This window comes from Tamandua tetradactyla, chromosome 19 (assembly GCF_023851605.1).
Source record: "Tamandua tetradactyla isolate mTamTet1 chromosome 19, mTamTet1.pri, whole genome shotgun sequence".
Lineage (NCBI taxonomy): Eukaryota > Metazoa > Chordata > Mammalia > Pilosa > Myrmecophagidae > Tamandua > Tamandua tetradactyla.
In genome coordinates this window covers 17784483-17856571 of record NC_135345.1, presented here as the reverse complement: position 1 = coordinate 17856571, position 72089 = coordinate 17784483, and positions in this window count along the sequence as shown.

Here is a 72089-nt window from a genome sequence, read left to right as displayed (position 1 = left end):
TCCGGAAGGGTATGGAAAAGATTTATGTGGCATAAAGAATTGCGTGAATTGTATTACTTGAAAAATGTAAATGTCTTCCTGATATAATTACTATAGTTGCTTAGCTAGCCGCTTTTCTCAGTCATTAACGCTCCAAAATGAATGTAAACGTTTTATCCTCCTAGTGTAATGGCCCATCTATATATAGTATAATCCCAGAAATGCAGATTCTGAGACCAGGTGGATGGTTCCTATTTTTGTAGGTCATAGATATCTAAGGGAAAAATTGCTAAAGTGATTTGGCTTAACTTCTCAGCATAAAACTAATTTCTTGAAATGTAATTCTCTTCTCTTCTTTCTACCGTTATTTTAAATATCTTTAAAAATGGATTTCTGTTTTTTTCATTTCTCTAGGAAGCATAGCTCATGTATTATGCATCTAACAGTTATACCAATCTAAATATTTACTATAATTTGTTTTTTACCTATGTTTCACCCTGTTTTGAATCATTTCTACCTCTTCCATAGTTGAGCAATATAATACAAATATCACTGCCTTAATGCTTCGTAAGTCAGTCTAAACACTTGTTAATTTAAAATATGTTTTGTTATTATTAAAATTGTTTTATTATTAGTTGCCAATAATTCTTCTGGGCTTTTCCTAATATTGATTGGCTGAGAGTTACTAGATAAGTCCTGCTATGACAATGTCACATTTCTCAAAAAAAAAATCATAATTCTTTACTTATGTCAAGAAGTTAGCCCTTTGAGATTCATTATTGGAATATCTCTGAAAAGATGTAGAAACAAAGAAATCCAGGGAAACAATCAAAGTCAATAGTCCATCAGGACATGGATCAACAAAATTACTATTTTTTACCTAGCATATTAGCAAAAATTAAAAGAAAGGTATTTTTCACCAATAGTTAGAAAACCCAGATAAAAAATGAAAAATAAATGAACCTCGATCCCTACCTCACTCAAATATCAAAATTAATTTGTGATGTCTCATAGACCATATTGGAAAATAAATTGGGTAGATGAAAATACTAGTAGTCAATGAGAGGAGGGGTATGGGGTATAGGATGTGTGAGTTCTTTCTTTTTTATTTTTTTATTTCTTTTGCTGGAGTAATGCAAATGTTCAAAAAAATGATCATGGTGATGAATACACAGCTATGTGCTAATATTGTGGGCCATTGATTGTATGCCATGTATGTTGAGAATGTATATCAAGAATGTTTGTATGTTTGGTTGTTTAAGTTTAATAATAAAAATCTTTTAAAAATAAAAATAAATTTTAAAAATTTAGAACCATAAAGCTTCTAGAAGAGAAAAATAAGGGAATATCTTTATGACAAAGATTTCTTAGAAGCCACCATTGAACAATTAATTATAAAAGGAAAAAAGTGGCCTATTAGCACAACTAGATAATTATAGTCCCTCAATGCTTCAGTTGATGAACGATTTAAGGAAAGAATATGAGCCCCAATCTAGTCATTGGCTGGAAAACTTTGCTTTGCATCCTACTGAAGATCAAGAAAGTACCACAGAAACTTGCAAAATGGTCATCAGTAACTTGGATGAAAATCTGCAAGATAGTAGAGGAGCACTCGTTCTAAGAAATGCTGCATCATCAATGCCCTTGATAGCAGAGATTATGAAACTGTGAGGAAAAAACACAGAGAACGATAACCCTGAATCAAAAAGTGACACAGAAGAGTTGGACTCTGAATATAAAGAGATTTTAGAACTACTTTAATCAAATTATTTGCATATATTTTCTACTTTGTATATATACAAAAGTCATACATGATAAAAATCTATTTCTAACCATGTATAAGATAATTTTCCAATTGGTATTTTTTTTAAAAGAAAGCAGTATGTCATGTTTAATTTGCAGCAATACTTCTTTCTTAGTGGTAAATAAAATATCGGTGTAAATTATAGTCAAGAGTCTTAGAATTGATGACATACAGTGAAATGTTAGTAATTATTTAACATTGGTAGTCATTTTGTACAGCTGGGCTATATAATTGGAATTTATATCCTTGTTTACATTTCTGCCTATTTTTTTCATTTTCTGCAATAAACAAATTTGCATGAATAATATTAAATGTAAACAGTCCAATGGGGTAGCCCTATATGCTAGAAAAGGAAATCTAAATAAAATATCAAAAAAGGATGGCCTGAGTACATTAGTGCAAATATTTAAAAGCCAGGCAAGGGGTGCATGGGTGATTCAGTGGTAGAATGCTTGCCTTCCATGCAGGAGACCCAGGTTCAATTGCCGGACCATGCACTCCCCCCGCCCCCAAAAAAGCCAGGCAAAGCAAGAAAGTGGCATGACTAAGCGCTAAAGATGAGAAGGGGCAGGGGTGATCATTTGCAAGGGCTGGGCTTTTACATGCTCTTAGTTGCATGATGAATAGACTGTTTCCATTTAAGAGATGAACATAAATATGACTAAAGATTAGGTTGCCCTGATTGCTGAAGAATGAATGAATGATTAAGTGTCAAAAAAGTCAATTATTAGATCTGCTAATTTATCTGTGAAGCTTACACCTAGAGAGCTCTTTCTGAGTACCTTAATTTATTTCAAAATTAGCAATATATTATTTGAATAGATGTATCTCCATAATTAGAAGCTTTTTCTCTCTGACCTTCTTGTGCCTATTGGCTGTCTTTTTCTGGAAAATGCCTCAGCTCATTTAATGCATATTTTCAAAATGCTGAAATTTACCCAAATCTCTGATTTCATTATTTTTATTTCACTATATTATTTCCTCTCTCTATTTATTTTTATCTCAACACATTCTTATCTTACTATCTTGCTCTCCTCTCTAAGCAATTAGTGATTATCACGTTAGAACAGTTTTAATCTAAGCCAATTCCAGATCAATATATTTTTATACATCAAAGAAATTGTTTCATTCAGAAACAGACTGCTAACAACCAGATTTATTTTGAATATGAAATAGAAAAAGGTTATGGAATAATGATCATGCAACAATATTTCCTGATTCTTACTTGAAAACAAGCAGGAGACCAGATGCTATATCCGTACATGAATCAAGCAGGGAAATACAAGTGTGAGAGCAGCAAGTTTGTCCATTCCTTTAAGACCACTGACAGTGACCAGGTACAGGCATTCTCAGAATTCCATCCAATCCCCCTCCAAGACAAGAGGGAGAGAGACCAGAGAGTGAACTCAACAGAGACTAATCACAGGAGGAAAGCAGTATTTGACCAAAGGCTGTCATGCATTAAACCAAATTGCATGATCTGAGGTTTGGGGTCAGAGATGGACACTAAAAGCAATCCCTGGCAGATGGCACAACCAGAGTACCAATCCAAAGGAAAGTTAAATAGGAGAGACAGGTAAGAGGCTACACGCTGGAAATCTAGAAAGCCAGCACAGGGTGAGAGTATCCAAAAGGGAAAATGAGTAACTGATTCAGTAAGAATTTCTTGAGAAGCAGTAGCACAATTTTAGCTACATGTTCTAGAAAATGAGGAAATTTCACAGGAACAGATAAGGTGCTATTAAAATTAGAATATGGCTCTATATGCTTTAATCTGTACATCCCTTCCCTTCCTTTGCAAAACTGTCCCTTCCCTTGACTAGAATGGGGAAGGAGGGAACATTCTGGACGGGATGGAAATGTTCCTGGTTGGTGCTTGGTTACATCAAGATATGCAATTCTCAAAATTCACCAAATTATACATTTAATATATGTATATTTTCCTGTGTATGAATTTTGCCTCATTAAAATAACCTCTTATTGTAACTTCAATGAAATACAGCACGTGAATGAGTGAAATTAAATGTATATATTCATACTTTTTCTTTGCCTAGAAGTCAAAGTTCTTCCTAATTTTTGCTATTATAAGTAATCCTGCTGTGACTATCCTTATGAACAAATAATTAAATAGACCACTGATTGGTTGAATTCTCAAAAGTAGAATTCCTTTATTAAAAAAATTTATTAAGACTTTGGGGTTTTACTGTCAAACTTTCCTCCAGAAACAATGAACTAATTTATACTTTTATCTACAATGTATGAAAATACTCATTTCTTCTACCTAACCAATGCTGGGTAGTCATTGTATAAACATTCAACAATAATGTAGATACTAAACAGCAATAATAATACTGGCAATGATAATTTCTAAAACCCACCTGTAATTACTATATCCTAGCAACTATTCTAAGCAATTTACCTGTATTAACCCATTTAATCCATAAAACAATCTTATGAGATAGGTACTATTATGATTCCCATTTCACAGAAGGGATACTGAAGCAAAGAAAGATTATATACTTGTCCAAATTTACCCAGTTAGTAAGTGTTAGATCTAGGTCTTCAAACTTAGGAATTCTACCCCCATAGTCTGAGCTTTGATCCACTAGGATACTATTTCTTATTGTTATTTTGACAATTGAATGATTTGATTCTTGGTATGAAAATTCTTCATGCTACTGAAGTTTTCTATTGTATTTTCATGTTCTTTTCTTATTTTCTTAATGAGATATTTGTTAGGTTTTCTAAGAAATCGATGTTTAGGAATCCTCTATAAATTAGATATATTAACTCTATATAAATCTTACCTATTGAAATCTTTTCCAAAAATATTTTCTTTTTATCACTTTACTTTTCATATTTGTTCACTTCATTTTAAAACTTTCTAGAATTTGTTATTTTTTCTTAAGTACTGACTAGAGGTCTTAGCATGTCAAGAAAATACTAACGCATGCTATGCACGCCTTGTCTCTAACAACTATTTTTTTATTTTTATTATAAAATCAATCAAGATACAATATGAACATTCTTAACATGTGAACAGTCCGTACTTAGTGTGCAATCATTGGCTCACAATATCATCACATAATTGTATATTCATCACCATGATCATTGCTCAGAACATTTACATGGCTCCAGAAAAAGAAATAAAAAGAAAAAAACTCATACATACCATACCCCTTGCCCCTCCCTCTCATTGACCACTAGTATTTCCCTCTACCCAATTTATTTCAACATTTGTTCCCCCTATTATTCATTTATTTTTGATCCATATGTTTTACTCATCTGTCCATACCATAGATAAAAGGAGCATCAGAACAAGGTTTTCACAATCACACAGTCACTTGCGAAAGCTATATCATTATACAATCATCTGAAAGAAACATGGCTACTGGAACACAGCTCTACAGTTTCAGGCACTTCCCTCTAGCCTCTCTAATACACCTTAAACTAAAAAAGGGGTTATCTATATAATGTGTAAGAATAACTCCAGGATAACCTCTCGACTCTATTTGAAACTCTCAGCCACCAACACTTTATTTTGTCTCATTTCTCTCTTCCCCCTTTCAGTCGAGAAGATTTTCTCAATCACTTGATGCTGAGTCCCAGCTCACTCTATGATTTCTGTTCCATGCTGCCAGGAAGGTTTATACCCCAGAGGTTATGTCCCATGTAGAGAGGGGGAGGGCAGTGAGTTTGCTTGCCGTGTTGACTGAAAGACAGGCCACATCTGAGCAACAAAAGAGGTTCTCTTAGGCCTAACTTTAAGTAGGCTTAGCCTATTCTTTGTGGGGATACATTTCATATGAACAAACCCCAAGATTGAGGGTTTGGCCTATTGATTTTGTTGTTCTCACTGTTTGCAAAAGTATCAGGCCTTTTCCATATGGGGTAGTGAATTTTCCCTCTTTCTCACCATTCCTCCAGGGGAACTTTGCAAATACATTTTTATTCATTGTTCAAATCACTCTGGGATTTATAGGAGCATCATTCTGGACAAACCTACAAAATCTCATGCCCTACTCAAGGTTCCATGCAGTTATGGTGGTCAATTAAACTGTCCATAAAAGTTATATTAGGAGATGCACTATTCAAAATATAAATTTTGTACCAAATAGCCATTTTTTGCTATCTCGCACATCAAGTTTTAAAATATGAATAACCATCTATTTTCAACACCCTGCAATATTGACATTCCTTTGTTCTTCCTCATACAAAAACATTTTTTAATTTGTACATTTAGTCACTATCCTTGTATACTCTAAACATTCTTAGATTATACCATCTCAGTCTTTATCGTCTATCTTTCCTTCTGATTTCATTTGGGCCCCAACCCTCCTCCCTCTATCATTCTCACATTCAGCTTCATTCAGTGTTCTAACTTTATTGTACTACAATCAGGTAGTATTGTGCTGTCCATTTCTGAATTTTTACAATCTGTCCTGTTGCTCAATCTGTATCCCTTCAGCTCCGATTACTTAAAATCTACCCTATTTCTATCTCCTGATGGTCTCTGTTCTTAATTGAAATTCTCAAGTTCATTTATTAATGTTAGTTCATATCAGTGAGCCCATACAGTATTTGTCCTTTTATTTCTGGCTAATCTCACTGAGCATAACGTCCTCAAGGTCCATCCATGTTGTTGAATACTTTATCACTTTATTCTATCTTACAGCTATATAGTATTTCATCGTATGTATATACCACAGCTTGTTTAGCCACTCTTCTGTTGATGGACATTTGGGCTGTTTCCATCTCTTTACAATCGTATATAGTGCTGCGATAAACATTGGTGTGCAAATGTCCATTTGTGTCTTTGCCTTCGTGTCCTCTGAATAGATACCTAGCAATTGTATTGCTGGGTCATATGGCAATTCTATACTTAGCTTTGTGAGGACCCGCCAAACTGCCTTCTATAGCAGTTGTACCATTTGACATTCCCACCAACAATGGATAAGTGTACTTCTTTCTCCACATCCTCTCCAGCACTTTTCATCTAACAAATATTTTAGAATTCCAAAATGAATTTACATTTTTAGATAAATAAATTTAGTTTGATTGTATTTTGACTCTATCAAAAATAAAATAAACTCTATCATGGTAAACAGCTTCCCTTCTAATTGCCCTTCCTCTGATACATCAAATAAATTTGATAAACATATCACTTACAACATTTTAACACAGAGGAAAAATGATAATGTGTTTCTCTTCCCAGGAAGGGAAGCACCTTCCATCTGTTGAACTAGCCAAGAATCTAGGAGTTATCCTTGAGGCCTCTCTTTTCTGTCATTCAATGTCTGATCTGTGCAACCTCCAAAAGAGATCTCTGATATGTTCATTTTTCTCCCTCCCTTCACCACCATCCACGCTTCCATCATTTCCCATCAGAAATATTGCTGTAGTCCCCTGGTGTCACCTCCCTTCCACTCCTGCTTCCCTCTCCATCCAGAAACCAGAGTGATACTTTTGTAATGCACATGGTACAGCCTCATTCCCCTGGATTTCCTACACAGTTAGGGTAAAACTCAACTCCTTTTCCATCTTACAAAGCACTACATGATTTGCTCCCTGCTTTCCGCTCCATCCCTATCTCAGGCTACTCTCTTTCTCACAGGTCATCCTCCAGCCAAGAGGTCTTGTTAAAACTCTTACATACAAGGAAGCTCTAAGTTCCTTAGGTTCTCTCATCATATGCAAACCCCTTCCCCCCATCTCTGCACAATTCCCAAATTACATTCTCAGAGAAGACTTCCCTTGGCCTCCCAGTCACTCCAGACACATCACCTTACTTAGTTCTCTATTTACCACTTGTTACCCTCTGAAAATTTTGTTTGTGTTAATTTATTCAATTACTTACCTTTTGGTCAGTCCCCACTGAAAGGTAAACTCCATGTCTTTGAGAATTTCTGTTTCTAATTGACACTGTATCCCCAGTACCTATATCAGTGCCTGGCACATAGTAGATCTTCACTACATATTTGTTAAAAGTAGAATTGTGAAATATCTGGAAAATCTCTAGTACCAAAGAATAAAAATAAAATGAAGACTTGTACTCGATTTATAAAATATAACTTTTAGAAAATTAGAACTACCACAAAATAAAATGTATCAGCTCTAAGGGTGCTATTCAAAAAGAGATTAGAAAGCCATCTGGAGACCTTAGGTCCAGGGAGCATGACAAAACTCCAATCTTGCTCTTTCTTTTGTATTCCTTGTATTTGTACTTTAAACCTCAGTCCTTTCTTCAGTCCCTGTCCTTTATGCTCTTGTCTACCAACTGTCCTACATCCTTGTCTGTTCTTTGAACTTGGCCTACAGTTTTGGCATTCCTAGATCCTTGGAATAATGATTTTTGTTCTTTAGGAATTGAAGACAAGAGGCAATAGCAAAAAAAAAAGCAAACAGTATAAGCAGCAAAGTATATAGCTGCTTTATCACTTATGGACAACTTCACATGCTGCCCTAACAATGAAGCATTACCAAGTTCTATTTCCTCTCTGGAATTCCTATTATACATGGAAGTATGTTTCTAACTAATACCTTTATTCATTTGACAATCCCTTCACATCCATGAAACATTTGGGAATGTCACAACAATAAATAATTTCTTCCCGGAGAACAAAGAAAAGTTCAACTAAAAAATTTCAAATGAACCCTCCTTCCAACTTGCAAAGATTCTACAAGGACAGAAATAAAATAATTTACAAAATTTTAACATAAATTCTGTGACTAAAATGAGCTCCAGGCTGCATGCATCTTAGCAAAGAGGTAAAGGATTGTGCATCATGGACTTCCAGGGTCACTCAGAAAGAGTTAAACACAAATATTAAAGCCACAAATACTAAGATTTTCTCTGCCTAGAAACTTTTCCAGAGATTCATTTTTGTGCTTCCATGCCATTAGATTTCTTAGATTATCAAATAGTGCCATATGTAACTATAACTAGATTATAAACCATTTACTTGATGATTATTCACGCCTCCTCTTTTAAATCTAATAACTCAGCACTTCAAGAGATTTATAATGCGGCAACAATCCACTCAAATGAGGTTTGAAAGTGTGCTGTCCTCCAACAGAACGCCGACCTTCACACCTGTTGCAGGAGACAAAGACATAGATTTTTCTAGTCGTCCTCATAACAACTAAATACAAACTGTAGCAGGAAAAAAAAAAGTTCCAAGTCAATTCTGTAGAAAGGGACCTCTATGAATATTTAAACGTCCTTGGTCATATTTTTCAAATGTGAAGAATTCACATGTCCATGTAAACATTCATATTCTTTTTTGGTCCAATTCTATTTTTTTCTGAAAGCATTTATATTCATATGTCAGCAAGTGTATATGGAGTGATTTATTTGTAAAAATTTGTCATGACATTTGCACCTTTCTGCACTTATAAAGTAAAGTGTTTTTAAGAGTAGACATCTTGTCCACATTTATATGTAATTCTGTTACTTCAAAGATCCTTTATCTCAAATACACAAATAAGTGTCCAAACTCTCTTTGTGTCTATCAGGAAAATAAAGTTATAGCTAGACTCAAATTAAGAGAGATTGTCAAGTCTAGCCATTACTCCAGGGTACAGGTCATTAATCAAATTGATCCAAATCAAAGTATTTCACTAACATATTGTATTCTTGACTGGGAGTTGCAATTTTTTAAAAGGGACATGCTTGAGAGCAACACCTTGTGCATATTAACTGATTTTGCTAATGTATACTTGTTATGAATGAATCTACTGGGCCTATAATTTGGACCACCAGTTCCCCCACATACCAAGAGCTAATCCAGTCACTTCCAGCATGTGTTCCCACGTAGCACACACAGTGAGTGTCTAATGCCTTCCTCTTGACTCTTCCCATGTAAATTGCAGCACATATCCTCACTGCATTTATTACATAAGGGAAATGCCTTGACTGTATTACTTAGACTTTCTGCTCCAAATACTGGTTCTTAGAAGCTCACTTTCCCTTTGTCCTCTAATCACTGATTCTTGTACACTGGTTTTATTCTTCTACATTTGCTGAGTCTTTGCATCAGACATCACTGCCATAGATCTTTTCAGATTGAAAATACTTTGCCTTCCAATGAGCTTCCTCCAGAAAGTCACTCATCTTTTCAGCTTGAATGTCTTTATAAGACAGGCAGAGGCCACTGTGTTAGGATCTTTCACCACCAGACAGGAAATGACATTACTGCGAGGGAGACTCTTCAGAACAACATTAATGGCTACACCCCTAACACGTGGCATCACCAACAGTTGACAATATTTGCATAAAGCAAGGGCTCAATTGAAAGGGACCAGAGTTAACCACAAGAGGGAATCTTGAATGGCATAGTATTGGTGTCACATAGCTGAGGAGAATGGCTTAAGAAGAACTGTGAAACATTTCATCCACTCCTGCCATATTGGCCCACCACCATGGGCATATTCAACTGAAGTGTCCTCTGCCTTATCTCACTGCATCAGATATCATCTGTCCTTCAAGGTCCAGTTAGGGTAAACTGGTTGAGTACCCTCAAAAACTTCCCATCTAGCATACGCAGAGAAGGCCACAGGCACTTTAAGGAAAGCCTCTGAGGCTACACCCAGCATCTTACACAGGCACCTCCTGGTTTTTATTCCTGTCCCACTTACTTTGTTTTGGAGCCTCTGATTTCAACCACATAATTTTTTCTCTGTTCAGACCTATCAAATTAACACTTTGGTAGTTATCAGCCTGCTCAAATTCCAACCTCAGTCCTGGATTGCTTATATATTCTCAGGTCCTGCTTCAAGGCCAAACTATCCACTTAATTAAAAAGTTAAGGAGGAAACATGGAAAAACTAAAAGATATGCTCTGGGAGGATATGTTTGCCCTGACACTAGCCTTTTCATGTAGCCTGACCAACCCAAGTTCAGTCACTGGCCACTGCTAAAGCAATCAATACACAATCACCATCCTCCTACCTGACCACCCCACCCCCCACCCCGCTATTCAATTTCATTTCATTGAGATTTTTTTACCTGACTCCAAACTCTTCACTCTGAGTCCTTGGACTTCCATTCCTCGAGCCTTCAGGCTGGGACTCACAATACACTCCTTGGTAGAGGAGCTTCAGATTTTTTACACAGTCTGCTTTGACTCTTATCTTCAATTCTCCAAATCCAATATCACATCAGGTTGGATCTCTCTGCACTGGTCTAGGTCCCCCAGAACTCAGCATCTTCACTAACTTGCCTTTGCAAGCTGTGGTCCTATGGCAGGAGGAAGGGATTCTGTGTCATTCTTATTTCCTTTCTTAATTTCAGTTATTTTTGTAATGATAGTTTGCATACTCTATGGACTTTGAGTCATTGAACTAAGGCCAAGGTTCTTTAAAAAGAAAGATAAACCTAGGAAGTAGCAACATCCTATAGACTTAATATAACGCCATTCCAGAAGACAACTTGAAATCATAATGGCTACATAGCCCCTATCACACAGCACATGAAATTTATATCTATTTAAAATATATAAAACATGCCTCAAAGCAATAAGAATGGTTTTCAAATTATACAGTCTGAAATAAAGATATTGATTACCAAGCAAGCTTCCAACTGCAGCTGAATGTCTGCAACTTAATGATTCTTACTTTCCAACAACTGTTCATCAACTCCTTTAATTTTCTTCCACCTTTAATTTCATTTTTATACAAAAAGTAAAAAATATATTGCTCTCCAGTCAATTCAGGGGTCACCACTTGAAACTCAGCCAACAGTTCTAATAACTTTGAACTTGTATCTCATAAAAAAAAAAATTTACCAGTGCTGTGTGCTAGTTCCCTAGGTAACCAAGACTCCACTTTAAAAATGGACTAGATAGTCAAAAGAAAACATAACACACACATACACTTAACAAAACAAAAGGCAATTTTGCTTCATTAGCTAAAATAGATTTGACCAAGTGTTTCTACATGGTGGCAGATGGTAGTTGCATTAAAATTTATGTTGGACATGGCAAGAGAACTTCTCAGAGGAAGAGAACTTTAGATTGGAGATTCATTCTTGGAAGTAGGTAAAAATCAACGTGTCAATATGAAATGAGCACAAGCTCCAGAAATCTGAGTTTTAATCCATGATCTGCCACTCCACAGCTAGGAAAAATCCCTTCTCTGAGCACTTATCTTGAGCAAGTCACTCATGTTCTCTGAATCTCAGTTTCCCCACGAATTAGAACTTAAGTATAAGACTGCAATGGGGATTAAATCAGATAATGCTTTTGAACCATAATGATGACTATACCATTTCCCATGAGCCCATTGTGGAGCCAGGCATGCATAGCAATCCAGTGAGGTAAGGACTGGCACCATGATGTAATGGACATAGAAACTAAGATTCTGAGAGTTTAAATTCTTGTCCAAGGTTACACAACTAATATACAGAAGACATGGAAACCAAATTCAGGACTATTAAACTCAAAGTCCATGCTCTGGACTGCTCCATTGCCCTGCAGTAGGATAGTACCTGAATCTTGGTAGGTGCTCAATAATAGTTTTTCTTATTATTTAGTATAGTAAATTCAAGGAGCACTCTGAAGGCTGCCAGGTTGTACAACTCTAGGAGGAGTTGGTCACATCTGAGTCCATACGAAAGACACCCTTGAGAAACTGCAGCACACAGGCAGTACTTCTGAGTAAGGTATCCACTACTTTTCATGGATCTTCATAATCAAGATAGTAGGGACAGAAATAGATTCAAAGCGTTTCTGTTTGTGATGGCATATGATATTTTGGCCTTCCAGCACCTTCTGAAGAACGTTGACATGCTTGAGGAAAGTCTTATATCATGACTTCCTCTCCAAGCAGAGGAATTCAAAACTCCTTTTTCCATGTAGTTCATTTAGGGATTTTGAGTCTGAGCATCTCTGTCCTGGATTAGACCAATCTAGTCATCTCACTGCTGACTCCAACCCCAAATTTTTCTGAACTTTCACTTTCTCCATTTCCTTATAACACAACCTTCTTTCAGACCAGCTCTCCAGGCCTTGCTTTGGACCACCAAAGTAGCCTACTGAGGTTTTCTCAACAAAGACTCTTCCCTTCCTAGAAGTACTCTTGTGCCCATCGTCAAGACTAAGTGATTTCCGTTTCTACTCATGTGATGTATTTGGACAAATGTACAGGACATTGAAAGTGCTAAAGAAATGTTAGCTCCCTTGATGCCCTTCTTACTCATTGTGCTTCCTCAAGTATAACCTTTTCAAGAACAGGGACTGGCTCTATGGTTCCTCATATTTACAATGCTAATTACAGTGTCAACAAAGAGAGTCGAAGTTTGTTGGCACAGATGATGACTGCTGGTGGTGGTGATGGGACGAGTCCCTAAAACATAAAGATTAGGCATTAATATTCGATGCCTGCAACCACCTATGCCTAGCAGTTATAGTGCATTTTACAAGTTTCTTATAGGGAAGAAAAATCTAAATTAAATTAAGAACTTTTGTTTTTGTTACACTTTTTTCCTTTATTTTGATTACATTATCAATGATAAAATATATTATTAAATAATGTATTTTAATGTAATCCGTCAAAGAACAGAACATACTTTCGATCTTTAATTATTTTCCTTAGTTCATCTATCTCTTTTGTTTCATTAAAATCCTCAACTGGGCATTCCCAATGTAAATTGGGAATGTAAATTAATTCCTGTGGGTGCAAGCATAATCGTTTAGTAATAGAAGAGTGAGAGCAGTACCTGTCTTGGGTATCTGGAGTTGCCCAGGCCAACCTAGTTGCAATCATTATTTATACAGACAGGCTATTCCTCACACTTTTAACCCCTTCTACTCTGTGGGAGGCCTCAATGACTTAATGATTCTTAAAACACGTGACACCATGAACGCAAATGATCAACCTTCCTTCCCATTTCCAAGTCCTTAATTAAGCCAGGTTGGTCTTCACCACAACTATAAATACCATCTGATCACTCCTACCCCTGCTTGCTTATTTATTAGCTTTTGCAGAATCCACCCATGGATCCCATCTCTTGAGCATCACTGAACCTCTCATCCTCCCTGAATCCTTTAATCCAGCTCCAGAACTGGTTTATGAAGTGAATTTACGTAATCAATAAACGTCTCTGAACATTAATTTCCTTATCTGCAATGTGCAATATGAGAAAGAGGAAACCTAATTCAGAATTGTTTTCAGGGTTAAATGAGATAAGGCATGTAAAATACCTGGCACTGTGCCTGGTATATAACAAAGCTCAATAGAAATGTTTCCTTCCCTTCTCCTTCTACTACAACCCCTAATGTCTCTCCTTTCCCTAAACTCCTCTACTACAGTACTTTATTTCCTCTTCTACTCAGCGAGAGCCTTCTATTTAATTTATTCATTCAATTATTTAATAAATATTGAATTTGTCAAATACTGTTGTATGATGTAGGGATGCATGCAAAAAATACAGGCAGGGGCCCCCCAAATGTACAATGTAGTGGGGGCAGTCAATAATTGAAATTAAATGTAACAACATTACAATGTACTCTCTGCTATAAATAGGTAACATATAAAGTACAGCAATGAAAGCCTCAGAAAAAAAATACTAAAGCTGGATATTAAGTAATTAGTAGGACTACATCATAAGCACATGGCGAAAAAGTAACTCAGGCAGAGTGGGAAGAAAATTTGTCCTAAAGAAATAACTCAGCATAGTAAAAAATATAGTAGGAATATTTAGACTTCTTGCAGTTTTAACTATCATTATCAAGAACATCTTTTTTTTTTTTTTGGCATGGGCAGGCTCCAGGAATCAAACCCAGGTCTCCGGCATGGTAGGGGAGAATTCTGCCACTGAGCCATCATTGCACCACCCATCATGAACATATTTTTCAAGCAAAAAGCAGGAAATACAAATACAAAGATTATGGGAATGAACGAACAAAATATTCAGAAAACCTAGAATGTGTAGTTGCCATTTCTAGAATAGCAAAATAAATGAACAAAAAATAGAGAAATGCTCAAATAAGATTCACTAACCAACTCAAAGCAATAGTATATAGACTTTAATAATGGTAATAATGGAGAAAATGTGATATCTCAAATTTTTAAATAACATAAAATGGATCCTTCTGATTATAAGCATGTATAAAAACATAAATGTGTGAACAAAGACATTAGAAAAATATGTAAGATGAGGTGTTTATATTCAGGAAATGCTTTTATATTTACAAAATTCCTTTAAATTGTTTTTCAGCTGAACGTATTTTCACTTAAAAACAGCAAACCAGAAGTACCAAGCACGTAAGCAAATAGCCCCGTAATGTTAATTTACACAGTGTCTTGTAACTTCCACCCGCTCCCTCATCACCTCACAAACCCAAATTACTCCCATCTGGAAAGGTTGTGGTTGTTTACACTCAGCATATGATATATTTTATATTCCCAGCACAGAGCATTTGATTGTTTACAATATAAGGATTTGAAACTGAAATTGCTTCGATGAGAATGTATTTATTTAGAGAGAAAAGGATTTCTCCTAATTCTTGCTTTTTCAAGACAATAAGATAAACCAGAAATATCTTCAACAGACAATGATATCTATACAGAAATTAGTTACCAATCTAATGTGAAGACAAAAAGAATAAGGGAAGATCAAAGGTTAAGAAAAAGAAGAATGTTAATTTCTTGTGTTTTTCTATTTTTTTTCCTGACCTTTAAAATCATGAATGCTTTAGCATTGGATTTTAATGTGCTTAAAAGATCCATTTTTGAGTTTATTAACTAATTATTGTGTAATTTTATTTTCTCAAATTATAAGATTTACGCACATTTTTAAAGAAAATATCAAATTAATTAAGAGTTAGAGGTATGTCACACATCCAATTTTAAAGAAGCGAACTAAATTGATTTCATATTATTTGTTAACGTCATTTAAGCATTATAGACATGCACATACATTTTATTAAAGTTTTAATAAAGGTAACAAACCGTACTACAAACAGTAAAATAATTATTTCCTTCAACACTCAGGATTTTTTCAGAGACTGCGTTGAATATCACAGTTTCTCATTCACTGGAATTATTAATCTTGAAAGGTCAGCTATAAATATCTTTTCCTAATATCTTTGTGCCTGGATAAAACTGAGAGTCTGCCTAATGAGCACGGTGCTTGTCAGCCTTGATTTTCTTTCTGTGGCTATAAGTGATGAGCAATTTGAAATATATTTCCTAGAGCTACTCAATAACAGGAGCCCAAACCTTTCTGAGGTGCCTGGTAAGCTAGCAAGGGAGGCAAAAAGGAAGGGCCACGAGTTTCCTGAATCTTTAAAGATGCATGGAGGGGTGTAATACAATACAACCATTGCCACATGCATACATGAATTACATCTAAGCAGCACATTACTGTTTATTAAGCACCTTTACACACATATTCTCCTCCATACATATTGGAACAATCTCAGAATGTCCAGTAGCATGGTCATGGCCACTCAGCCACTGGAGGGCTGGAGATGGGATTTTCCCAGCCCTGATCCTCCAAGGACACCTTGGACCCCTCCAAGGACACCTATCATAGCTTATGGGGTTTAGAGTCAGACAAACCTGTGCTTGAATTCAGGTTCAAGACCTATTTTAACTTGTTAAGGTTGCCAGAATGCCATATGCCAGAAATGGGTTGGCTTTTATAAACGAAATTTAACAAGTTGCAAGTTCACAGTTCTAAGGCCATAAAAATAAGGCATCCAGAGAATGATACCTTGACTCAAGAAAAGGCTGATGACATTCAGGATTTCTCTGTCAGCTGGGAAGGCAGAGGGCCATGTCTGCTAGCTTTCTCTCCTGGCTTCTCATTTCAAAATGGTTCCCCTGGGCATTTTCCTTCTGCATCTCCAAAGCTCTCTTGTCTGTGTCAGCTCTGAAGCTTTTTCCAAAATGGTTCTCTCCCAAAGGACTTCAAAAAGCAACCCCACCTTGAATGGGTGGAGATACATCTCCATGGAAACCACCTAATCAAAAGGTTCCACCCACAATTGGGTGGGTCACAGCTCCATGGAAACAACTTAATCAAAAAGATCCCACCCAACAATATTGAATGAGGATTAAAGAACATGGCTTTTTTGGAGTACACAACAGCTTCAAACTGGTACAACCCCTTTTGAGCCTTGGGCACATCACTTAACACCTCTGTGCCCGAGCCCCCTCATCTGTAAAATAGGATCACTAGGAGCCCAGATTGTGCAGGATTTTTTTTTTTTTTTTTTTTTTTTTTTTTAAGAAAGAAAGACAGAGAAGGAAGGAAGGATGGAAGGGAGGAAGAAAGGGAAACATCTTTAAACATTTTCTTATTTTTTATTATATTTTGTTTGTTTGTTTGTTTTTTTTTTACATGGGCTGGGGCCGGGAATCGAACCGGGGTCCTCCGGCATGGCAGGCAAGCACTCTTGCCCGCTGAGCCACCGCGGCCCGCCCTTGTGCAGGATTTTTATGAGCATTACAAAACACACTTACAATAGGGTGCACAGGTGGTTCAGTGGTAGAATGCTCGCCTTCCATGAGGCAGACCCGGGTTCAATTCCTGAACCACAGACTGCTCCCCAAAAAATGCACTTACAGCCCTTCACTCTCTTGCAATGCTGGGAATCATCCTCATTCTAACTCTTGCAAATGTGCTACTACAGATTTAGCTCTCAGAGCTATTCTTGAAGGAGGCAGTGTGTTGTGGTAGTTAGAGACCATGAGAACTCAATCTAATGCTATCTAAGTTCAAACCCCAGCAATGCCAAGTAAAAGCCATGCAACTCTGGACAGCAACATTTAAATGGTTTCCATCTCAGTTTCCTCCTTGTAAAATAAAGGCAATGATAATAAAACCCACCTTAAGTGGTTTTGTCATGAGGATTAAAATGAGTCATGCATGTAGAATACTTAAAATAGTGCCTAGAGTATAGAAAGTCTTAATAAATATTAATTTTTATCTATTGTCATTGTTTTATTAATTTCCACCACCTTCCCCCAAGTTCTTGAAACAGAATCTATTTTAAAACAGCTAAGCATCTATTACATGTAAATTCTGGCAATACATGGAAAGAAAGCGAGGCTTCCTGCCTTGGGTAAGGGAGGTAATATTCTATTTCATTAGTAAGGACATAAATCTATTAATAACAATACAGGACATCAGATTCTAACTGCCGATGAAGGACTACAGATAATACTGCAGTCCAGAGAAGGAAACTAATTTGAAAACTTTACATTCCTCCTACAGGAGCAGATTTATTATCTCAGGACCAACTAAAGAACCAAGGGGAAAAAAGGGGGGGGTGTGGTTCAATGACTCCAGAATTTCAAAAACCAGTAATTAAAAATAATCAAGACAATGAGACAATGCTTTCTGGTATATTTTTATTTTGCCAGGTTGCAACAGTAAGAAAATTAACTACTCGCTACCCACACCATAATTTCTTAAAAGAAAAAATATTTTAATGCCAAAATAAGTAGATGGACAATCTCAGACTAAAATAAACAATCTTTCTCAAGAAAAGAACCAATAATGTGTGTGTGTGTGTATGTGTGTGTGTGTGCGCGTGTGCAGGCTCCTTATATTCAGCTGCACATATAACACTGGCCCTTTGTTTCTCAACTCTCTTCAGGCTGGGGAAAATCTATTCAAATATTTAAGCAAGATGAGCCCACAGGCCAGCATTTGGAAATCCTGGTGTAAACTACCTGCAGAGAATAACAGGTGTGGACCAAATCTACACTGGCAGAGAAAAGTAGAGAATTAAAATTAGTCAGATTATTTTTACCAAAATGTTTGGCTTCAATTACTGAATTAACTTCCTTCTTAACCAGCCTTTCCAGAAGTCTGCTTCCGTTTCCTGCTTCTGTTTGCTGGGAATAAAAACTTTTGTATACTGAATATGCTAACAATGAGCCCACCATGGGTTAAACTGAAAATCATAAGCAGAGCCAGTAAATGTAGATGTATTGCTGGTGTTCCTAGAAAGAATAGCTCAGTTTTCCAGATTTCCTCAGGAAGGAGCTATACAAAGTAGCTTATTTGATTTTGCAGAGGGAAGCATGTAGCATAAATCTAGCAGGAAACAGAGACCTCAAGGGAATAGTAACAGAATGCTCAAAGGGAAGCATTTTTTAATTTTGTTTAAATAATTATTTCTAGCAAAGAGCACGAGTTTTCCATCCCTGATCAATCACCTACTAGTGACATCTTGGGCAACGCTCAAAACATCTCTAAGCCTCAGTTTTCATATCTACAAAATGGGGAGGAGATAATACGTACTTTACAGGGTTAAAGGTTAAATTAGGTTAAATGGTAATGTATATAAATTGCCTGTCCATTACTATGTATTCAAAATGGGCAGCCATTATAATTATGGTTAGAAAGTTTGCTCAAATAAGGACCAGTAGGATTATTGATTCCTGCAGCAAACCTTTATCGGACACTTGCAGAGTAGAGCAAATCTCTGAACACAGGGTCCTCAAAGAACAGCAGCAGAGAGAGGTGACAGAGAAATACTGTAATATACTTTGATAGATTCTGCAGTAAAAAATACACATGGTCTGTGGTGGGACCATGGACAGAGCAATCAAATACCATAAGAAGGAGCTAAGGTAAGGAAATGCTTGAACTATGTCTGGAAAGGTAAGCAGAGCTCATTTGGTGGAGAAGGAAAGGAAAAGGAAATTTCAGGCAGGGGTAACTGCACTGGCAAAGGCATGGAAAGATGAAACACTGTGGTGCATTTAGGAGATCATGAATAATCACTTTCTAGATATCCCCAAACATTTCGTTTGTCATGCATATTTAAATAGGCTACTGGTGCTATTTTATCAAATATAGTAAAACCTCAAAGTACAATGCATATTGCTATAAGGGAATTGGCAATAAACTCCCATCCTTCACTCAGCACCTGCACCTGGCAATTTGGAAGAGTTAAAGTCTGCTTCCAAGAGGAGAGGAATGGGGTTAAGGAGTCACCCCACTCTCCATTATTCAGGCCTTTCTCAGTAAAGTATACGATACACATTTTTATTATAATAATCAGTGTATTTCCGGCGGGCCGCGGTGGCTCAGCGGGCAAGGTGCTTGCCTGCTATGCCGGAGGACCTCGGTTCGATTCCCGGCCCCAGCCCATGTAACAAAAACGGAGAAACAGAATACAATAAAACAAGAAAATGTTTAAAAATGTTTCCCTTTCTTCCTTCCTTCCTTCCTTCTATCCTTCCTTCCTTCTCTCTGTCTTTCCTTTATAAAAAAAAAAAAAAAAAAAAAAAAAAAAAAAAAAAAAAAAATAATCAGTGTATTTCCTATATATCTGATAATGAAAAGTGTGATTTTACTTCTTTCTCTGGACAGTAACTGGAAAGATAACTAAAAAGAAATACTGTTTTTGCCTAATGTTGAAACAACAAAACACCACATTTTCATGACTAAATTTTGGGGGCCCATTTATCATGCATGGAGGCAATTTATTGTATTTATATACTAAAATACAAATTATTTGGTGCCGAATAATGCATAGATTTGATGCATAGATTCTTGTCATATTGGAAGAGTTAGAGTCTACTTACTCCAATGTCTACTTTGACTGTTTTTCTTCAATGATTTTCTTTTTATTTTTAAAGAATGGCACCTTAAGTAGTTTTGAAAAAAATCTTGGGTTACGGTAGACGTGTCCTAGACTCTGTTAGCCTTGAGTATAACAGCTAATTGCTGAAGGAAAAAAAAAGAAACCACACCCAGAGTAGACTCAAATTATCAGACACAAAAGAACACTCATTGCCTCTTGATGTGATGTCGAGATGACCCTTAGAGCATCATAACTTGGAGATGAAATCATGGCCTTAGAGCTATAAAAGGCTATAAAAGCAACTTCATTTTCTAGATTGGGAAATTATGGTTCCTTGAAACCAAAACCCATGGTTCATTCACTTATGTAGTTGTATCAGTTGAGAATTAAAACCCTATCTTAACAAATTTGAAAAGAAAGTAAAAACTCCAAAGGTATGGCTAACTATGAAGTATGATTTGATGCAGGTGTTCAACCAGTGCCACCAGAACATGGCTTTTTTCTCTCTATCTCCCAGTGGCACTGCCTTCTGCTCTCTGGGCTTTCATCTATGACTCCATGTGGTGATGGGGAACTCTAGGCCCAACTCATCCCATAGGAAGAAAGGAGTTTATTCCCATCCTCTCTCCCTCCTAGTCTAGGATTCCTTCAGATTGGCTCACATTGGCCGTGTGCCTACTCTGAACTCATCATTGCACCCAGGCAAGAGAGATGTGACTGTTTTAGGTTTATGTGACAGGGCACACCCCTGACGCTGAGGGGTGTGTCCCATCCAGTCCATACAGACTGAAGAAGAAGAAGACATGGCCTCCTCAAATGAAACTTTGGGGCTATTGCTGAAAGAAAGGTGAATAAATGCTAGGGAGAAAAACACCTAAGTAGAGCAATTTCTACTACTCACTTCCTCTGCCTCAGACAAGTCAACCCTCTTCGAGTTTCAGTTTCCTAATGTGTAAATTGGGTAGTCATTTCACACACTCCACCTACATCGCTGTGCAGATTCGAAGATCAGAAGAGAATGATATCGAAGTTTCTCTTTATGAGGTGAAAATACTTACATGAAAGGAAAGCATAAAATTTAAATGTGCATACACACATACAGAGACACACAAAGACAGACCTATGATATACATGTGGGAATTTTGTCAAAATACTTGAGATGGTAAATAAACCAACCTTATTGCCCAGTTTTATAGTCATGACTCAGCCTTCACACACCAAAATGAAAGTATTACCTTTATTTAATTGTAACCCACCTGGAGAATATATGGGTCTTCAAATGCTAGAAGCCTAAGAACACTGTGCTTTTTTATAAGGAACAGCTCTTAATTCTAAATGTTACCTATTTCAGAGGGCGTTTATCTGCTTGTGAAAGACAGGAAAGAATTTCAGCATACCAGGGAGTCATCGATTAGGTAACACCCAGCCTTGACTGTATATTTTTCCTGCTTCTCACCAGAAAGGACTATAAACCTTTTGCCACCACAGCATGATTCTGGTCATCTTCTCACTTTATTTCCTACATTGCTTAGATTTGTGAGATAGCAAATAGGAATGGAAATAGTTAAAGCAATAAATAGATATGGTTGAATTCTAATTGATGGTGAAAGATTGAATTCTAACCAACAGAAGTTGCTCTGCATTGAAGAAAAACATTCTGACACCAAAAAGCAATTAATCCAGTAGAGGCTGTGAGTCAACATGGAGACAGAAGGGAAACATTAAAAAGAAAAAGAAAAAGGCTTGAAGAAATTATCTCTCTGGCTAATGTCCCAGGACTACCACCAAACCTCCTCCAAAGTAAGGTGCTTGAAGGCAAGATATCTTACATCCTTAGATATCCTTATGTTTACAATAGTGCACACAGCCCATATAGGTGTTCAATAATTTTTTTAATAAATTGGACTTGACTGAGATAATAGATACTGTGTTACCTATGCTGGCTTGAAAGGAGTATGTCCCCTAGGACAGCCATGTTTTAATCCTGATCCATCTTGTGGAGGCAGCCATTTCTTTTAATCCCTATTCAGTACTGTAGGTTGGAAACTTGATTAGATTATCTCCATGGAGATGTGACATGCCATTTTGTGGATATTAACCTTTGATTAGAGGGAAATGTGACTCCACCCATTCTGGGTGGGTCTTGATTTGTTTACTGGAATCTTTTAAAAGAGGAAACATTTTTGGAAAAGTTTCAGAGCCATAGGAACCATTGGAGCCCACATAGCCAGAGACCTTTGGAAATGAAGAAGGAAAACACCATGTTCGCCATGTGCCTTTCTAGTTACGAGAGAAACCCTAAATTTCATCGACCTTTCTTGAGTGAAGGTAACCTCATGTTGGTGCCTTAATTTGGACATTTTTATAGACTTGCCTTAATTTGGACATTTTCATGTCCTTAGAACTGTAAACTTGCAACTTAATAAATCCCCCCTCTTAAAAGCCATCGTTTCTGGCATGTCGCATTCCGGCAGCTAGCAAACTAGAATCTTACCTCTTCTGAAAAGGCATTGCCTGCTAATATACACTCTGAAGATAGGTTCAAAGCAGACCCATTCCGGTCCTAGCTAACTAGCCAGTTAGCTATCCATCGATCTGTCTGTTGTTGAACTATTTGCAGAGTTCCAGATGTATAAACATGAACTTATTAACATGAACTTAGTTAATTTCTTATTGTCCATTCTACACTTCTTGACCAGTCCTTTTGTCTTCCAAAATCATAAGTTAAAAGGAGTCCTTTACATTTTAATCAAGTGGACCAAATTGATGTTTTTAAGACCCAATTATTTAGTTTGAGCAGAAGTGGTGAGTAGTCTTCCCAACAGAATTATGTAGGAATAAAGATTCCTGCCATTTGGTGAAGCAGTATCTTACAGGATATGCGGAATAGTTACAGTGCATTAGAACAAATTTTAAAGCCAACCACCTAAGGCAAACATTCTAGAAATAATTGTTTCCCTCTAACTCTGGGTGTGGGGTTTCCCTAAGAACAGGAGCTCCAAAATCTAACTTCCTCAGTCACCCAGAATTCCATTTGTCTCTGTGCTTAATTGTACAAACTCGAAAACTTCCCCCAATGATAAAATAAGCAATGGAGGGTAACAAAATAAAATAAAATCACTGCCCAGAAAGATGGACTCCTCCTATTTAGAGGTTCTCAGCATGTAGAGGCAAATAGAGGATACACTGAAGGGGTGAACATTAATGCAGAGCCAAAGTCCAGAATCATCTTGCCATTGCATCAGCCTCTCTGACATCCAAATCAAATCAGTATGAACTGGATCACAAGTTAGAAATTTGTTGTGATCCTTCCCTTGCTCTTTGGGAGCCATGGCACCTAGGTTGGTGGAAGCAACGGGTAGCATAGAGTCACTGAGGTGGGTGGCAGCTCCTGCAGCTGCAAACTACCATCTTTAGGGGAGCAGCTCAACACCCTCCAACTGGCAGTATCTCCGACCCATGCATCACCAGGCCTCTGGATCTGATCAGCCACTGTTATCAGCTTGGTCTGTGATCAAGTCCAGACACTGCCCAGTTGGCTGAGGAATCTAAGAAAAAAACTATCTCATATTCTGTGCACTCAATTTTCTTCTCTGTGAAGTAAAGAGGTTGGATTTATGATCTCTAAGGTCTTCTAGCTCAAACCCAACTTTACACCTTATGAATATCAGGTTGATGTGAGCTCAATTTTCATTTGTTTGCATTAGTTCTATTTTAGACTGGGATTAAGTTAAGAATTTTCATAATGACAAACATTTATTGGGTGCTTGCTATGTATCAGCCACTGTTCTAGGCCTATACATGTCTGACCTCATCAATTTCAGAGTCCATATGAAGTACGTTACTATTGTTATCCTCATTTCACAGGTGAGGAAACTGAGGTACAGAAAGGTCAAGTGATTTACCACAGTCACACGTATGATGGGCCTGGGATTTACACACCAAAAATCTGGCTTCAGAGCCCATGCTCCCCAGCTACTATACTCTACTGACTTTTAAGCTTCCATTTCTGTTGATACTATGCCCTCAGCCTGGAACATTCTGCCTCCCTCAATTCAACACTCAAGAAATATTTATTGAATGTTCCAGGAACGATTATCTCTAGTCGTGGATTCAGATGAGAAAACAAGTACATGCTAATTAATTTGATATCAAGTTATTATGAAAGTACCATGATTATTATAAAACATGACAATGGTATTATTACATTGTACCATGAGATTAACGATTAAATATTGACTATAATTATTATGAATATGTTATACTTTGACAGCCAGTTTGGGGAGATGTTTATCTCAGACTTCAGTAGTCAGAGAACCCTAAATGACTTCTAAACTGACACTTGCAGAACAAATACTTGGCCAGACAGCAAATAGCACGGGTATGTGCTCCAGGGTGAGAGAGGGCATGGCGAAGTTCAAGAACAGAAAGAAACTGAGGAAGGCTGAGACAGAGAAAGCAAGAGGGGAAGCAATGAGAGATTAGGCTGGAGAAGCTAGCAGAAGGCAAGTCATAAATCGCTATATTAAGAAGTACGGACAAAGGCAGAAGCTTAAGCTTTAGGGCCTTCACTCCAGAGAACCTTTACATTGCCCTGGGAAGCGTCGTAGCAAGGTGTTCACATGGGCACATGTTTTGTGAGAATTTTGCTGCAGAAAGATTTCTTCACTGCAATTGGTTAAGACAGCTAGTGGTCTATTCCACTCTGACTTCCTCTCCATCAGATTTCCTCAGTGTCCATTGGTGTTGGGGCAGCAGGAGCATTTTGGTTGATTATACATCTAGTTTGAATTTAGTGTTCACAATCATTTCCAGTATGGTGAACTTATTGCACACTATCACAGTGTAGGGTTGCCTTTGTTTTTCCTTTTTTGTTGAGAATGTCACATTTGATAAAGTTCAAATGCACAATTTTTATTGCCATTTGGGACGACATTTTAGAATATTTACATAAAATAATGAGGATTTATGGACTCCTAATTTGGGTGCATATGAAGGGTACATTTCCTCTTTTATCACTTTTAAATTATTTTTTCAAGAACTGATGAAACTTCAGATAAAAATAATGAAATATGAAACAAATAAAATTAAGATAAGCAGAGAAATCAGTGGAAATTATCCTGACATTGAGAAGTAAATTACAACAAAAAAATGAAATGAAATGACTAATTAAGAGGAAGAAATAAATTTTGTATAGAAGCAATGAATAAGCTCAAAGATATTTTGGTAATCCAATTAACGAAGAGAAGAGAATTATATGAGCATACTGGGAAAAGATAAGTTACTGCTGATTTGACACAAAATACTTATCTCAACAAGGATGACATTTAACTCTTCATGTTCCACTGCCATGAGTACATCAGTGACAAACTGCTTAATGAGTGTGATCAACTCCACCAGTTCTGAAGATTAGTCACTTTGTAAGAAAATTTGAAGTGCCCTGATATCTTGTAACTCATATCTGAAAGAAATGTCTAGAGTATTGCCCAAATTGGACAAGTCGAATATTTACATGGCACTACAAATAATTCATTATGAAAATGAAAATATTCTTTTAAAAGGATCATACTATTTAGAAATCAAATTTCAATTATCATGCTAAAAAAATAAGTGAATTGTAATCCATATCTCTATGGAAAATATTATAAAATCATTATATCACATGTATATAAAATGTGTAATTGTCACATGATCAAAAAAATATGCAAGGGGTGCAAAGGTAGTTCAGTGTAGAATTCTTGCCTGCCAAGCAGGAAACCCAGATTCGATTCCCAGCCCATGTACTTCCTAAAAACAAAACAAACAAGCAACCAACAAAAAACAAAAATTCAACAAAAGGTGTTGCAGTAATGGGATACTCACATGGAAAAGAAATGAAATGTGTTCCCAGCCATACAGCATACAAAAATAAAAGTATGCAACTAAAAAATGAAGAAGATGCTATAGTGATGTGGCAGGTAAGTAATCAATAGCAATAAAATGTCTTCTCTAGTTTATGATATTTATCAGCTTTTAAAAATGTGTAATTTGTTGTGATTTCTTTTCTCATTCTTTAAATATTCACTTTCGTTCCTGATTTTTGCGTTGATAATTTTGTGCTCTTCTTCCTAAACAGGGCCCCACAAATTGTATAAACACTGGAATACCCCTTGGATTTGACACGATTTTATGACACTATCTTCCTCTTCTATCCAGTCTACTAATCCTTTAGTGTTCAACTCAAATGCTACCTCTTATATCACAGCTCTTGGAATTGATATCTGTTTCTACAAAGGAAAGAAAGAACTAAATGTTTTAAACAACTACTCTCTGCTGGACATCATGTTAGCCACTTGATGACCGTTATTTAATCATTTAAATTCCTGTAAGCAAAGCTGTTTTCTCCTCTATATTTCCAATAAATAAAAAATAAACGCTGGTTGTAATAAATCTTGATTTCTATGAATGTTGTGGTGCTAACCATATTTCTTAACAAGTCCTTCTTGAAAACATTCGTTAAAGGTAACATTTAACTCTTCAGGTGACTCATTAAAACTTGGACATGGTTCCATGAAACGTGACTTCAGGTTATCCGTAACTTTCTTGTTCATAAATGCAATCCTTCAAATGTTAGGATTGCATGGACAAACCATTCATTTCTACCCAAGACAACTGTATACCTGTAATTCCCTTCAAATGCATGTCATTGTCAATCCATTAAAATTTATAAAAGTACATTTCCAGAAATGTACAACTTCCAGGTGGGTCCCTGAACCAAATAAGTCCTGAAACCTAGAGGGCCCAGCCTCTCTAGAATATCAGATAGTTTCATCTCCCTACCCCATACTATTGATAGACCCTTCCAACATGAAAAAAGTTAGAATGGCCATAGCCCAAATACCCTTTATGGAATAGAAAGATCAAAGGTGATGGTGGAGTTATACAGAGAAGGCAGGATTTAACAAATGGATATGATTGCTGATTCATTAAATTGATATTCCTTTTAGTCTCCTATATCTTAGAGCAGCCAGAAGTAAAAACCTAAAATTGTGGAATTGTAACCCATATAAAACCCTGAAATCTGTTCTACAACTAATTATTGTGCTATGCTTTGACATTTATTGCTTTGTTGTGTGTATGTTATTTTTCACAAAAAGGAAAAAAGTCGATTGTGATGATTAAATATATATATATATATATTTATTCCTTCTAGCTTCCTATATTCTGGAGCAGCTAAAAGGAAAAATCTGAAAGGATGGTATGGTAGCCCATAACAAACCTTGGGATCTGTCCTGTAACTAATTGTTGAAGACTGCTTTTAAAACTATTGTTTTTTTTTCATTCTTTTCTTTGTATATATGTTATAATATACAATCAAAAAAATTTTTTTTTAATTTATAGAAGTACAATTTTGTAAAAGGAGGAAATAATATCACTCATAATTTAAGATGGCAAAATCACATCTATTAAAACCATTAACATAGAGTACAATTAACACAACCATTGTGTAGAGGGTATTGTAGCACATGTGGTATGACATGTAAAACCAAACAATTTTTTTTAATGTGTGGATATAGATATTATGAATTTAAAGATCAAGTGGAAATCTCCTATTTAGTTCCTCCTTGAGCTGCATGTTTAAGCACAACCCTTACTGTATCAAGTGTCAATTTCATATATGATGATGATGAAATAGTCTATTGAAAAAGAAAGCAACTAGCGTTTTTTACTTTATATGTCAGGTTCTTGATAGTTTCCTAAATAACAAGGAACACTCTTAGTCAGTTGGCATTTTCCAGTGTTTTAATTGCCTGCTGTGATATAATTATTGTGACATTTTAGGATGTTTTTAACATCCTGAATTAAATATTCTGACATCCCACAGAGCACTTCATGAAAACAGTCAAACTGTATTCAAGTCATTAGCAGTCTACAGCTGTCCTTTAATATTAAAATTATTTTCCAACACAAAACACAGATGAAAATTAAAGTATTTAACAACTTTGAGCTCAGGTTAGATGCAGGGTCTCTATTACTCTAATTTATCAGGTGAGAGAGATCAGAGTGACTCTGAGATTCTTCCGTTAAACTTTATCTAAAGCACCAACTGAATTAGGACCACCTCATGATGAAAGATAATGAGCAAAATGTACTGATTTGAAAAGTGCAATTAGCCATGGATTACACAACCACACATTCTACATCAGGGAAAATCTCCAGAATACGACAGTTCTTTCTCTATCGTCCTGGAAAGCTGGCTTGCTTTATTTTATTTATTTGTTTGTTTCGTACGCTCTGCTCAAGCAAAGTCTGATCAATAATTTGGGTAACTGATGTATTTTAAATAACAGACCTGGTAATGTGTTTCTTGTGGCAACATTGCTGGTGGAGGTCAGGATTGTGGGAAGATGGTGGAGTGGGAAACTGTAGAAATCTGTCCCTTCACCAGAACAACTATTAAACTGGCAGGAACTGTCTGAATCAACTATTTCAAAATTCAGGAGCCCAGTAGAACACGGTATAGCATCCAGGGAAGAGCGAGAGAACGAGGCTGGTAAATAGCAAATCACTCTCCCCAGGCAACAGTAACTGGCACCCATCTCCCATTCTCGTAGCAGGAAGTAGTGGAGTCCAGCATCTGGCATAAATCTGTGGTGCCAGAAAGGGACTTAAATTTCCACTTTCCCAAGATCTAGGATGAGCATGGGCTGACTGCTGACCATGGCTTTTGTTTAGCTACTTTAAATTGCTGGGGGCCTGACTCATTGGGTGACCATTGTTCCAACCTGCCCCAAACAAAGGCAGCAAAGGAGACATGGAACAAGTACATTTCCTCAGAGCTGCAGATGACAAATGCAGGGCTGCATTTCTAGGCACATCCAGAAAGCACAGTTTTAGGAAGCATGGACGAAGCCCCTGGAAGCTTCCTGACCTCTCCCTTATCCACTCTCCAGGGCAGTTTGGAGTCAATCAGTGGGTTCCTCGCCTTGTTCCAGCTGAGAAAGACTTACTTGGGAAACTGTTCTCTGGTAGGTTCCCTAGAATTTGCCCTTCAGGCAAAAGCAGCTTGAGACAATGAAAGCAGCATGAGAAACAACTGAGGTAGAGCATGTGGAGCAAAGGCTTACCTGCTTTAAGTCCAATAGTGGAAAATCCAGGAGAGGGAGAAGGTCTTAATCCTGGGAAGTAGAGGGGTTAATTCAATCTCCTGCAAACCCAGGCCATGACAGAGTCTCAGAAAAGATAGAAAGGACCCTGCACTTTGGATCCATCTTGGGATGACCTTCTTGATAGGATGGCTCACCCTTGAGAAAGTCTTTTTCATATCACGAGATGCTTACAAACTTGAGAAATAGACATCTCAGGGAATAAATGCCAGAGTTAACATTTTTAAAGATTAAAATTGACAGTGTACAACAAAAGATGACAAGACAGACAAACAGGAAATGGTAGCCCATCCAAAAGAAGAGAATATAAACCCAGAAAAGGTCAACAAAATCAGACTGTGACATACAGGAAAAAAAAAGACTTAAAAAAAAAAGATCTCCTGTAAGCTCAAGGAGGTGAAGGAGAATAGAGGAAGAAATAAACAACATCAGGAAAACAATTAATGAACAATATGAGAATCTCAATAATGAGACAGAAATTTATAAAAGGAAACAAACAGAGCTACTGAAGTTGAAGGCCACAATAACTTAGATGAAAAATTCTCAAGAGGATTTCAGCAGCAGATTGGAGTTTGCAGAAAAAAAGAATCAGCTGTTTGGTATGACACAGGCTGAGGAGCAGAAAGAAAAAAGACACAAGTAGGTTGGTACTGAAAGGATGGAAAAAATATTCCATGAAAATACAAAACAAAACAGAGCCCTGGTAGCTATATTAATATCAGATAAAATAGACTTTAAAGCAAAAACCATTAAAATAGACAAAAAGATCATTATATACTGATAAAGGAGACAAACAAGAAGATGTAATGATTATAAATTATGTACCTAATGGCAGAGCCCCCAAAATATGAGGAAAATATTGACAGATCTGAAAGGAGAAAAAGGAAGCTATATATTAATAGTAGGAAAATTCAATACACCACTTTCAGTAATGGATAGAATATATAGACAGACTATCTATAAAGAGATAGAAACTTGAATAATAATACAAATCAATTAGATCTGACAGTCATATATATATATATACATATATATATATATATAAAACACTCATCCAACAGTGGCAGAATACACATTCTTCTTGAGTGCACAAGGATCATTCTCCAGGATATTGTGACATCTTAGGTTGCAAGAAAAGTCTCAATAAATTTAAAAATATTGAAATCATACAATGTATCTTCTCCAACTGCAATGGAATGAAGCTACAAAACAAGAACAGAGGGAGAAATGGAAAATTCACAATTATTTGGAAATTAAACAATGGACTCAAACTACTAGTGGGTTAAAAGGGAAATTAGGAAATATTTTGAGGGAAATGAAAATGAAAATACAACATTCCAGAAACTGCAGGATGCAGCAAAGGCAGTGCTGAGAGGAAAATGTATAGCTCTGTGATGGTTAGGTTCAGGTATCAATTTGGCCAGGTGATGGTGCCCATAGTCTGGTCAGGCAAGCACTAGCTTAACTGTTACTGCAAGGATATTTCATGGCTGGTTGATAAACTGAAAGGCTGGTATATTAAATCATCCTTAGTTGATTGCATCTGTGGCCAATTACATCTACAATCAACTAAGGGTGTGTGTTCCACAAAGAATCCAATCAGTTGAAAACTTTTAAAGGAGAAGAGAGAATTTTCATTTCTTCTTCAGCCAGCCAGCCTCCCTGTGGAGTTCATCAAGACACTTCATTGGAGTTGCCAATCTTACAGTCTGCCCTATGGATTTTGGACTCTTGCATCCCCTGCTTGCATGAGACACTTTTATAAGACTCATATTTACAGATATCTCCTGTTGGTTTGGTTTCTCTAGAAAACCCTAGACAAAACAAGCTCGAAATGCTTACATTAAAAAAGAAGAAAGATTTCACATCTGAGACCTAACCTCAAAATTGAAAGAACTAGAACAAGAAGAACAAATTAAACCTAAAGTAAGCAGAAGAAAGGAAATACCAACAATTAGCATGGAGATAAATAAAGCAGAGAGAAAAAAACAATAGAATCAACAAAATTAAAAGTTGGTTCTTTGAAAATATCAATAAAATTGGCAAACCTTTCACTAGACTGATTAAGAAAAAAGGAGAGAGCACACAAATGACTCAAATCTGGAATGAAAAGGTGGAAATTACTACCAACCCTACAGACATAAAAGGACTATAAGAGGATACTATGAACAGCTGTATGCCAACAAATTAGATAATCTGGATGAAATGGACAAATTCCTGGAAACACACAAACTATATATACTGACCCAAGAAGAAACAGAAGATCTCAACAAGCCAATAACTGATAAAGAGATTGAATCAGTAATCAAAAGTCTCCCAACAAAGAAAAGCCCAGAACCAAATGGCTTGACAGGGGAATTTTATCAACCATTCCAAGAAGAATTAGCACCAATCCTGCTCAAACTCCACCAAAAAAAATGGAAGAGATCACTCACTAACTCATTTTATGAGGCCAATATCATACTGAGACCAAAGTCAAATACAGATACTATAAGAAAAGAAAATTACAGACCAAAATATCTTATGAACAGAGATGCAAAAAATCTTCAGCAAAATACTAGCAAACCAAATCCAACAGCACATGAAAAGAATTATACACCATGATCAAGTGGTATTTGTCCCAGGCATTTAAGGGTGGTTCAACATAAGAAAATCAATTAATATAGTATTCCGCATTAACAGAATGAAGGAAAAAATCTAACGATAATTTCAATTGATACAAAAAAGGTATTTGATAAAATCCAGCACTATTTCTTGATAAAAACATTTAGAAAACCAGGAATAGAAAAGTTACATGATAAAACGCATATAGAAAAATCCACAGCTAACAGCTCTCCAAGTCCCTGACTCTCTTCACCCTTGCTTGCCACCCTCCAGTAATGTTTACATCCTATCTCTTCTTGGCATGTGCACTTCTACCTCAGAACCTCTCCACTACATGTTCCAAAAGAGTTAATGGAAATATATTGGCTCAAAGTTTTAAGGCTAAAACTTAAGTCCAAAATCAAGGCATCAGCAAGGTGGTGTTTCCTCCCCAAAGGCCGACATTCTGGGGCTGGCTGCTGGTGATCCTTGGTCCTTGGCTTTCTTGTCTCTGGACTCCCATGAATTCTGGTTTCTTACTCTTCTTGTGGCTTTTCTTTCTGTCTGAATTCAATTCTGCTTATAAAGACTCCAATCACCTGGATTAAAGCCCAACCTGATTCAGTAAGGCATCACACCTTAATCGAAGTAACATCTTCAAGAGGTCATCTTTACAATGAGTATACGTCCAAAGGGCTAGTGGTTGGAACCCAAACATAATTTTTGTGTTGAACATGATTCAATCCCCAACAGTCTTCTAGACCACAAAAAGATGCTCTTCATATATGCAAAATACATTCATTCCATCACAATTTCCCAATGCTGTCAGTCATTTTCATGCAATGCTAAGTATAAGAGCCCATCAAAAGCAGTTGTCGATGTGGACAAAATTCCTCAGTGTGATGAACCTGTGAAACCTAGAGAAGAAGTTATCTGCTTCCAATATACAATGGTGGACAGGCATAGGATAAACATTCCCATTCCAGAAGAGAGAAATTGGAAAACAAGGATCCCAAACAAGTCTGAAATTCAGCAGGGAAAAATACCATTAATCTCAAGGTCTGTGAGCCATCTGTGATTTGATTCTTTGTCCTCCCAGCTTGATAGAGCAGCAGCCTTACCCCCTTTCAAATGCTTGCACAGCAGTCATGTTCTCCCAGAACGCAGGGGTACAGGCCCCACCCTCTTCAAGCTTCAGAATGGCCGCTAGGCTCTTGGTGAAAACTGGAGCACAAGCAGACTCTCAGGGCATGTTTTCCTTTAAACCTTATGGCAATTCTGAAAGTTACCAAGATCATTTACACTGGAGAGTGCTAATTCAGTGAAAATGAGTAACTTGCCCAAGGATCCAGAGAAGGTAACTTGCCCAAGATCAATCACAGAAGATTTGAAAGCATAATTTAAATAATGCACCAAGTGATTTAGAATGCCCGCTTAAAGCTGAGTAACAATTAATGATGCTCATTGTCATTAATATGGTTCAGCTTCTAAACATATCTTCCAGCCAAGGAATGGAAAACAGTCATCCTAAAGAAACAATTACCACTGGGCATCTAATTTCTAATTCTCAAAAGAAACCTGTTGACCATAAAACAGTTAGAGGAAAATGTTGGGAGATATCTTATGGATCTTACAACTGGAGGTGGTTTTATGGACCTTAAACCTAAAGCAAGAACACTGAAGAAGGAAATAAATAAATGGGAGCTCCTCAAAATTAAACACTTTTGTGCATCAGAGAACTTCATCAAGAAAGTAGAAAGACAGCCTACACAATGGGAGACAATATTTGGAAATGACATATCAGATAAAGGTCTAGTATCCAGAATTTATAAAGAGATTATTCAACTCAACAACAAAAAGACAGCCAACCCAATTACAAAATGGGAAAAAGACTTAAACAGACACCTACCAGAAGAAGAAATACGGATGGCCAAGAGGCACATGAAGAGATGCTCAATGTCCCTGGCCATTAGAGAAATGCAAATCAAAACCACAATGAGATATCATCTCACACCCACCAGAATGGCCATTATCAACAAAACAGAAAATGACAAGTGCTGGAGAGGATGCGGAGAAAGAGGCACACTTATTCACTGTTGGTGGGAATGTCAAAGGGTGCAACCACTGTGGAAGGCAGTTTGGCGGTTCCTCAAAAAGCTGAATATAGAATTGCCATACGACCCAGCAATACCATTGCTAGGTATCTACTCAAAGGACTTAAGGGCAAAGACACAAACGGACATTTGCACACCAATGTTTATAGCAGCGTTATTTCCAATTGCAAAGAGATGGAAACAGCCAAAATCTCCATCAACAGAAGAGTGGCTAAACAAACTGTGGTATATACATACGATGGAATATTATGCAGCCTTAAGACAAGATAAACTTATGAACCATGTAATAACATGGATGGACCTAGAGAATATTATGCTGAGTGAATCCAGCCAAAAACTAAAGGACAAATACTGTATGGTCCCACTGTTGTGAACGGACATTCGAGAATAAACTTGAAATATGTCATTGGTAACAGAGTTCAGCAGGAGTTAGAAACAGGGTAAGACAATGGGTAATTGAAGCTGAAGGGATACAGACTGTGCAACAGGACTAGATACAAAAACTCAAAAATGGACAGCACAATAATACCTAATTGTAAAGTAATCATGTTAAAATACTGAATGAAGCTGCATCTGAGCTATAGGGTTTTTTTTTGTTTTTGTTTGCTTGTTGGTTTGTTTGTTGTTGTTGTTTTTTACTATTACTACTACTTTTATTTCTTTTCTTTATATTAACATTTTATATCTTTTTCTGTTGTGTTGCTAGTTCCTCTAAACCGATGCAAATGTACTAAGAAACAATGATCATGCATCTATGCGATGATGTTAAGAATTACTGAGTGCATATGTAGAATGGTATGATTTCTAAATGTTGTGTTAATTTCTTTTTTTTCTTTCCGTTAATAAAAAAATAAAAAAAAAAAAAAAGAAACCTGTTGAGGTGGAAATTAACACACCTTATATCAATCTCAGCCAGGAAGTTTTTACTCACAGCCAGTCTATAATGTGTACACATCCATATAAAGATGACTGATAAGAGGAATCCAAGGCTTTTGCCACTCCTGCACTAAATCATTATATATTGAATAAATAGCTTGAATCAAGGACTCACTGAAACTAGGCACAGTATCCATCACTACGTACCTTAAAGTTGCCAAATCTCGATGGAGACAGGAAAAAGAAAGTCTTTGAAATATACTAAAAACATATAGTAGACACAAGAACACTTTCTTAGAAATATGCAAGCCACTAGCCAATAAAATCAATGGATATTACTGAGCAAATACCTATTGAATATCTGTTATGTACCACTTAGCATTGTTAATAATGATACCCATATTTTCATAGTTCGTTAGAGTTAGCCTGTTCTTATTGCCTCTCTCATCAGTGAGCACTAACACTCCAACCCGTAGTATCATCACCACTCTGTTTCTGATCCATCCCGCTAAGGCCCATAACCCACAAAGAGATGGTATCTTAGCCCTTTGGGCTTGGTGTCTGGTGTGGTAGAATAAGCCCTGGTCTCCAATGATCCCACCTTTCTGTTAATGCCTTTGAAAGTGACTCCATGACTGTCTCTGCCACAGGCCCTGAATATTACTCCAACTTCCTCATTAGACTTGGGACCCTGCATCCAACAGTAAAGTCCTTGATGACTACATTAAAACTTGCCAGTCCTGTTTCAAAAAGGCTGAGACCAGAGCTATGAAATTTCCATCTAAAGCAGATCAGAGCAGGCCCAATCAAGTCACCAGCCCAGAAGTCCAGCTGCAAGATTACATGTCAGATTCAGACAAGGCTTAATCATGCTGAAGAGTATAGAAAGGCTAGCAGAAGCAGTGTAGAGAAAAAGACAATGTCAATCAAGAGAGCCAAGTTTTGCCCCAGACTGACAATTTTACTTACAACCAACAATGGTAGAGGAGATGAAAAGATTGGGAACACAGTAAATGCATGAAGCAGCAAAGTCAAGGATCAAAATGGATGAGAAGCAAAAGGTTCTGTGGATCTAATTTTGAGAGCCCATTCTTTTGAGTATTGACTCAGCAAACAGCTGGGCTAAAGGCACAGAAATAACAGGCACCATTACCTTCATCTGAAGGAAAACTAAGATAGGCTCTCATAACAAGATGGAGTTTATTGTTCCCATTTAACAGAAAAGAAACTAAGGCTTGAAATCTCAAGTGACTTGGCCAAAGGAGAAATCTGGGCAAGTGGCAAAGATGCATCCAGCAACAAAGGACCTGCTTCCCAATGGGCACTTATAAATGTTTATTGATTGGTTATATGAATGAGCTAAAATTTGAACCCTTTGTTTTCTGATTCAAACTTCATATGTAACTTTTTGGACCTCACTATATAAAGGGCTTTAGATGAATCACCTCTTCAATTGTACCATCTACTACACCATCCTGCCTCCTTTCATGCTAAAGGAAACCCCAACAACTCATGATTGGAGTCAGGTGGTCTAATGTGACTCAGCTTTGCAAAGGCAAGTTTTGAGGATGAATGGGAAGCTACTAAAAGGTCTGCACTCACAGAGGTGATGACTAAAGATGTGAAAATGGAAGCCAGCCCTTTGTCTGTTCTTGAGAAGTTTAAATCTGCCTGACCAGAGCAGCATTACATCTATTTCCGTACTTCCAAATTAAAATCACAGCAGACATACTAAAACTAATTTAAATGACATACCAGAAATAACAATTTCTACATAAAATATTCCTCTCCCAATTTTTTCTCTCTGTATGCTATCTGGTCAAAACCAGGGATGGAAAGTGTCTATATGTTAATGCATGGCATAGATTAATATTAAACACTTCTTTTGAACTTATTTTAAATCAATAATGAGGCTTTCAGATCAAGAACTCACTGGAAGCCTGTGTTTGTGAATAATGTTGGTTAATCATTGAGCCACCCTATGAACTTAACAGGCACTGTATAGAATAAACATGTGACTGCCATCTGCCCTTTGTACTTCTGAGTTTCTTAGCTAATAGGATAGGTCTGAGAGCACATTCTTGTAAATGGTAGAATAAAATAGACCAAAATAACAATAAGATGAACAAAATTCTCAACAGACAGAAATGAAAGGTTAAGGCTGATGTTCCTTCTTTAAAGTCACTGTGAAGGGGTGAGAGTAGAGAATGTCAAGCAGAAGGGAAGTAAAAGAAATTAAATTTACTACTGAAGCCAGCTTATGTCAAAATCTCAAAGGTGACTAGAAAGACCTTTCAAGTCTCAGTAAAGATGGGGAAATACCAATAATTATACTTTCTGTTTATCACCTTTCAAGAACTGCAGTCATTTTATAAACTATAACTTATTAATCCTCACAACATGACCATCAGTCAAGTGGATGACATAGTCTACCTTGTTTCACAGAAAAACAATGACACCTGGGGGATGGGATGAGTGACAGAGTTGCCTCCCCATGCTTGTGGAAGCCAGGGAAGAAATCCAAGAAGTAGCTAGCAATTCTAAAATCCAGCCTCTAAACCCTAAACCTAAAGCCCCTAAACCTACAGATACACAAGGTCCCCAAAAGAAAGTCACTATTGCAGCCCAATCTAAAACTCTAAGTTGGAAAATCATCTTCTAATTAGCTGCCAGGACTTTAATCCTCTGATCTGTTCCCTTCTAGGTGTTAATGAGAAATTTTCATTTTTTAGAGCATCTTCATGCTGTTAATACTAAACACTGGTTTAAAGTTTGAATTTTGAAATCACATGTCACTAGATGCCAAAGATGAGGTCCATGTGATATCCTGTACTTATATCACCCACAAGAAGTCTGTTATTGTTCAAAGGATTTGCTGTGCCTCCCTGAGGGAGAATGAAACCAGGCTCGGTGGTGTAACTTGTACTGCCTCTGCCTTCCCCACCCCCAATACTGTGGGAGAAGATTAAATATCTTTGCCTTACTGATATCAGTCTTGGCCAAATGATTGCCTTTGGCCAATTAAATGTGAGCATAAGTCACACTTGTCACTTTTGAAAAGCAGCTTAATGAGCTAGCGCTGTCTCTCTCCTTCTGCCATGAGGCCTACAAGTTGCAGACAGAGACAGCTCCATCAACCTGCCCAAAGTCACGATGGGATTTGAACACAGGTATTTGAATTCTAGCACCTGTTCTCTTAACCATTACTCTATACTTTCACCACTGTAGAAGTGTGATCTAAAAGTGTCAGGATGAAATGTTAAGTAGAAACTTTATAATCAGCAATTTCTTTAAGCATTGGAGAGCCTCAGGCTTAGATTTAGAAAGGTGATAATCAATGAAATGTTATTTTCTGTGTATTATATTTGTTTGAGGTTTTTATATATCAGATGCATTTTTAATTCAGGTAGAATTCTATTATACTTTCAAAAAGAAGTGGCCAACTCTCTGTCCAATAGGCTAATAATACCTGTCCTCAAAGGTTTTAATTTCAATTCTTTCCTTGCCCAAAAGATCTGGCTCTTCGCCAGTGCTTGGGTTCCTGCCAACAGACACTCCCTAATTCCATCCTCTCCTTTGTATAACCTTTTAGCAAAGGTTACTCTTTTGAATTGTTATTATTTTGTTCCACAGTTTTTTCTGCTCTAGAAACAAAGGTCTTTACTACTCTTAATTACAAGCCCATACCCCAATCTGCCACTTCCCTAGTCTCCCCCATCTCAATAATCAGCACCTCCACTAACCCAGTTGTTCCAATTCCAAACTTGGAGATGCCCTTGACTCCTCTCTTTCTCTTAAAGCCCTCATTTAATTCATCAGCACATATTGTCAAGATATATCCCACATTCCACCACTACCACCAAACTCTGAGCTACTTATCAACACTCCCAGGACTACAGAAATAGATTCCTAAATGATCTCCCTACTTCCACTCTAAGCTTCCCGTTTTGGTTTTCTAGGTGCTATTGCATGGTTGACCTAACAACAGGAATTTATTTGCTCATGGTTTGGGGCTAGGGGAAATCCAAAACTGAGGTGTCAGCGAGACAATGAAGACCAAGACCAAGAGTGTGCCCACACTGGGGTACACAATTCAACCCACTCCATCTCCTATAAAGTGTTCCCTAAAGAGCAGCCAAAGTGATCCTTCTAGAAGGTAAATGAGATCATGTCCCTCTTCTGCTCTTAACCTTTCAAGGAACTTCTCATTCAGCGGTATGCTGGTTCATGTTTAATAACCGGTGTGAAGGCACTGAACAAGGGTTGGGAGGAGATGCTCATAAAGAGATCCCAGGAGTGATATAAGCAGGCTCTAGGACATCACGGTTCCCAATACACATAGCAAAAATAAGTCTTTACCATGAACCAAAAGCCCTGCGTGGTCTGTCTCCAGCTATCCCTCAGACCTCACTCCTCTTCATCTTGTGCTGCCTTCCAGCCACACTGGCCTCTTTGTGTTCCTCAAACATTCCAGGCATATTCCCACTGCAGGGAATGTTCCTCCCCCAGACATTCACATGGCTGCGATCCTCCCTTCATAAAAGCTTCTGCTCAAATGTTGCCTCCTCAATGCCCTAAGTGAAATGGGACCCATTATTCTCTATCCTTCTTTCCTGCCTTATTTTTATGGATAGTTTTTCAATACTATGTAACATTCTATTGTAGTTTTATTTATATCTCTATAAAGCCATCTTCCCCACTGGAAAGTAAACTCCTCGCAGTCAAGGATTTTGCCTTGTTCATTGTTATATTCCCAGCATCTAGAACAGTTCCTAGCACATTGTAGGTGCTCCATAAACATTTATCTATTGAATGAATGTATGAATGAATGAAACAACTGGAATACCATTATTTTAGTGAAAATACAAAAATATGATTAATGGAAAGGAGTATGGGGCAAGAAACAAGCATCTGTCTTAACTGGTCCCTAAATGGTAAATGAGACCAGAGTTTATTAATGCCTCTGTCGCCTATCAAGTGGAGAAAAGTAAAATTAAACAACAGAGGTGACATCTTAAGGTCAAAATAAAGTGTAAAAGAAATTAGGCACCATTCAACAACAAAGAAAGAGTAGGGAAATATGTTGGAGGGTTGGGGGCTTGTTTTAAAGAACAAAAGAAGAATAAGGACAATTTAAGCATAATCCTGGTTCAGTTAAGAAAATCCATGAGAATAAAAATAAATAATAGGGGGAACAAATGTTAAAATAAATTTAGTTTGAAATGCTAGTGATAAATGAAAGCGAGGGGTAGGGGGTATGGAATGTATAATCTTTTTTTTCTGGTATTGTTTTATTTCTTTTTCTGTTGTCTTTTTATTTCTTTTTCTAAATCGATGCAAATGTTCTAAGAAATGATGAATATGCAACTATGTGATGATATTGAGAATTGCTGATTGTATATGTAGAATGGAATATGTTAATATTTTTGTTTGTTGTTAATTTTTTTTTAATTAGTAAATAAAAAAAAGAAAAAAGAAAATCCATGAGCGGTCAGGATAGTCAGGCAATAATCCAAACACTGCCACTTGAACACTAATCAATCACAGCCAAGTCATTTCAACCATTTTTACTAATCTATAAAAAATTATTAAAAACTAAAAAAGGATGGGACGCCATGGTCTCTCAGGCCCACAGTTATTATTTATGGTCTTCTGGTTGCAACAGAGACTAACTCAGGTTACCTTAGGTAATAAAGAAATTTATAAAAGGAATACTGGGTGGCTCTCAGAATCAAAGGTTAGGCTAGATCAGGAAAGGTAGGAACTAGGGTAGGTCTGGGTGCCTTGAGTCAAGAACAGAGTAATAGTAGTACCAGTAGCTGCTACAGTTATACTACATGTGTAACATGTACCAAGCACATTCTAAGCTCTTTAGATAATCTGTCTTATTTAATTCTCACAGCAACACTGTGAGTTGGGTATTATTGATGTCTCCATAAAGAGGTTTGGTAACCTGTCCTAGCTGTGGCCACTTAGCTAATAAGGGGTTTGCACCCAGGCTGTAACTCCCCAGTCTCTCCTCATAGCTACTCACTGTACTAGATGCTTCTCTGATAGGTAGTCACTTGAGGGCCCCAAGAGAGCATCCTTTATTCTACCCAAGATTCAATTCCAGGAGAGGCAACACGATCAGAATGGCCTGGACCCCCTGCCCAGCCCTAGGCTAAAGGACTGCGTCTCTCTTTTCTGAAGTTCCCGCAAACACCAACAGAAAAGAGCAAAAGGAACTCCCTTAAAGGAAATCTGGATGGTGTGGCCCAAAGCAAAGAGTCAAACACCAAAAGTCTTTACCACACCATTTCATTTAATTTTATAATTGAGGTTGCTCATATTTCCAAGATCTCTTCTCACTCCCCCATTTCCTTGATTTTCATAAAGTCTCTAAGAGCCAGACAAGAACCAACACAGTACACGAGTATTGCTTTATTTAAAAAAAAAAAGAAGAGCTAGAAAGAAACCTGAGGACTATTTCCTGACCTTTTAATTTCAGAAATGTCAGAGAACTGTGCTAACAGCTTTACATATAATGTTGTTTAATTATTGCAGTGTTTTACAGGTGAGTACATTAGAGCTTAGAAAGATCCAGTGGTTTCCCCAAGATCTCCTAGAAAAGTAGGGCCAACACTTAAACTCTAATCTATCAAATTAGAATTATAGGTTTTATAATTTAGATGATATTAAGAAAGGTATTGCCTGACTGTAGAAAAACTGAAAAGATGCTTTTGGAAAAGGGAAAACAATTCCAAGTATATATGATATGAATAATACACAAATTATTTTGTGGTAAAATCTGAGAAGATTAAATTAAACCGTGCATGTGAAAATACCTCTAATGTTAAAAACACTAATCATATGGAATATATTATTATATGATCTGTACAAGTATATTAAAATCACACTTTGACTATAAAACATATTAGTCTGGCAAAGTAACAAAAAAGAATTGCCTTTATAATAAAACCTTCATAATCTGGACTTTCTTTAAAATCATTCATTTTAGGTGTAGACAGCTCTGTGATCTCCATCCCAGACAAAAAGAAAGTAAGGAAGAATGTGAGAAACAATTGAGAAGGGTAAAATGTTGACTGTTGATGATTCCTTCCAGTCTCCCTCAAATTAAGTGGGTTGTCCATTCAATTTAACCCTCCATCTCCTTGGCAAGGAAAAGAATTGATTCATTCACTTTGGGAGAAGTTTTTGAAGGCAATAACAGTGCACTGTTGTTTTATTTATAAACCATTTTTAAATGAAGAGGATGGTAATGCAGGGAAATTTGTTTCTTCTCAAATTATAGGGAGGAAGCACCAAAGTGAAAGATGCAAATAAATAGACCTATAATCTGTTTTATAGATCCACACATTTGTTTATCTACTTGTGACTATATGGGAGGTGCTGTGTCAACATACACAACATCTATACTACATGCAGATAGACTTCTAGCCACAATAGAAACTACAGGTAATCTAGGTTAAGCCATTAACTAATTCCAAGACTCTGGGCAAGTCACTTGATTTCTCTTTACCCTTTGGTCCACCCCGTAGTTGGGTACTACATAGAAACTCCCTGAAAAACAGATGTTACATCAAAGCCAATATTTCCTGGAGGCCAGCCTTTCTGACTTCTTTGAAAGGCACTAAATTTAGAAGGAGCGTGCAAATAACATTGCTCAGATTAAACTCGCTTATTAGTGGTCCAGATGATAATCAACGGCAAACAGATGGTCGTTTAATGAATGTTATTGGAAGGAAGGCATCTTTAAATATAGGATTTGTGTGAAAAGTTTGCTTTTCCTTATAAATTATTTTGCTGATTATATTATAATGTAGGCAGCATCTCATTTCAGAATGCAACTTTGTGGAGCCTCTTTTAGGCATATTAAATGAGATCAAAGCTTTGGAGAGCCAAGGGAAGGTTTCTCCAAGTCTAATAAGAAAAACTATGCAGTTAAGATGGAGATCAAAAGGCTTAACAGAAAATATATATTTATTAAGAGCCAGAGAGTATATTTTAAGGAATCAGAGATATCAAGTGTTTCTCAGAAATCTAACATGTGAAACCGAATCTATACCAGTGCCAAAATAGGGAATGATTGTTTCCTTTACAAAAAAAAAAAAATTATAATAGGATTCCTTTTGAACCAAACATGTTAGATAGGATTTGATTTATTTAATTTTTTGCAAAAATAGGATTTATTTAATTTTTTGCAAAAAAAAAAAAAATGCCCTCTTCCTTGCACAGCCAAAAAAAAGCTGTTGCTAGTTGCTTTATCTCATTCCTTTCTATACAGAAAACAGGATTACAAACTACATCCTAAACCAGGCCAAACAGCCTTCCAAATGGCTACTGGGAATTCTAAACCAGCATCAACTCATGTTATTGATGGTAACTGATGTTAGAAATACAATTGATTTTTCTTGAATATTTACAAAATACTAGGTGTCAGGCACTTTTTAGAAAAGACGTTTATTAAAAATTACACCCACACACATACACAATATACAAGTTTTCCTAGTACAACTGCAGTTGATAGGTGCACAATTTTACAAGGTTATTTTATCAGGCAGCCCTATTCAGGATGCAAAAACCACACCAGTTATTTGAATAGAAAGAAAAGAATAGAGCGTATTATTAACTAGATATAAAGTTGTTAACTTGGTTGTTAACCGAGGGGATAAAGAGAAAATTTCAACACTGGTATGCTGGTAAGTATTGACCAACTGACAAGGGGTTAGGAAATCCACTCTGTAGCATTTGGCAATTTCCATGATATAAATATTCCCATCAAGGGGTGCAAGGATAGTTCAGTGGTAGAATTCTCGCCTGCCATATGGGAGTCCTGGGTTCGATTCCCAGTCCATGCACTTCCCCCAAAACAAAGAAACCAACAAAAACAAACAAACAAAATTTCAACAAATGGTGCTGCAGTAATGGGATACTCACATGGAAAAATAATGAAATGACCCCACCATACAGCATACCAAAAAAAATATCCTTCTAAGACTAATTTCCAACTATTGATGGTTAAACAACTATTTGCAAAATTCTGATAATTTAGCAGTTTGCTCCTACAGTCCAATACAAGTTGGCTCCAGCACAGAGGTAGCAACCACAGGGAGCTGCTACCACACCTAGGGCTAAGGAACAAGAGGAAAAAATTAGAATTATTAAAACTTAGAAGCAAGATTCTATTCGGGTTTATTGTAAAATTTTGTCATAGATGGTGGTGATGGTAGGACAACACTGTGAAAGCTGTTAATGACACTAAATTATATGTGTGAATGTGGTTAAAAAGGAAAAATTTTAGGTCATGCATATGTTTCTAGAATAAAAATTTAGAAGGAAAAAATAGGACTATACAACACAATCAACAATGGATGGACTATAGTTAATAGTACAATAGTACAATGGACTATAGTTAATAATTCAAGACAGAGCATTTATAAAAATGTTCTGTCTTGAATTATAGCAAACGTGCTTCACTAATGCAAGGAGTTAATAGGGGGATTATGGGAACTCTGCATTTTATATATGTTATGCATGATATCTCTGTAAACCTACAATTTCTCAAAAATTATTAATAATAAAGACAAATAATGGGAGGAAAACATTTGGAAACCACATACCTGAAAAGGATTTAATATCCAGAATACATAAAGAAATCCTATCACTCAACAATAATCTACAATCCAATTAAAAATGGGCAAGGGTGGTGCAATGGTAGCTCAGTGGTAGAATTCTCACCTGCCATGCCAGAGACCTGGGTTCGATTTCCGGTGCCTGCCCATGCAAAAAAAAAAAAAAAAAGAAAGAAAGAAAAGAAAAATGGGTGAAAGACTTGAATAGACATTTTTCCAAAGAGACTATACAAATGGCTCAAAAGCACATGAAAAGATGTTCAACATCACTGACCATCAGGGAAATGCAAATGAAAGCTACAATGATACACCATTTCACACCCACTAGAATGGCTACTATTTTAAAAAATCAGAACGTTAAAAGTGTTGCAGAAGCTGTGGAGACATAGGAATACTCATTCATTGCTGGTGGCAGTGTAAAATGGTACAGCCACTGTGGAAGACAGTTTGACAGTTCCTCAGAAACCTAAGTATAGAATCACCATTTGACCCAGCAATCCCACGATTAGGTATATACCCAAAAGAATTGAAAACAGGGACCTGAACAGATATTTGCACACCAATATTCACAGTGGTATTATTCATAATTGCCAAAAGATGGAAGCAACCCAAGTCTCCATCAACCAATGAATGAATAAACGAAATGTTGTATAAACATTTATTATATACACTAATACAATGGAGTATTATTCAGCATTAAAAGGGACTGAAGTTCTGGTTCAGGCAACAACATGGACAAACCTTGAAGTTGAGTGAAATAAGCCAAACACAGAGGACAAATATTGTATGTTTTCACTGATATGAAATAATTACAATAAGCGAACTCACAAAGTCAGAATCTGGAATATAGGTTTCCAGGGACTGAGGTGTGGGTAGGGAATGGGGAGTTAATGCTTAAATTGTAGTATGTCTGTTGGGATTGATAGTAAAATTTTACTAATGGATGGTGATGATGGTAGCACAACATTGTGAATGCAATTAACATCCCTCAATTATATATGCTAATATGATTAAAAGGAAAAATTTTAGGTTGTATACATATTTATATATATATACTTGAATAAACATTTTAAATATATATATATTTACATATATATATTTACATATATATATATTTACATATATATATATATATATATAAAAGACTGTACAACACAAGGGATCCTATTGTAAACAATGGACTATAGTTAACAGTACTGTCATATAAAAATGCTCTTTCATGAATTATAACAAATACCACACTATACAAGGTGTTAATAATAGGATGGCATATGGGAATTTTGTATTTTATGTGTGAATTTTCTGTAAGCCCACAACTTCTTCAATAAAACAAAATAGATCATGCTACATTAAAAAAAAAAAAAACTTAGAAGCTAGGGGAGGGAGCCTGCCAAACTGAAACTTGGAGCTCAAAGAAGGAGGCGCTACTCAGCACGTGCTGGTGAGAGGAGTGGAGAGGACTAGGCCTCCATGGGCAGGCCTAGCAGGCAGACCTCTAGGGAGGAGCTGTAGTTGATGCCCTTGGCCCTGAAGTGGGGCACAATATTTGCAAACGTTGGAGAAACTGCAACCTGGGTTCAACTCCTGCGATGGGAAGGAAGTGCCATTGCTGGGGTGGAAAAAGCATTTTCAGGTATAGCTCACAGGAACAGGAAACAGGTAAGAAACCAACAGGAAGCAGGCAAGAAGAACCTTGTCCAGCCTCACAATATCCACTTAGTATCCCCTATAGAAAGAGTAACAGGGAGCCACTGGCAAAATGGAAAGGTGGTTTGCAGGGTACCAGCTCCAACATTGCCGAGACGAATCTAGAAAGGAAGATTTAGAGCTGAAAAATAATCGCTTGATAACTAGTACAGTGATAATCAGAAGAATACTCCTTCATACTTGTTTAATTTTATAATTTACACAGCTTTTAAAAATTCATTCGAGAGTATAACCACCATTTATTAAGTATTTACAATGTGCCAGGAACTATGAAATATGTTGGACATGATGTATTCCACTCAACTTTCACAATGACCTGATGATGTAGGTATTATTAACCTCATTTTATATTTGAAGAAACAGAAGTGCCAAAAAAAGGTTAAGAGAATTGCCAAAGATTACACAGGCAGAATGATGACAAAACCAAGTCTTCTGTCTTCATTTCTCCATGCTGCCTGCTTGGCTATAGAACTATCATTTTTGGGTAGGAAAGAAACCAAAAATGTCAGCACTAACTTTACTTGAAGTCTACTGAGAAAAAGTTCATATTTATATCTTTTATGGGATATAGTATAGATCATATTAATCGTAACAATTCTTGTTTTCAGTCACGGTCATATGCAATAAAACACTCTTACTTAGAGGTCTACCTGTTAAAGTTGGGGTCTGCTGGACGCAAAAGAAATTCAAAAAACAGACTGAAAATTCAGAGGTTTCATTTTTCTAACATAAAACAAGTCCAGAGTTCACAGCCCAAGAATGGATGGACTGGTAACTTGGTACAGATCTCAGGGATTTAGTCTTTCTAATTTTCCCACTCCATCATGCTTCCTTTGCAGGTGTTTTCTGTTCTCATTGTGCCTTGTTGCAAGTTTTCTCCTTCACATCAAATACTGAGTCCATGTTCTAGTTGAAAACAAGGGAAGGGAGAAGGGCAGCTACCCAGTCATATTTAATGACTTTCACCAGAAGGCCATCCCAGAAACATCTGCTCACATCTCACTCTCCAGAACTGTACCACATGGCTACTCTCATCTGAAAGGGAGGCTGGGACATGTCTTTTTTAGTGGGCAAATTGCCACCCTAGGAAAAATAGGGGTTTTGGTTAGCTTGAAAAAAAAAAAGGAAAAAATGGATATTGATTTGACGATTACATAGACCACAAAAGATAAGCATTGACTGGTAAGAGCAACAGCTTATCTCTCCCTCACCTTCTCGTCTATCTTTGCCTTTTCACATCCCCCTTAATATCATTGACTCTGTGTCCAGATTACCCAAGACAGCCTCAGTTAAAAGTGTTCCATCACCTTGTCCCCACAAATTTCCTCATATTTGCCAGCTCATGACTGTTGGTTTGGAGAATACATGTCAATGTAAATTGCTTACTTGCTTGCTGGTTTATTCTTCAACCACTCTGAAGTTCCTGCTAATTCTCAGTTCAGGCACCACTGACCCTGAACTTCAGCACCACTGACCCTGAACTTCAGACACTCGGGAGTTTCCCCTCATATCTCACATTTTTCTTTCTTTTTTTGAACCATCGTGTCAAACTTTTTCCTTTTTGATAATTCAGTTTAACAGTTTGGAACCTTTACTAGACCATAATGAATAGGATGTGTCAAGGGGACATTTCAAACTTCATAAAGAATCAACTTCTCCTTTAACAGACCATCAACTTTCTTAATCATCCAAGGTGGCTGTGAATTCGGAGAGTAAAGGGTAGGAGATTCTTAGCAGTCCACCTGTGAATTGCTTTCTTTCTCATTCTCATTTCATACTACCTTATCCATAATAAATAGAAGATGGAAAAGCACTCCAGGTAAGCATAACAACTACTCTCTCTCTCTCTCCAAGAGATAATGGCCAAAAGAAATAGTAACCAAGCTCCAGTGGCCAAAGACTGACCAAGAAGAGTAGAGAGGAGAGGCAGGTGACACACCATAATTAAGTAATATTTTTGGTAAGACCCTTTTCTTTCAGTTTGGAAGACAGTCAAAAGGTGTTTTTTAATCTATTTATGTGTGTGCACAAACATACACTTCATTCTACACACCTATGCTACGAGACCATAGCTGGCCGCTATGCCTTTATGTTTCTTCATTTTTTTCTTCTCAGCTTTTAGTAGAATTTTTTAGAACAGTTTTAGACTTTTACAGAGAAATTGCAAAGATAGTACCCTGCATTCTTATATTCCTATCCTCCTCACCTCTGAACACAGCTCCCCTTATTATTAACATCTTGCATTGGTGTGGTACATTTGTTACAATTAACAAACCAGTACTGGTAAATTATTATTAACTAAAGTCCATAGTTATTTCAGTGTCCTTGTTTTCACTAATGCCCTTTTTTCTGTTCTAGATCCCACATTACATTTAATTGTTTTGTCTCCATAGACTCCTCTTGGCTGTAAGAGTTCCTCAGATTCTCCTTGTTTTAGATGACCTTGATGATTTGGGGGATGGTCAGGTATATTATAGGGTGTCTTCTTATTGGAATTTTTTTGGGGGGTGCATGGTCCAAGAATTGAACCTGGGTCTCTGCATGGAAGGCAAAGATTCTACCACTGGAACTACTCCTATTGGAATTTGACTGAGGTTTTCCTCAAGATTAAACTGGGATTATGGGATTTTGGAAAGAAGATCATGGAGGTAAAGTGCCATTTTCATTCCTTAATATCAAAAGTACATACTATCGACATGACTTATCACCATTGGTTAGCTTGATCACCTGGCAGAATTAGGGTTTGTCAGGTTTCTCTACTGTAAATATAATCTTTTTTTCTTACTTCTTATACTTTACTTTTTGGAAAAATGTCACTATACACAGTCCACATTTAAGGAGCTGGAAGTTATGTTCCCCCTCCTTAAGGGTAGAGTATCTAGTTTATTTGGAATTCCTCTGCACGGAAAATTTGTCTCTTCTTCCATGTATTTATGTATTCAATCTTTCATTTATAACAGTATGAACTCATGGATGTTTATCCAATACTATTTTATTTAGTGTGTTGCTCCAATTATTCTAGCTTTGGCCATTTGCAGCTCTTTTAGTTGGCTCCCATGTCCCTCAGATATATACAAATCAATGTGGGATTTGGGTGCATTTTTAAATTAGGACTTCCTTACTTTCTGCTTTTATGAGAAACTCAGGCTCATCTTGCATTTTTCCTGCCCAACCCTAAAACCAGCCATTTATCCAAGAAGCCCTGACTCATTTCACTGGGGAATGGTATTAGAAACCAAGATCTGAATACTAAGAATTCTCAGGTTTTAAGTAATCGTTTTGTACATTTTAGACAATGAGAGTATTATGCTTCATTTATATTTTCATGTTTACTATAGATTTTAGTTCTTTCAACAGTTCTTTATTCAATAAATATGTTTCCTTCTGTTTCCAACAAAAAGTAAAAGAGAGGCAACTACAACAGCACACTAGAAATGCAGAGCTCTAAGTGGAGGAAGGACGAAAGGATTTTGTCTTCTTTTCAGTGCTGGTCATCAACAGGTGAGGCACATTTGCAGGCTGTCAGAGGGAAAGTCCTTAAGGAGAAGAAAGTCACTGCTTGGATCAACTCAAATGCCCTTGTGAGAGTTGCCATTGTTTATGAAGAGCCAGTGGGGTCTTTCAGTGAAGCAGTCTCAAGAACGAGGTACTGGCTGCCATTTCCTAGGGGCACTGGAAATACGCAGGTGGAATCACCTTGCGTAGAAGGAGCCCAACAAATTTTCTGCTCCTTAAGAAGAAAAAAAAGAGAGAACAGCCAGGTAGAATTGGTCTTCCAATGGTGCTCAAAGGCTGTTTCCTACAGAAAGCCCCTTCCAGTCCTTGGGCTGGCTTGGGCTGGGTACCTCTGAACAGCTAAGGCTAAAAAACTCTTCTGAAATGCAGGTCAAATTTTATTAGGCAAACTTATGCTGTGAAGATCCTACACTCCATGAGGATGTTTTGCATTTAGTCCTTTTCTAGACCCTCCAGAACCCAGAACCTGTAATATCTTGTCCATATCTGAGGCCCAAAGTTACCTCCCCTGGCATTTTCATTCATTTACGCAACAAATGCCTATTCAGTCCTTATTATTAGTCAAATACTTGGATAGATGCAGGAGATAAAGAGATGGATAATGCACTGAGAACTCAATCCTCAATACTAGGGCAGGGGAAAAGAGAAGTGGGAAACACAAATCTCTTAACATGCAATTATGATTGCTTTGCCCTGATAGGTGACAACAGACAAAACAGTAAGAGCAACTGCCTTGACTGAGAGGCAACAGTAGGCTGCATGGATGAGGAAACATCTCAGTCCAGTCTTAAAGGATGACATATTCATCTTTAATTACCCAATTTCTTAGACATTTCTACTCATCCTTTCTTCATATTATCCATTATCATATTATCATATACTTCTCTTTCTTTTACTCAGCTATATTTTCTTCTGTAGCCTCTCTTATAGTCATATTTTTTTCTAGCCCACTGTACCAGAGTAGGATACATAAATATATATCCTGGAGAGAGAGAAAGAGAGAGATTGATTGAAATGAATTGGTTTATACAATTGTGTGGCATAACGGGACAATTCTTAAACCTGTAGAGCAGACCATTGGGAAGGGGAGGCTGGGAACTCAAGGTAAGAGCTGAAACTGCAGTCCACAGACAAAATTTCTTTTTTCTGACAGGAAACCTTGGTTCTGCTCTTAAAGTCTTTCAACCAATTCGATCAGGCCCACCCAGATTATCAAGGATCATAAAGTCAACTGACTGTAGATGTTAAACACATTTATAAAATAACAATAACCAGATGAGTGTTTGATAAGAGTTGATGCAAAAAACTGATCATTATGCACGCCCACCTCTTTAATCCATCTGCCCTGAGTGCACCATTAACATGAGATCACAAGGAGATGGGAGCCCCCAGGAATTGTACAACATGGTAGCCCTGCTTCTTCACTGTTTCCCCTCCCTTCTCACCCCACCACTGCTGACAACATAGAGCCTTTGCCCACACACAGATCTGGCTAAAATTGAGTATCTGGTCATGCCCAGTGCACAGATCCCTATTGTACATTTCCCAGTTAAGCAAACTGGACTATTACCAAAACAGGATACATGTGAAAGGAGAAAAGATGCCACATAATCAATGAGAAATTGAGTGAATGCATTTTACTTTAGAAATTAGAGAAAGGTGAGATTATGGAAGCTCTGGACTCCAGAAAACAAGCAAAGGACTCCCATACCTAAGACATCTTTCCTTTCTTCTCTATTTCAGTGTACAGAACAGAAGTGAAGAACTCAGGCTTTGTAAATTTCAACTAGATTTGAAATCCAGGTTACTTAATCTTGGGCAATTTTATAACCAGTAGGAACCTTAGTTCTTCATCTGTAGGATGGTGCAATGATAAACCTTACCTTACAGGGTTGTTATGAGGATTACATGAGAAAACATATGCAAAAATACTTAACAAAAAGTCAAGTATATATTATAAAATATTTTTTAAAGCAGTCTATTATTATCATTACGTGCCTGCTATGTGCCAGGCAGAGTGGGGTATATGGAAATAAGTTATGACTCCTGACTCTGAAGACCATAAACCCAACAACAAATGTCATGCGTGGAAACAAATAATTTCAAGAAACTGTCAAAATATGGTAAGAGAGGACAAAGCAGAAAAAGGAGCAAGTAGTCAGCCTGGCAGTCAGGAAGGCTTCACAGTAAAAATCCCACAAGAACTGGACTTCAAATCACCAGTAGTAATTTCCTAAGCACAAAAGCATGGAAAGGTATTGCAAGCATAAGGAGCAGTATGTGTAAAGAGGCAGAGGCACAGAAAACAGAGAGCCTGGAGAAGAGCATGCAGCCCCGTGTGAATAAAGCATATTGGGTGTGTGGTGAGATGAAGAGCTGGGGGAGATGGAGACGTGGGAGGACAGCAAGATGTAAAAGCTGATATGGTATACTAAGGAGTTCAGCCTTTATCCTGAAGACAGTGGGGGACAGGCTTCCAACACTGCTTTTGGCCACGGAGCAATTGCATTGTAAATTGATAAAGCAGCATTTGTATTTACTTGTCTACCAGCCAGACATAGCAAATGCACACGTTCCCATAGAAATGTTCCTCGCCAGGATAATCAGTAATCGGGACAGAGTAAGAACAGAGGAATTATACAAACCAAAAAACAAGTCAACCATGGCATCCAACCCAACCCACCACCTTACATCACCACATGGCTGAAATTACAGAGGATTTGGAAAGAAGTAAAACTATGTTAGCTGAAACTAAGGGACATAACCCCAAATATTTGTCTCCTCTTCTCTCTGCACGTCCCAGTTCTGTACCATTTGACATAATTGACTATTCCCCTTCCTTAAAGCACTTACTTCTCTTGGCTTCTAGGATACCTGTTTCTCCTGGTGGTTTTCCTACCTTACTGTGTGCTTCATTGCAGTCTCCTTTGCTAGTTTCTCCTAGTAGTGGAGCCCCAAGTCTCAATCTTTGGAACTCTTCCCCATCCTCCCTCATTCCCTAGTGATTTCACCCAACCTTATTACTTTAATACCATCGATGTGCTGACAATTCCCAAATTTAGATCTCCAGCCCAGATTGCTCCCTTGAATTCCAGACTATATCCAATTGCCTCCTTAATATTCTATTCAAGGTGCCAGACATCTCCAACTTAATCTCAATAAAACCAAAATTAGTCTTCTTCTCCAAACCTGATCAGTAACCATAAATCACACAAACCCTTTTGAAGCGTAGATCACATCACCTCATTCCTCTGCTCAAAACTGCCAAATAGCTTCTCATTTTATTCACAAGTAAAAGCCAAAGTAACTGCCTACAAAGTTCTAAATGTCTAATTTCTTTCCCTTTACCTGCGTGAAACCAATCGCAGGTCTTGCTCATTGCACTCCAGTCACACTGGCCTCCTTGCTTTTATTCAAACACATCAAGCATACTTAAGCCTCAGGACCTTGAGCACTGGCTGTTCCCTCTGCTTGGGATGCTCTTTCCCCAGGGGACCTCAGGTCAGATAGCCACTTTCTCAGGAAAGTCTTTCCTAACCACCGTATTTAAAATATTCAACTCCACTACCATCACCTCCCCTCCTTCAATTCCCTATCTCCTTCCCTGCTTCCTTTTCTCCATAGTACTAGCTACAGTCAATAGGTTATATATTTTATTTGTTAATTTGTTGAACTGATTTGGTCTCCGCTGCACCATCACCATCACCACCACCAGTAGAATGTCATAAGGCATAAGGAATTTTTTCTGTTTTGTTCACTGCCATATCCCTGGTACACAGTAGCCTGGTTCACAGTAGTACTCAACAATTTTTTTTAATTAATAAATTTTCATTAATGAAACAATCTAGGGAAAAAGCATTAGAATTTAAGGTCTAGATTTGCATCTAGACTCTGTGATTTATTTTCTTTGCAGGTCTGAACAAATAATCTATCTACTTTGGGCCTCAGCTTCCTCATTTGGAAAACTGAGGATAATAATTTCTGTTTCACATGCATGTAGGAAAGATTAATTATAACTGTGTATAAAAGAGCAATAGAGTAGACAACCAACAAATGATTATTTATTCACCTACCTTATTTAATATTATTCTGGCAAATCAGTAGGTCAACCTGGTAACAGAATGAGTGCTTCATCCATTACCAATAGTTCTTAAACAAAATATGATTTGTGAAAACTAAGCTTGAAAGTCTGTAATTTAAAACACCATTATTTCCATACTCCATCTTAACTCCAAAAACTCAACATGAAGTTAGGGTCCAGTTTTATTTTGTTAATTAAAATTATAGACTAAAATAACATGTTGCCTATTTTATACCAGATATTCATTCATAAAATTATTTTTCTAACAAACATTTTTAAGTACCTACTATATGTCAGGCAATGTTCTAGGCTCTGAAGATAGAGCAGTGAAGAAGGCAAAATCCCTGTTCATGGCATTCACATTCTAGCAGGCACAAAAAAATAATAAACAAATATACTATCAGATAATGACAAGTTATAAAGAAAAATAAAACAATGTGAAGGAACAGAGTGATGGTGAAGACAAGAATGCTATTTTTTGATAGGCTAGTTTGACAAGATGACATTAGTTTAAAGGGTTGAATTGAATAAAAGACTGAGCCATGGGGATATTTGGAAAAATACTATACCATGAAGAGGAAACAGAAAGTACAAAGGCCCTGAGGTAGAAGCAAGTTTGATGTGCTCAAGAACCGAAAATGAAACCCAGTGTGGCCATAGCTGAGGAGCAAAAAGTGGGAAGGATAGTCCAAAATGAGATGAGAGATTAAGAAGGGACCAGAGCTTATAAGGCCTTACAAGCACTGACTTAACCACTAGCCATTAACCTTAAAGTGATAGGACCCATATTTTTAAATTACACTACTGCTTGATTAATATTTTGACATAATCACCCAGGATTTTTTTTTCAGGGGGTTAATCATGCTTTCTTTGTTTATTCTTGAGTTGATACTATAAATATAAATATAAGTAGAGTCTTACTTATTATACTCATCATATTGCATATACTTCATATGGTCCTAAACATTCTTTGAATTCACATGTATTCATGGTCTTTTTTCATTCTAAAGCTGTTTATTTTGAAATAATTTCAAACTTACAAGACAGTTGCAAAAATGATAGAAACCCCATACAAAGAAATCCAACATAACTCCAACCCCCAGATACCCAGATTCATCATTTTAACATTTTGCCACCTTTGTCCTATCATTCAATCTATCTACCTATCTATCATCTATCTATCATCTATCTGTCTTTTTGAACATTTTATTGCAGGTTGCTTACATCATACTCCTTGAACACATATTTCCAAACAAGGATATTACATAATCACCTTAAAATCACAGTCATCAAGTTCAAAAAATTTAACATTGATATAAAGCTTACATTCTATATTCCAATTTTTTCTTATGTCCCAATAATATCCTTTTTTTTAAATTATTTTTTCAGAGAAGATGTAGGTTTATAGAAAAGTCATGTAAAAAATACAATGTTCCTACATACTCCATTATTGTTGACATTTTACTACAACTGATGAAAGAATATAAAAATAATATTAACTATAGTCTATAATTTACATTGTTATATTTTTCCCATATACCACCCTATTATTAATACCTTGCATTAATGTGGCACATTTGTTATAATTCATGAAAGAACATTCTTATATTTGTACTATTAATCCCAGTCCATAGTCCACAGAGTTCACTATGTTATACAGTCTCTTTGATTAATCTTCGAGCTTTCATTCTAGTAACATACCCGACCCAAAATTTACCCTTTCAACCACATTCACAAGCATAATTCAGTGCTGTTACTTACAATACAATTCTACAATAACGGTTCTAGATGCATCACTACTCTAGGATGTTGCAATTCCATTAATCACTCCTCAATTTAGTTTTTTTTTATAATTCACATGAAAATTAATTCATATGCAATTTATAGTTTATAAATTTATAAACTATAAAATATACATAGTGATTAAGATAGTGGACCAGGTTTAATTCTCCTACTACCTGCCCCAAATCTCCAGAAAAAAATGGAAAAATATAGAAATATGAGTCAAAGTTGAAGAGGAGAAGGTAGGAGTGAAGAAGAAGAAGAGAATTAAGATGAAAAGGGAGAAGGAGAAGAAAAAAGGGATGAAAAAAATAATCTTGTTATTAGTGGACTGGAAATAAGCATATCATCAGTGGATCAGAAATCACTAAAGATAAAGAGCAAAGTGATCAGATTAACAGAGGAAGCCACTACAAAAATATATTCTGAAGGAAATCCTAATGGGTTCTAAGGTCAGAGACAATGAGTACAAGGAGCAAGAGAAGGGGTTTACTTCCTCTGGGTGGTTAATTGTGTAGCAACTATCAAAGCAGCCATGTAAATCAGCCTCTCCTCCACAATTCTTTATGCTGAACAATGAACAATTGATTCATTGCTTTTGGCTATGGGGATATTTGTGATGGAGGGTCAGGTCAGTGCCCAGGCAACTAGTTCCACCTAATCTCCCATATGAAGATGAAGGCAGAGTTATAATGCAGAGCATTGAAGCTGTGTCCCAACACACACTCAGAGTCCCTCTGCAAAGACTTGGAGACTTATTCATTAAAAAATGTAAAGAAATCTCTCTCTAATTTTTATTGAGATTTATCAACTAATTTATGAGAGACTTCAGTGATCACATGTGACAAAAAATTCCATTACTTTACAGAATTAGTTCAGGAAAGTCACTAAACAATAAAGCAGCAACTACAACAACAATGCAACAACAACAATGAACCATGCAGAAGGACAGGAATCTGGTTTCTAGAGTCACCCACCATATTATGCAAAATGTGCAAATTTTATCAACAAAAAATTATGAGCTGTGCAAAGAAACAGGAAATATGGGTTGTTTTCATGGAGATATGACCCCATCCATTCAAGGTGGGTCTTAATCCTTTTACTGGAGTAAAGGAAGAGAATAAAAAAGCAGAAAACATAGAGAGAGCTCTGAGCCAACACAAAGAGCAGAGAGATGAAACCAAGACCCAGATGTTTGGATATGCTAAGCTAAAAGATGAAATCCAGAGTTTACCTTGGAGAAGCTAAATGAGGACCCACAGATGCTTAGAGAGAAAGCCACTGGAACCAGAAGCTGAGAGCACAAACCAGGAGCAAGGATCCAGCAAGCACCAGCCACATGCTTTCCCAGCCAACAGAAGTGTTCCAGATGCTGGTGACTATAATACACCGTATTCACTTTTATTAACCTTCTACAACTTTCCATATCCACTTAGGGCTTGTAGTAAGCAATGACTACAACAAACAAAATTCATCTTCTCAAACCTTCTACAGCTTTCCATATACATTCAGGACTTGAAGTCAAATACAAACCGAATTCACTTTAATCAGAATATATGGTCATCTTTGTAAAGGAAAATAATAAAAATACTATCCATCCCACCTATAGTCTTTATTTATCTGGACTGCATACAATTAGAAATTAATTTGATAACAAATTCACAAAGCTCATTGCACATGCATACTACTATCCAATAATAGAATTTATGAAGGGGAGAAGAGACAGAGATCTTACAACATAATGGAAGAAGAAAAACTTTATGCTTAAGTTTGTAATGCAGCCAGGCATGCTATACTTTATATTCACAACAGGTAGATGATTGCTTCACAATATGCCTAAAATTTCGCAGTCCAAAACAGCACTATCTTCAAAGGTCAAAATAACTCAAGTTTGAAATAATTAAATTCTTCAGCAATTAAGAGATTTGTATCCAGGAAAAAAGCTCAATTTTTTTCAACATTATTCCCAAATATTAGGTAATACCAAGATTATGTTAGTTCACAACATTAAGTTGTGGCTTCTAAAAAAACTACTTCAGAGCTCTACTTATACAAATACTACTTTCTTATTCAAAAGTCTTACAAGTGTCATTTCTTCTATAAAGTCTTCCCCCAGGCCATTATTTATCTGCTTTTTTAAAAAAATATTCCAGCATTTCTTTTTCTTTGTTAAAATAAAGATTTTACATACTGCTTTGCATACTACTGTCTTATACTATGCCCTGGTAAAAGATTTTCCAACTAGAATATAAACTTCTTGTCTTCCCTGTTCATGACAACACATACTAACCTGATTCTGTACTGGACAACATTAACAAAGCCTCCACAAATCTAAATTCTTCCACATACTGGGGTAACAAATGACCAAGTAATTAAAAGTTCAAATTCTTTGAAATCCAGGTGATTAAGGTTTCTAGATTTTGTCACTGTAACTTTTGCAGCTGCATTTTTTTCTTCTTCTGGAGGTTAAAAAAAAATCTCTTTATTGTATATTTCAATGATGATGTGTTTATCATGGTTACCATTGCAAAGATATTGTTGGAAAAAAATAATTTAATACACATGGCTTATTCTGAAGCCTACCACTTCTAATCTCAGGCCCAGTGAGAGAATTCTAAACCATGCTTCTGATTTTCTGTACCCAAAAATGTATTTTTATTTTATATTTTAATGATGGTGTGTTTACCATGGTTACCATTGCAAAAGTATTATTGGAAAAAAATAATTTAACACACATGGCTTATTCTGAAACCTATCACTTCTAATCCTCAGGCCCAGTGAGAGAATTCTAAACCACACTTCCCATCTTTCTGTACCCAGCCCTTCCCTCATTGTTGCCTTGGGTTAGGCCCTGGGGTCAGGGATAGGTGAGACAGAAGAAAATGAGGCTGTTCTAGTTTGCTAGCTGCCAGAATGCAACACACCAGAGACGGGTTGGCTTTTAATAACAGGGGATTTATTTTGTTGATTCTTCAGAGGAAAGGCAGCTAACTTTCCACTGAGGTTCTTTCTTACGTGGAAGGCACAAGATGGTCTCTGCTGGTCTTCTCTCCAGGCCCCTGGGTTCCAACAACTTTCCCTGGGCTGACTTCCTTCTGCATCTCCAAAGGCCTGGGCTGAGCTCCCAGTGCTGAGATGAGGAATGCCGAGCTGCTTAGCTGTGCTACGTTGTGATCTCTCATTTAAGCACCAGCCAATTAAGTCAAATGTCACTCATTGCAGCAGACACACCTCCTAGCCGAGTGCAGATGTAATTAGCAACAGATGAGGTTCACGTACCATTGACTTATGTCTGCAGCAACAAGATTAGGTATGCTCACCTGGCCAAGTTGGCAACTGAATCTAACACAGAGGCCTAGCTTCCTGAACTTGGCTTTAAAAGTTTTAAATGAAGGCAGAGGGATAAGAGTCCCCATGACCTTTTTAAATTATTTCCAATTATTAAATCCATTTCACTTAAGCTTTGACCTAAACAATAGTGGAAAAGGTCTTTGCCTTTTCCTTGAGGTAGCCCTCTGGCAGCCATCTGCTGTCTTTAGGAAAATGCCAGGGGTGGTTTCTTGCTAATGTCCAGGTTTGTTTACAGTAATTACAAAAACTAAGGCTTTGAATCCTGCTGCCCACAGGGTTTTTTTCTTTTTTCTCCCTCAGGGACTCCAAGAGCACTCATTTATATATGAATGTGCTTATTTATCTTTAATCAATTCAATTAGAGCTCTTCAATAAATTTTTGTTAATTTGCTATTACCATCCAGAAGTATGAGAATATACATTGAAAAGGCAGACAGGCACAAATAGAACATTTGTCACACAAGAAACAGAAATATCTTTGAGGGACAAATAAAGAATTGAATATACATCATTTCATCCCATTTCTGCTCTTTTGCAGAACAATTCTAATGTAATATAGTGTACTTTCCATAGAACCATTCTCAGGCCATTTCTTTCCTGATTCTAAATCATATTGAGGCCAGATTATATTACAGAAATAAACCTTTTTCTCATAGACTCATAACTAAATTTTTCAATACAGCCCCAAAATTGCCAGTTTAAAGAATTTCACAATCAGTAAACAATTAGGAACACTTGACCAATACAAATGCAGTAAGACACCAACTAACAAATATGAAAACATTTAACACTTACTCATCCATTAATAACTAGACTAAACATACCAATTAACAATTAAGCAGGCATTAAACACTATATCTAAGCAACATTCTGATTAAGAATTAAATAAGCATTAAACACTTACTATACCTATGTAACACACCAGTTAACAGTTAACAATCATATTTAATTTCATTGAACACTAATTAATTGTTGGATTACTTATTTTCCAGGAGTATACTCAACAGACAAACTCAGGTTACTCAAACCCAAACAGAATGGTACCCAGAAAACAGAAAGCTGTAGAGGTCAGAGCAAAGGCAGTCATTTCAGAAGTGAGACCCATGCCTTCAAGCCCAGATGTAGGGGACTTGAACCACCTAACTTATTTCCCAATCCGCCTTTACCCTGGTGACCTCACTCAGTCAGATATCTGGACTTGGAATTGGAAACAGTTTCTCTCTTTGAAGCTTTTTAGGGCACCAAAAGAGTCTGGGGTGCTGGCAAAACAGAGAAAAACCCAATTTCTGAGCTTCTGGAATAAAAATGTCCAGTGGCCACAAAAGGCTCAGCTGCTGTGTTTACCTGCCCTACTGGAGCTCCAGAACTTTAGACAGTCTGACTCATTAGGAACCTGTCCCCTCTGAGTCACCAAATTGTTACCAGATAAAGGCAGTAGATTCTCTCTCCTATGTGCTCAAATGACCAATTCCTCAAACACCAGGGGTTCAAAGAGAGAAAGAGTTTATTGGTAGATGTGAGCAGGAGAGCAGATGGCCTGTTGGCCCCAAAAATCTTTTTCCCCAAACTGTAGTAATTCTGTAGTTTTACAGAATTAAAAGATGGGCAGGTTTTAGGATAATGAGCACATAGCTCCAGATGATGTTATTAGAGGTGATCTGATTATTGCACATGCACAGGTTGATTATATGCTTAGTTATAGAACATATGTAAAAAAAAGTGGTGGCCTTAATATGACAATGGGAATGATTTTTAGTATTATAATGAGGTATAGGTCACTTATAGTTTAAAGTCTAAGCTACTATGCACATCAGACAGGACCAATTCGGTTAGATCATAGTTTGGTTATCAAGATAATTTTGGAATTGAGGTGAGTTAGTTCTGGGCTTACCCAAGGCCCTTCATTAATAAACATTAAGGGCTGACTTTAGTGACCCCAAGAGTCCTAAGTCAAACAAACAAGCAAACAGGGAAAATGGGTACAAGTGAGGGTCAGACACAAGGTTATTACAATCACAAGGGAACAAAATGAAGGGTATACAATTATCAGAGATCAAGACAGCTGGATTACAGTTCAGAGACTTCAAGTGTATCTCTCTATCTACTCTAATACAGCAGAAAGAAAAAAGGAGTATCTATATAGTGATTCAGTAATTATAACCATCCCTTAAATCCTAACTTCTCACTTACAGTAGTTGTCATAGCATTGGGAAACTAAGACTACCAGCAAAATCAAAGTTTTATAGAACTACAGGTAGATATGAATGTTCCAATTCAAAAAGTGTAAATACGTGTGGTGAATTTTCAGAATATCAAGGAAAAGAAAAAGTCCTAAAAGCTTCCAAAAGGGGAAACACAACAAGATACAAAGGACTGAGACTTCTACTGATGTTGGAATTTTCATCAGCAATTTTAGATGCCAGAAAGTAGTAGAATAATATTTTTAAATTTCCAATGGGAAATGACTGTGAACTTAACCAAATAACCATTCATATTATTCTAAAATGTTACCATTTACAAGCTAAGTAACTGAATATCAATAAAATACCACAAACTTCTTAATGGCATAAAAAAAATAGTACAATACAATGGGGTTCCTTTAAAAATTAAGGGACATTATTTCCATTTGTTTAACATAATCATATTGAGCTCTTCCTTTGCCCAGGAACATTGTAGTCACAATGAGACAATATGAACGAGATATATTTTCTGCCCTCAATATTTTTAAGTAGAATTTTTCACTCTCCTTAAGAAATAGAACACATTTATTTTAAATAGAAATAATTTTTATCATAATTAATCTTCCTTATTTTCATACTTGGCAAGACTTCCTTCTGTCAACCACTTATCTGTAATAGTGAGACAATATAAAAGAGCCAAAATGCAAGGGTTAATGGAAGTATCATTCTAATTCATTTTGAAGAACATTTCCTATTCTTGATGTGTTTGAACAATAAAGCAACTAAGCTTGCATAACATTTTGCTAAAATAGGAAGTCAAAGTTCAAGTGTGAGAGAGTTGGAAAGAAATGCTTAAACTCTTCCACTGATTTAAAATTTGCGTTTCTGAACCTGATGCCTAATTGTTTGTGTCTGTTATGATAAGTAGAATAGCCATGCTTCCTAGTTTGCTCATGGAAGACAGTTCAGTATGTACCAACACAATTCTTATTAGCACCACTTTTCACCCTCAAAAGTGTCCTAGTGATGAGGGACTTGTGGGCAGACAGGGACAGAAGCAACTGATATGGTTCTCTTTCTTATTTCACTTTATTTCACTACTCTCTTGTATGATCATTTCCCTGCTGTCTGCCTTTTTTTTTTTTTTTTATTGTCTTCTGGCTCAAGATAATACAGATTTTTTTTAAACCCCAGTTCAAAAGCTCCTTCTTTTTATTGAAGAGTTAAATAGGAAACAAATCATTTCATGTAACAGTAGCAGAAACAATTTTTAGTTCATTCTAATAGTGCATTACCAAACACATTTTTGTTTCCTGTATCATCTAATAAATAGTCTAATATCTCATTAAATTTTAAGAGCAATTGCCAAAATAAAGGCAGAAACAGACTTTTGTAAACTGCCTCACTTAGCCTAGTCAAAAAGAAAATTTGGTCATTTGTGTCAATATGAGAATTCCAGGCCTTTGGTTATACACTAAAAATAGGCATTTTAGACTACAAAAGAAAACACAGGCTTCTAAAGTAACAACAGGCAGGAAATTTTTTTAGGGAAAAAAGCCTCCTCTGAAGTATAGTTTTCAAGTGATTGATTTGCACTTAAATTAAAACAGTTGATAATACCCCCCTCAAAGGAGTAGACAGTAAGGATTCCTTTTCCACTTTAATAATAATAATAAACATTCATATGATAGTATCCATTGGTTGAAGAAAATGCATAAGGATAAAAAAACAACTATGAATTAACCCTCTAAAACGATATTGCTTTGTGTTTGTCATAATAGCTTCTGCATGCATTAAGAAATAATAATATGTGAGATGGTATTGCTTTAGTCTAAAGTTAGTTTTTGGTGTTTATTTGAATTCACTGATCTCTTGCAATAAATCTTAAAGCCTTTCTAAGTATCTGAAGCCCAAAGGGTGGGAAGCAACACTCTACAAGAAAGTATCCTGGAACTGGACTCAGCTTTATTTCTTATTCTGCTTCACTTGCTAACCTTGGATAAATTACTCAATGTCCCTGAGCCTCAGTTTCTCATCCATCAAATGGAACTTCTAGTAACTTACTTACCACATATAATCGTAACTAGAAATCAGTGAGAATACAGATGTGAAAGGTTGAAATTTAGAAAGAATAATATACAAATGGTTCATATTGTTTATTATCAGACTAATTAATACCATTAATTATTTAACCAGTACCTAATTTTTTTTTTTTTGTAGGTTGTATGGCAGGGTCACATTTCATTATTTTTTCCATGTGAGTATCCCATTATTGCAGAGCCATTACTTCAATTTGTTTGTTTGTTTGTTTGTTGTTTGTATGTTCATTTTGCTTGCTTGTTTGTTTTTGGGGGAGTGCATAAACTGGGAATTGAACCTGGGTCTCCCGAAAGGTAGGTGAGAATTCTACCACTGAGCTACACTTGCACCCCCTAACCAATGCCTAATTTTAACAAATTAAAATAAAATTTGGTAGTAATAGAGGCAAAATGGGACATTCAATTTTTATGTTTGGAGACAAATGATTTTTTCCTAAGAAATTAGATTCATTGTGATATGGGGATGATTTGGAGGTTTTATGGATCCCAGAAAAGATCATGTTCTTAAAGCTAATCCATTCCTGTAGGTGTAAACCTATTGTGGGTGGGACCTTTTGATTAGGTTATTTCAGTTGTGGCATGTCCCAGGTGGATCTTAACCCTCTTACTGGAGTCCTCTATAAGAGATGAAATTCAGAGAGACACACAGAGAAGCTAAGAGAGAAGAGTCAAAGAAGTTGAGTGAGAAAGACACACAGAAAACAGAGAGAAATCACAGAAACAAGAGAAGAAGCCACTGAGAAGCTGGAGGCAACAAAACCCCGGAGAGAAGGGAGAGACCAGCAGATGTGCTATGTGCCTTCTATATGACAGAGGAGTCAAAGTTAGCCAGTCTTTGGAGATAAAACATCACCTGTGATGCTTTGATTTGGACATTTTCATTGTCTCAGAACTATAGGCTTGTAAGCTAATAAATCTCCATTGTAACCCAGTTCTGGTATATTGCAAATAAGCAAGTTCTAGCTAACTAAAACATGATATAATCTTCAAAGCACTAATGATAAGTCCTAATTATTTGAAATGAATGAAATAATTAATTAAAATATATAGGGTTAATAGCACTTTATAATGCTGTCATGGTACTCACTCATTTTCTAAGTTATATCATGGGTAGAAAGAAGTACGTGTCTTATCTCTCAGTGAAATAATGAGCTCTTTGAGGTCAAAGAGCTATTTGTTTCATCTTTGCCAACCTCATAGAGCCTGTGCATGAAGTAAAGGCACGATAGTTATCAGTCATAGGCACCCAACAAAGAGTGAAACCTCTTGGACTTAACTCCAAGTCTCCTAATATCAAAGCCTTAGCCTTTCCTGATACCATCCCCCAACTAGGAAATAGTCTTTCATTGCATGTAACAGTGTTGAGGGGTTTATGGGCAGCAGGTGTTATAGTTATACTTTGGATTTCAGTTCATCTATACACTTACCTTTTAGATTGGAAATAATTTCAGTTTTCAAACTTGTGTTCTTGAATCATGCTCTTCTCCCACACCACCAGCATTGCTCACACCATCTCAAACCATTGCCTTGCTTAGTTCCTCTCCACAATGAAAAGGCTTGTGAGTATGAAGTAGTCTTCCAGTAGTATCTCCTTCCCCCAACCCCATCGCAGACAAGAAGAAAGATACTACACTTATAGAGTCTCTCTATTTAGAATTCAAATTTATAATTGATATTTTGAAAACTTCCAAATATAAATATTGTCTGTCATCATCCCTATTGATAAAAACCACTGAATAACTTCACTACTTCCAAGAATTATATTTTCCATCTTGTTCCTGTATTCCACGTGTCGCTCTTACCATGGCTGGGTGCTTTTGGGGAACACTGACTTTAAAGTTATCAGTTGGGTCTACTGCATTGTTTTCCCATCTTGTCCTTGTTCTCTAACATCTGGATTTCTTGGGGAAAAACACTGAGAAAGGCAACATCCAGGAAATCAGTTGATCAGTGGAGACCTGCATTTAATCAACATCCTCAGAAAAGTAGTCTCTAGAGATGCTACACACACACACACAAAAAAGTTCTTTTAGTCAAAAGAGTATTGGCAACTCTGCATACCCACCAGGTGCTTGAGAATTGACAAGAGAGTTTTCCAAAACCTTGGTTCCCTGACAGTAAATTGTTCCCTGACAGTTTTCCAAAACTTTGGTCCCTCTTTCATGGGTGTCTGGCTCATGAAAGGTGCATTAAAAAAAATGTGTTGAATCAAAAATTAAATACATACTCAGTCCTAAGCTCTCTAAGAAAAATGACAATTTAAGTTTTGTTTTCAGTTTTGCTTTACCCAGAGTTACCCAAATCAGTTTGAATTCAAAACACTTTGTGTAAAGGAACATTTGTAAATAGTCCAAAGAAATAATTTGTGGATTACATTCTGAGAAATGCTGATGGGCACATAGATGAAGCAAAAGGAATTGTACTTTATTCTTGAGTTTAGAGTTTATTTTTTCTGAATTCTCTAAAATTTTGTTTAGCCCTGCAGACACTCAGTTTCTTATCCAGGGTCTGAAGAATTCCCACTAGAGAGGGATGATATTGAGGGAAGTAATATCTTAATTTAATTAATATAAGCTCTTTATCGCAATGTCAACATAATTTCTTAGGTTTTGAACAACAACAACAAAAAAAGATATCTTAGACCATTACTCCACGACCTAGTTCCACAAGCACAGAAAGGACTAGGAATCCTTAAAAAAATTTTAATTCAAAAGTCAGAGCTTTATATTTGTTAAGTCTCTTGAAACCAAGTGTTATTTAAAAAGAAAAAAGAGTTGCCTTCTTTAAAAAATGTTGATAACAATCTTGCACGTGTATCTTTTTTTAAAACTTACCCAAAGTTTGGTGAACTCCAGTTCCTCAAAGCAGACCTAAAGAATTTGAATTTTAAAGTGAATAGGTAATCAAGAATATTAATACTGCTTTGTATGGGAATTATTTTTAATAAAAAAAAGAGTATCGCATTAGAGTCCAAGATGGTCTTTAGCTCCTAGGGTCATTATAGCTATAAAAGTACAAATTTTGATGTTAAAAAAGCCTGCTGAGGCAAATTACTTAGCCTGTATGAGCCTCAGTTGCCACATTATAAAATGAGCGTAATTATAAAGACTACTTCATAGTCTATTACAAAACTGGTGCAAAATGCATGTCGCTGTGCCTAGCAACAAAGAAATCACTCAATGTTAGCTTTCATTATTAGCCCAATTTCCCACTTAACAGAAGCAGAAAATGATACCCAAAGAGCCTAAAGGATTTGTCCAAAGTAATACAGCTTGTTAGTATCAGGGCAGGAATTGTAACTTAGTCTCCCAATTTCTGTGCATTTATCTTTCCACCACTTCATGGTAATATAAATAGAAGTAGGGAAAATAACTTGAAAACTCATGGATCTTGGTGTATATGACAGAACTGTAAATTGACACAACTGTGATAGACAATTGGCTTAAGAATTGAGAAAACACTTGAGGGAATGAAACGGTCATACACAAAATCTTAGTCAGGATGGCACAAAAATACATTTTAATCATATTTTGATGAAAAGTGGGAAACATGGGGGAATGAAGAGAAAGCAGCTGGTTGGAAGAAAAACAAAAATTTGAAATCTCCAAACAAACTACATGCCAAGACCAGCAGACAAGTTTCTTCTCTACTAACATAGAGTTTGAGGTAAGCTGGAATAATGGTAATCAACATTTACTGATGAATTGCTATTTGGAGGCACTGTTCTGAGCTTTATCCAACATATCTATTTTAGTTCTCGTAAGCACGCAATAAAGTAGATATTTTTATAATCTTCACTTTCAGGTGGGAAAATGGAGGCTCAGAGTGGTTGAATATCTTGCCTAAGACCAAATACTTAATAAATGAAACAACCAAGAGCTAAACCCAGGCCTTCTAACATTAAGACCACAATTAGCTATTATGCTAGGATGGAAGAGAGAGATAGCAAAAAAGGAAGAAAAGTGGTGATTTCTGAATGTTTTTCCTCTTTATTGGCTTAAATTAAATGGTGTATTAAAGACAGAACTAAGATGTATTTCGCATATATGGAAACGTACAACCATGTAAATAATTGCATACCTGATTTTCGTCAATTTTCTGGTAAATTTTAAGAAAACCACAGAAAGTGGTGTACAAGTTTTTGGTGTTTTTTTTTTTTTTAAGTCAAAACAACAAATCAAAAGAAGAGAAGCTTCCATGTTTTGCAAAAGTTGAGTAAACCTTCCGATACTAAAGATTGTCCAAATCCAAAGACTCCAAACATGATCACTACCTTTTTTTTTGACTGCATTTATTAGTGGCAAAGATCCAACAGTATGAAACTATAAAGTGATGTAAGGTGCAAATAGATCATCAGCAGAAAGAATGAGAGATTATTGTGTCATATTGAGTGGCTTAACACAATGGATAAACTCATTTTTAAGATGCACATTAATATATTGCCATCATGTCATGCTTATTAACTACAGGGGGGTTAAGAGAATGGGCTCTGGAATCCTACAAACCTAATTCTATCTCAGATCTAATGAACATAGGCACATTACTTTATTTCACTAAGCTTGTTTCTTTGTATTCTTAAGGTGTGTGATTATAATAATAGTATGTACTTCACATACAATGATGCACCTAGATGGTTATCGCAGGGTCTGTGTAGGACTGCAAATGAATGTTTAGCTATTATCACTATATAGTTTATACTTTGCTCTGATATTTATAATAATTTTAATGCTAACAATGACACACTGAATAAATTATACTTGATTCTCACTCTCTTTGATCACTTTGTGACCAATTTGACCATTGGGCTTCTCCTTGAACTTCTCTTCTTCCTTAATATCTGTGTTATTGGATTATAATGTCTTTCCATCCACCTCTGTGGCTGCTGTTATTCACTTATTTCTTTTCCTATTCTTTCACTGTAGGGTTAGCCCAAGGGTCCGCGCTTGGCATTCTTTTCTCTAGTCACAGATTCATCCACAGTCATATTTGACTTAATCACATCTTGATGGATAATAACCAAACTTACTTTTGCTATTGTCTCTTTTCATGTGCTCCTTGTACTTATCCAGCTGATTCTGGACATTTCTATGTGACTGTCATGCTATTCACTTTCACTTGTCATGTCTAAAATGTCAATCACCATCAATCCCATTGTAGTCCTGGTTATCATCATCTATCTTTTCAAACAAAAGAAACAAACTCTCAACTGAAGCAGAAAAAGAATTGATTGGAAGGCGATGTGGGCTAGCTCACTGGATTGATGGGAAGACTGGAGAACAAATCTCAGAGATTGGGAAGAAACAAGAAGGCCAAGACACAACACAACCCCTCTACAGACCCAAGCTGCTGAGGATGCTGCTCTTATATCTTTACCACTGGACATTTACTTTGGCCACAGTAAATAATCTCTGACTATCCTTTCCATCTTTCTATCACCCCCTCAAAAACCAAAGTTCCAGATGGAAGCATCTGATACTCTCAGCTTAGGTCACGTACCTATGCTTTAGTTATGAAGAAGCTTTGAGAGTGATTATATCATCCACACATGCACACATACACGTTTGGTTCCCATGACGGAAGGTACACCCTGCCTTCCTGCAGTTTTGGGATCCTGAGTGCTTGAGATCTAGGCTAGCAAAAAATAACAAATGTTCCTATACATTCTTATAAAACCAGCTTGTCTTCCTGACCACCTTGCTTTTGAAATCACCTCAAATCATGCAGAGCATGCCCTCCCCCCTTAATCAATCAATTTTGGGGTTCTATTGACTTTCCTCTTAATATCTCTTTCACGCCAGTCCAAACTCTCATTAAATCATACTGTGCTTTGATTTCATGTCTGCTTCTGGATTCTTTCCTTACATATTTGCTGTAGGCATTTACTCTTTTAGTAACAGTATCCCAATCTTCTTTTATATAATGACCTCTCCTCAATCGCATCTGGGATTGTTAATCAAGATGTCCTCCCCTTCAACCTCCAAAAGGCAAGGTCATGACCCAAAATGGACCATCAGATGCTTCCTTTTGGATGACAAATATTGAGCAGACATAAAGACTGAAAATGGTTGTATCTCATTTATTTCAGGTAAGGCATCCTGACAGTTCTTTCTCCCAAGACCCTTGGAGTTGACCAGAGTCTATGTTTTTCCAAATTTGATACTCTAGGCTTCCCATCTATGAGTTACCCCTATATTATACCAAGAAAAAAATTCCTTCTGTGCTTAAGTTAGATTTCAGCCATAACTCTATGACTGATAGAATACATATCATATTAATTCTTCTGAATTATTTCTTCAATCACTTCACCTTTCTGGTCAAAAACTTTAAAGGCTTCCCACAAGACAAATGTGAAATTCTTTCAAATGATCTCAAAGGCCCCTCACATCATGATTTCAAAATATTTTCTAGGCTTAGCTCTCACCACTCCCTTACAAAGATAATCTTCTCCAAGTAGAATAGTTCACTAGATTTTATGAAGCCATTCACATTCCCACTTTTTTTTTTCTGCCTGTTATTTTGTCCCTCCCTTCTAGCTTTGAATGCTTACCCCATTACTTTCCTCAATCTAAACATTGCCTGATCTTCAAGGTCCAACTGTCTCCTATATTTTATATCTTTGCCCTGTATCTTCTTCTAATCTCAGCCAAATGTCTTGAAATAATTTACATTTATGTGTCTACTTCCACAAATTCTATTCATGCTCCTCAACCTACAGCAAGATGTCTTCTACACCATAATTCCCCTGAATCTACCTTCCATAATGTCCCAAATATCATCTTTGTTGATAAATCAAGCAGACAAGTTTACTGATTCTCTTCATTCTATGTAACAAAATTGACTACTCCTTCCTTTTTAAAAGATATGCATTCTTTAACTTCCACAACACCATTCTCTTTTGATTTACCTCTATCATTCTGGCTGTAGCACAGCTCTCCTTCCTTCACTCACCACTCAAGTGTTATTCACTTGAAGTCTGTTATAGGCTGTCTTCTAAATTAACTCTACACTTTTTCCCTGAATGAGTTCATATATTCCTAAAGTGTTAACTAATGCTTATATGATGTCCAAAATTATTTACTTCTGAAATTCAGATCTGATATGCTAGTGCCTATCCAAAGTGGCAGCACTTGACAGGAAAACTCACTTCTCTGCAGTAATTCTGAATTGACCAGTGATGGGTTCATGTGGTTTCTATTTAATTCTTACCTAATGAATGGAAGGCATGAACTAAATGGAAACCGGCAGAAAATGGACAACTTAAGCCAAAAACCTGGGAGTCATCTTTTATTTGGAAAGGTCAACATATTGTTTCCATGTCCTCAATATCTCTCAAATGCATCTTTTTCTCTGGAGGCTACCCTGCCTGAGTCTTAGCTCAGTTCTTTAACTATTTCTCATTCAATAAGGCACAGCAACAGCCTCCTAACAAGTCTCCTTACCTCCAGATTGCTCCCCTTTAATTCTGCCTTCTCCACACAGCCACAAAAATGTTTTCTCCAAAATGGATGTGTGATCACTGCATCACACCCTGAACATTTTCACACACCTCTCCTTTGCCTACAGTGACTGTGTATATATGGATTAGCATGGTAAAGTGCTTAATCATGCAACCCATGCTTACACTTTCAACTTCATTTGTCCTCATTCTCCTCTTCTAGAACTGTTTCTAAATATAGAAACTGGGCTTTAGCCCTATTGAACTCCCTTAGTTCCCTATATCATCACCTCGCTTTACTCTGTGCTTGGCACACACCATTCTTAATATAGGCATTGATGAACACATAAACATCCTTCTACACTTTTTGCTGTCTGGCCTGCACCCTTTCCTCTTGGAAACTTCCTCTCTCTCTCACTTTGTGTGATTTTTGTTAACATCACTAAAAGTAGTACAATCAGACATTATAATTATTATATGCATCTTGAACTTGAATCAAAGCAAGACTTTAGATCTGAAATTCAGAAAACAGAGGACTAAGTTAAAGACATGCCAACAAAACAATTAAACATATTGAAAATTTAGGAAATTCTATAGGACAATTGAGCTGGTGTCTTCAAGAAATGAATGGCATAAAAAGAGTGGGTTGGATGTAGGACAACTGTCTAGATTAAAACTTGAGAAACATCACAACAAAATGCAATGTTTAGATCTTATTTGAATCTTGGACTAAAACAAATTAACTTAAAAAGGCATTTGGAGGACAGTTGGGAAAATCTGAATATGTATTAGATTGTATTAAGGAAGTATTGTTCGTTTTGTTAGGTATAATGTGGTATTGTGGACATATAAGAAAACGTCTGTATTTTTCAAAAATGCTTCTTAAAATATTTAGGGGGAAAATATCTTGATATCTGGTATTTACTTTAAAATACTTCAGTAAAGAGACAAAACTAGAGAAACAATATGGAAAATTTTTATCATTGTTTACTTGATGGAGAGGTTGATTGATATATTGATGAATATATTCATTACACTATTGCCTTTATTTTTATGTACACTAGAAATAATAGGTTTTTTTTTCTCATTTCAAATGGATTTCTTTAAGGAACTTTACAAAGTTGATTCAAAAATTTATATGGCAGTATGGACTTTCAGGAAGATGGCCAAACAGAGTAAGTCAAAATCAGACCTGCTCCATGGAAAAATTAGATAAGGGACCAGAGGGCAACTGAGATGGCAAGTCACAGTGT